The sequence below is a fragment of the Pinus tabuliformis genome, chromosome 1_1 (assembly GCF_031772625.1).
Source record: "Pinus tabuliformis cultivar Carrire ecotype Pingquan chromosome 1_1, CPIR1, whole genome shotgun sequence".
Lineage (NCBI taxonomy): Eukaryota > Viridiplantae > Streptophyta > Pinopsida > Pinales > Pinaceae > Pinus > Pinus tabuliformis.
In genome coordinates, this window is record NC_142297.1 from 840,237,606 (window position 1) to 840,309,694 (window position 72,089).

A 72,089-nucleotide genomic window follows, 5' to 3' on the forward strand; every position below is an offset into this window, starting at 1 on the left:
GTGAATGATGGTGAAGCATACCCAATGTAGTTAACAAATATTAAAAATAAACAAACCCAACTATTAAAGAAATGAGTTCAAGTAACTAAATATAGTAGATAGAAAATGGTGAATGATGGTAAAGCATGAGCAACATGGCTATCAAATATTAGAAACAAACAAACCCAAATATTAGATAAATGATTTCAAGTAACTAAATATAGCAGATAGTAATTTATATTTATGGAACTTGTTCAAATTGAATTATAACATTGGTTTTCTACATAAAATCAAATATATAACAGATAAAGATGCCAATTTATTAAACATTAGCATAATGAATCAAGAGCCATAGAGACAAAATAAAAACTGCCAATGCCAATTTTTATCAACTAATAATTAATGCATTAAACATTAGCATAATGAATCAAGAGCCATAGAGACAAAATAAAAATTGCCAATGCCAATTTTTATCAACTAATAATTAATACAACATTTGACTAGATGAATGTTCAGATACAAGATGATCATTTAAGAACATAGGATTTGTGCTGTAACATTTTGTCATTCTGTCAATACAATCTCATTTTGTCAGCAATGACAGCACTTCATTCCAAGTTTGCATGTTTCAAAAATTTCAGTTGAAGGGGATGCCAAGGAATTTGCAGAAATTTATGCTTCTTTATACTAGCTTAACTGCTGAATTTTAACAAGATCATTTCCAGACTTTCCTAGAATGGTTGCAACTGTGCATTCAGATGTTACAACTTCAACTGTAGTTTTTGTGATAAGCTGAGCAGCTGCTGTCACATTGCCAAAGGTGATATACAATGCCAAGGACATTAGTACATAAATAGTGATCAGCAAAACCACTATGATAGCATCAATTGACAAAATTTTGCAAATGTTGTGTACTTTTCAAATCTGGCAGAAGTTCGTTGACGAAGAATTGGCTCCTCAAACTCAGAGAAATTGCAAATACTGTTTATATTGCGATTTGACTGAATTTTGAAACAAAGCATATAATTAGTACTGCAGGGGTTCGTGTTTGCAGACAGATTTATGGTTAATTATCTTAAATAAAAATTTAATTGAATCAAGGAATCTGCTTTTGTTCTAAGAAATCAAAATCAAAAAGTAGTAACAGAGGGACAGTAGACGAATTGTTAGCAAATGTTGGAAAATGTTGGAGGGAGATCAAGAACGGCATACAAAATTGGTGCACTTGTTTGCTGTGGATTGCCTGAAATTTCAATCAGTGATTCAGATTTTCCTAGTCTAACTTCAAGAAGATTAACTTTGGCATGAGAAATCTGACCATACAAACAAAACATGATCAGTAAATAAAGTGTGTTCATAGCAAGGCATCAACAATTGAGCTTGTCATTTGAGCATGCAAGAGTCCATGGTTATTTGAGCATTATAAGTTAATGGCATTATGGTTGAATACTGAGGGTTTGCCTTAGCTGTGGTCGGCATGCGCTGTGGTGGTCTGATCGGTAGCCAGTTGTTTCTCCTCGAGATGCTGGAAAGTTCGGCTTGGGTTTTACTGTCTTCGTGGCCTTTGGGTTTTACTGTCTTCGCGGCCTTTGGGTTGGTATTGTTACTTGCTTGTTTAGCTCTGCAGTCTGTGTGATTTTTCGTCTGCGGTGGAGTTCCTGGTTGCTCGGGTATTGTTACTTGCTTGTTTAGCTGTGCAGTTTGTGCGATTTTTTGTCTGTGGTGGTCTTGTGGGCGGACAACTGTCCCTCGTCGAGATCCTGGAAAGTTACTCGACTTGGGTTTTACCGTGTTCGCGCCCTTTGGGTTATTATTGTTACTTGGTTGTTTAGCGCTGCAGACTTGCCTGCTTCGTAGGTGCAACAACATTGTCTGTTCGTTTCCCTCAACAGTCCATGGTTATTTGAGCATTATAAGTTAATGGAATTTTGGTTAAATACTGAGGATTTCTCTTACCTGCATGGCTTTTATAAGCGATATAACCTAAGTCGAACCAAGGTTTTGGGGGTGGAAAAGTTTTGGGGTGTTATTGGGGGCCTCGCATTGTTCGAGGCGAAGAGCACGTGGTCTGGTGACTCCCAAGCGGTTATGTAACGTTGGTATGAATCGGACCATGTTCGCGCCCTTTGGGTTGTTATTGTTACTTGGTTGTTTAGCTCTGCAATCTCTGCTATTTTTCGTTTCTATTTGTTGTATTGTCTGCGGTGAAAACACAATGTGAGTTCTGCCTGCTGTGATAGTGTGGGCTTGTCTTAGCTGCATGGGTTTTATGGAAATTTCTGTAAATGTTGGTTTCGAGCGGCATGTGGGCTTGTCTTAGCTACATGGGTTTTATGGAAATTTCTGTAAATGTCGGTTTCGACCGGCATTTGGAGCGAGACGACCTGGGTGAAGCTATGGCATGTATTCAAGGTTTTTTGGTTGTATAATTTATGTGTATGTTTACTTTGGTGCATAATGATTTTTTAAGTTTGTGATTCTGTTATGTATGTATGAATATTCGACTCTGATATTACTCCTAGAACGGAAGGTTTCTTTGTTGACTAAAGCTGTATAAGACTAAAACACATGCCTAAGATGGCTTGTTGCAGGTTTGCAATGTTGACGAGATCTGTTTTGATTTGCAAAAACAATTTATTAGAAAGTGAGTATTGTACGTACCTCAAACCAACTGATCAGTTTCGAAAGCACACCGAGGAAGCTGTTCTCTTTGTAATATTCTAATATTGGTTGTTGGCAGCTATTGTGTGCCTCATATCAGAAGTCAATGCAGCACCTCTGCCAATTAGACAACAGAATTTCAAAATAAGATCAAGTTGCTAAAACGTACTTTATCATATGCAATCCTATTACTGGTTACAGAACTGTATCTGCGATCAAACTTCAGATTCACGCTAACTAGCTAAACATGAGAATGCAGAAGGAGAGATCAAAAGTGTGAGGCTACAAAGCCATAAACTTTGGGAACAAGGCTTATAGCACGTGCTTTTCAATGAGGTCTAATAGAAACATTGGCTGAAAATATGGCACAATGTTGAGGATGTAGGCAATTAAATGCAAAGAACGGACTAGAAATTTTAGGCACGGGTTTCATAAAAAGGTTCAAGTCCCCTTGCCCAAGTACTCCAAAGGTGGCTTCTGCATATACAACATTGTGTATGAAGTGCACTTCAAATGATATAAAAAATGAAATGTGTTGAGGTAAACTTACTGCTTGGACATTCTTTATCATGCTTATTTTAAAAGCTTGCATCATTTTATTTTTTTATTTCTAAATAACTATGTGTCATGATCTTTCTTTTTTTATTCTCGAGTCAAATGAATGCAATTAAACTAAAACAGAATGCACACAGAATCCATACTAACACGTAGGAAAGTTTTAGAGACATATATGTAAAATCAACTGAAGCAGAAAGTAAACGTACTTTCACGTTGAACTCTGAGCCGTTCTGTTTTAGAAGATAAAGAATTGCAAAAAAGTCATTTCTATCTATATCCGAATCCAACAGAATTTGATGCGGTGCTGCATGCGATGGAAAAATTTGACAACTTAGGTAAGCTAACAGAAATATTTGGGAAAGAATAAACACATGTGACATCATCATGATGCTCTGTCACGAGTTGCACTTTATATCATCAACTGCACTTGCTGATGCATATAAACTAGTTGAGTCAAAACAGTAGTCAAATTATGCAAGACTGAAATAACATGGAAGTGTAACCTAAAACATCTCAACTCAATTTTGCATCTAATAATATCTTGATCCATAAATAAAACAAAGATGTCTGGATATGGTATTTGCAAAAAAACCTGAAATAGTTGCAAACAGAAAGAACCATCAAATAGTTGCAGATTGTACTTGCCTTATGTGAGGAGGGAACAACACAATTTCAAGGCCAGCATGTTCCTGCATTTTGTAATTTGTAGAAGAAACAGTTGGTTAGAATAAAATGGTAACATTGTAAATTGAACAGAGGACATATTTGAGAGAAAACATGTTAAGGAGTTATCTGAACTAAGGCTCCTTCTGCAATACTTATGGCTGTATAAGAGTAAAACAGATCTCTAACATGGCTTGTTCCAGTTTTCCAATCTTGACGAGATCTGTTTTAATTTCCAAAAAAAATTATTACAAAGTTAGTATTGTATATACCTGAACCAACTGATTAGTTTCGAAAGCACAATGAGCAAGGCGTTTTCTTGGTAATATTCTAATATTGGCAGCTGTTTTGTGCTTCATTTTAGAAGTCATTGCAACAGTGCTGCTAATTAGACAACAAAATTTCAAAATAATGTTAAGCTAAACAAGCAGAACAGGAACCCCACCAACAACAAACACAAATTTCATATTCATGCTAACTAGTTAAACATGGCATTGCATAAGGAGAGATCAAAACCATGAACCTACAAAGCCATAAACTTCTGAAATAAGGTTTGGACTTCAAATGATATAAAAAATGAAATGGGTTCAGATAAACTTACTCATTTGAAATTCAGCATTGAGTCCGAGCAAGAATACCAATGGAATGAGTGGAAGCTACCAGAAATGTATATTAGCCATTGTGTCCTTTGTGCGTTGTAGATTAGAAACCATGTGAGCATTGTTCAGATTGTAAATTGCAAATCATGTCAGCAGTCTCCAGATATATGGCATATTCAGATGGTCTGTGGGATAAATTCTTTCCTCGTAATGTTACCAGATTTTATGCAAAGCAGTTACCCTGTAGCATTTGTTTCGAAAATATAACTCTGTGTTTGACTTTGAATCAGATGTGTTTAGGAACATGGAAAAAATTTAAGCAAATTGTAGAGCTAACAGTAAACAGAAACATAGGTAATATAAAACAAAACCTTTCGAGCCCAAAACTTTCATTTGGCTTAAGGTTATAATGCTATTATAATGAAAAATCATGCAGATCAAGCAACGGTTAGCAATTGATCGATTGCATATAGTCCCAGGGAAGGACTAATAATACCAAATGCATTATGTCATAATTGCATTTTCAAACAACATATATTCATTTTAAAGTGCATATAGTTTGATGCTATTTATAAAGTCTAGCTTCAAGCATGTTGTAGAATGCGTTCGATCTCAAATACAAGACAGAAACAGAAACAATACAAATAGACATGTATAAAGACTTTCTAGGCATGTTTCCTGAGTCGTTAGCTACACTATGCAACAAACAAAAACTAACATAGCATTCAGCCATAACATAGGAGCAGACAGAAATGACTAGCCGATTCAATATACAATTTGTCATTTAATCAATCTATGGAATCTTTGGTGTTTGCAGTCAGCAGCTGTAGATACAAAATTATTGCTGATCTGATGTTGCATTTGCTGTATTCAATGATATATTTTAAACCAAACATGGTAGTTTTTAAGATGCGACAAAAATATACATACAAAAGCTGACAAGACAATCTCTCGTTGTCAAGCTTGAAGCATGATGCAGAATGCGTTCCATTTGAGATAGAGAACAGAAACAGAAACATTACAAACACATATGGATAAAGACTTTGTAGCCTTTTTTGAGATAGAGAACAGAAACAGAAACATTACAAACACATATGGATAAAGACTTTGTAGCCTTTTTTCATCAACTGTTGCGTTACATAATCTTTGTAAATGACTCAAAATTGCAAGTCAAATACTTGTATTATCGTGAGAGCATAATATGAAGAAACATGTCCATATTACTTTTGCATTTGTTATGGATCTGAAGGCTGCCATGCTCCTGGATTTTGTAATCTGTATATCAAACGGTTAGTTAGAACAAAATGATAACACTGTAAATTGAAGAGAGGACATATTTGAGAGAAAACATGTTAAGGCATATGTTGATATACCTTCCATTTGTTAGTTGACATGTAATAGTTCACTATCTTCATTGAGTGTGAACTTGCTCTGAATTTTGAAGTCACGTAAGATGTAAACAGTGGTAGCTTTCTGTTGCAAATATGTCTCATATGACATTGATTTTAAATCAGGAAGTAAGTCATGTAATAAGGGCTCCCTGATAATGCACTGGACAAAGTTATTTGTAATGGATTCTATTACAGCATTTATACAATGCTTGTAGAGGAAAGGGCAATTATCATTGCATTGTGAACAGAAAATTGTTGCATTGGCTATTGCTATGGATGAATTCACTGGGCAGTTACAAATTCCACAAACAGGTTCGAAAGGAGTTGAATATGGATTTGTTGTGGTCAGAATACCTTCGACCTGTTTATAAAACATTCAAACGTTAATTTACATTATTACATGCCAAATGCAATTGCAGCAAAAACATTATTATTGCTATACTTACAGCATAGGTAGATGTAGTTAGTTTTGTGAGATTGTTGAGTGCATCTGTGTTAAGTTCAGTCATGAACGTTGACTTCGATGCTCTGAATATTGTTTCTGTTGTGTTTACCTTTTTTGTTAAATTTTTGAAAAGAATGAGCGGAAAGTGTCCTTTTTGCAATTGTTTTTCCATTGAAACGAAAAATTGTTCATATGTGTCAAAGAGTTGCAACTGCAGAACAGAAATTGCTATGTATTGAAAAATACAAAAAGTAATATGCAACTACATTGTTCGTATGCATTGAAAGATTGCAATTGCAGAAGACAAATTACAACAACTATCTATTGAAGTGATGCATGTTATTTACTGACAATTAGGAATAAGTAACATCTGAATACATACAGTTGCATTGTCGTTTTCAGAATCTCTGTCTTTGATATGGAGTATGTAATGCAATCCAACTCGTTTGGCAAATATAACGGCAACAGTGATTGTGCCAATTGGGTATATTTCTTTTTTGTTTGCAAATTGCCTAATGGTTGTATTGGGAATGAAGTGATATTCTTTGTAAACTTCAGGTACAATTTCTATGATACTTGATTCATTAAGCAATATTATTTTGTCACAGTCACCGCGATCATAAACACTTTTAGGCAATATCCTGAAGTTTGTAATTGAGATGTTGTTGCCTTGCAAAATTTTCTGTTCATGTCGCTCCACCAAATGTGCAGGTACACTCAACGTTATAGTCATCATTCCTTGATCATCTGTCAAATCAGCTCGCAATACTTGACGTGATTTGTTTGCTTTATCAAGGAATGCACTATAGACAACCATTATGTATCCAACAAATAGCTGCCCAGTTTTACGACTATTGAGATCTTCAATTGATACTTTAATTGGCAGTATCTGTTTTTGCCTATTAAAATTGCCTAGTTAGAAATTGCTATAAACATTTGTAGAATACTATGTTTCTCCTAAAGACTGAATAACTAGAAATAGATTAGAGTGTTGTGTTTCATATGCATACCTTTTTGATGTATCATTTTGCACGTTTATTGAATGAAGTTTGGCTCTGATTGTTTGAGTTGGACTAACACAACCAAACGCATGGTTCAATATGGTGTGGATATTATCACATGTATTTTGTGATAAGCAATCAATAAAGAAATTGTGATATGTAACCTGTACATGTCTTCTTGCTGCATTGTTTGGGGGGACTTACTACTAGTGCTTTCTTCACTCGTCCAAGATTTTCTAATTTATATACATTTAAATATAGATATGTAAAAAGAGAAGATATATATAGTAAACACTAATGTGACATATATACATTTAAATATAGATATGTAAAAAGAGGAGATATATATAGTAAACATTGATATTTTAAATAGAAAATAGCATATTTGTATAGTTGTCATACATACCTTTTCAAAGCAAGTGGTTGGTTTGCCTTTCCTAATTGACTTATGTGCTCTATTTCTTCAGTTGTTTGTTTTCATTTTTCAGGATTTATGCTATGTTATAGAATAGGAACATATATTTAGTTCAATTTCAAAGAGCATATAGAAGTAACCAGTTAACGAGGAACATTAAAAGCATAGAACCATACATATGTAAAGATAGAATGGATATATACTAAACATTAACATTGTAAATACAAATTGGCATATTTGTATAGTTGTCATAAACATGCCTTGCTGAACATTATTATTCTAAATACAAATCAGCATATTTGTATAGTTGTCATAGACATACCTTTGCAAAACAAGTGGTTGGCTTGCCCTTTCTAATTGCGTTATGCATTCTATTTCTTCAATTGTTTCGTTTCGTCTCTGAAGATTTAGGCTATGTTATAGAATAGTAACATATATTTAGTGCAAACTAGAAGTAAAAACTGAACAAGAACATTAAAACCATAGAACCATACATATGTAAAAATAAAAATAGAATGCATATATAGTAGACATTAATATTCTAAATACAGATTACCATTTTTGTGTGGTTCTCATAGACATACCTTTGGAAAACAAGTAGTTGGTTTGCGCTTTCTAATTGGCTTATGCATTCTATTTCTTCAATTGTTTCATTTCCTTTTTCAAGATTTATGCTATGTTATAGAATAGCAAGACATATTTAGTACAAGTCAAAAGAACATATAAAATTAAACTTGAACAAAAAGACAAGATCCATAGAAGAGGAAAGGCAAAAAGAATATACTCTGTTTGTTTATGTTGCATGTTGTTGTTCTTTTTTCTTGGTCGTTCTGTTCAATTGAAAAGGGTTTTACTAGCAGAATCTGCATGCATAAATAGATGAGGTCATATCTGTAAATTTATGGTAGGATAGTTGTGTTGGTTAATTGAAAAGGTTGTCTTTGGAACAAGTTGCATTGATCAATACAGAACACCATATATGTAAATGTAGAATAGAATGCATAGTATGTATGTTGTTATCACTTCGTTTACCACAAAAAGATATTGTAGTTTGCTTTAGTAAAATAGATATGGTAAAACCAATGAGGTATTGCAAAAATGTCAAAATTTGGAATTTTGTAAACTATTTCATGTGTATATCATAGGTCAAGGACAAGAGATATTATATCATGGTCAGACCAATATGCATCCAATACGAAAATTCTATACTTTATATTGCCTAGATTTACCCAAACATGGTCAATCAATGATTTGTGCATGCTATTAGTTTTGTCAACTAGGAAATGAAGATTGTAGTTTTGCATGTAGGTTTCTAGTTGCTTTGTTTTTTGATTGCAATGCACCATATCAATATTGAAGTCCCCTAGTATAACTGTGATATTGTTCAGATCTAACTGGTATAAGGCTTTTGCAATGACGTTGAGGATATTGTTTAGGTTTGCATGTGGCGATGCATATATATTGAGTATTGCAATTTGTAATGTGTGAACTTTTATTTTTGCAAACAATGCTTCTAAAAAGCAGTCTTCAAAATGGGTATGTTCAAGGATAATGCTATTTTTCTTTATCAATATCATTACTCCATGCTTAATGCAACTTGAGATGCAATTGAAATTTTTGAAGTATTCATTTTGCATAGACAGCAACATATGTGTTTCTTGTAAGCACAAGATATCAGATTGCATTGTGTCATAGTCATTGCATATGTCAGTAAGATGCGCATGAAGATTGCGAGTGTTCAATGAAAGAATAAAGATGGATCGCAATGATTGTATTGATGAACAGTCATATTCTAGTTGCCATTTTGCAGTGGTTTGCAAACGTTGCATTTCAGAATTTACTTTTTGCTTGACCTTGAAGTTGCTATGTTTAAGAGGATTAAGCAAATACAATGATTCTATGTTTCTGACACGTGATAGTGCTGTGTATACTAGGCCATGCACTTGTACTCCAGTAGGGTCGAATGCAAGCCTATCCAAGGTTAAGCCTTGTGATCTATGTATTGTGCGTGCACATGCAAGTTGAATTGGAAATTGTTTTCGTATTTTCAATGGCGCCATCTTTGATGTCATGGGCATTGGTTTTGATATTCGCAATATTGGTGTCCAATCATGTGCTATTTCTAAAGTGTACAAATGACCTAGTTTTCTAGATTGTCGATGACCAATATTAGGGTCATGGAACTTAATCCACAGAACATCGACCTTATTTGTATGGGTATATGATTTAACTATTCCATCTGCACCATTCACTAGCCCATCTGCTGCATCATAATTGCAAGCATACATTTCAACTAACATGTTCAACTTTATCAAAAGCTGTAGAGGCAAAACAGTCGTATGTTGATGAGCTGTGAAATTGTCGTTATTCTCCTCATTTTCGTCAATTGCATCAATCAAAATTTCTTTGCCAGGCATTAGCATCAACATTTTCTTGTTATGCATTGCAACATCTTTGTTTTTGTAAAATAAGTAGGGAAATGTTGGATCATTTGGTACAGGGCGCATGCAACTTGTATTCATGTACGTTATATCGTCAGATGTTTGACAATTTGTTCGCGTTCTATTTAACACTGATATGAATCTCTTATTTGTTTGTCGCATCGTCATATGCAATTGGAAGCACTTGACATTATCCTTCCAGAAATCATGTGTTATTGTTTGATTGTTGATTGTTGCTTGTTCAAAAATAAGAGAGTCTTGAATAGGTTGCGCTTGATAGAAATCACCACAAAATATGATGTCAATGTTCCCAAAGTATTTTGTTTGGACATGTTTTATGTTTCTGAGTCTATTGTCAATAGAATATAAGAACCGACTTCCAATCATCGAGATCTCATCTATGAAAGCTACTTGCAATTCTTGATATAGCTTTGATAAGTTGTCCAATACTTCTTTGCTCAGCGAGAACAATTGAGACTTGTTAAAAGGCATTAGCAATGCAGAATGGATTGTTGTTCCACCTGCATTATATGCAGCTTTTCCTGTGTATGCTAATATTAGACCTTTTGGTTTCATAGGATCAGTTGTGTTTTGTGAATCATAAATTCGTATAAGCATTTGGAAAATTGCTTTTGCTGTGAGCGTTTTACCTACACTTGCTCCACCTATAATAAAAAGGTAAATTGGTTCCTTGGGGTTTTTTTTTTTTTAATTGCAATGTCTTTTACAATTGCTTGTTGTTCTTTGTTCAAGATTCTTCTAAGTTTGTAATATTCATTGTTCTCCATTAAAAATGGATGGGCAGTAATTTGAAATCCAAGATTGATTTTTTTCTTCATTTCAAATTGTTTTGGAAATTGCAAGTCCGATTGCAAATCATATTCCTCATAATGGGAATTGTTCTCTTGATTTTGCATATTCATTTCGTTAGTATTCAAAGAACTAATTTGCTCATTTGTTGCAGTCTCTAAATCACCCCATGTTGGATTGATGTTATATGTAAATTTGGCTTCATTAACTTGAATTGTTTTTTCATGTAATGTATATGCAGAGAGCCATGTAGGCAATTCTTGTTTCAATGTATCTTCACAATTTTCAAATGGCATATATAACAATAATTTCTCTCGACAAAAGTTTTCAATATCATTGTGTTTGTGATATTTGACAAATCGTATAACATTTGGTTTTTTCCTTTTAGATATGGGTTTGCCATTTTTCTTGTAATTTGATACAAATTCTGCAAGGCAGATTTTGCTAATGGAACTTGGTCGTCCAATGTAGTAGTCAACAATGGAATGGCACATAACATCTTCTGAATCATCAGGTTCTTGTTTCAAAAGAATAGGCGGTTTAAGCATAAACGTGCGTTCATCAACTGGAGACGTGTTCACAAATATACATTCCCTTGAACTAGAATTCAATGGCAATGAAAGTGCTATATGCACTCCTTGTTGAGCTGACATTTGTTGTAGATTGAGTAATGTATTTCCAAGTTTACGAATCATTTGCATAGCATCAATTTCATCTTTTTGATGCTCTTTCCGTATTCTTCTAAATGAATTTGTCATAGACTTGTCAATTTTGGTCATATATGAACTACAATATGATGTTGCAGCATATGCATTTAGCACAAATTGTGCATCTGTATTTGCATTCCATAAAGCAGGGATACTGTTTGCAAAACTGTTATTCCAAATGTGAAAAGGTTTTCGTTTCAAGAAAATTGTTGATTGCTTTATTGTATGTTGCAATAGTTCTATGTACTCATTTTGTAGCAGCCCTATTTCTAGGAGGAAATCGTCATGTGTTGTTGAATCATTGTAGTTTGTTTTCTCCAAGAATGCAAAAAATGATATTGATTTCTCTACAATTTTTGTATTTTCTGCATTGGTTGGTTCAATGATCATTGTTGATTTCATTGGTGGCATGGGGAAGTTGTATCTGCAATTTGAATTTTTTCGCTTCTTACAAATTTTTGTATGGTGATGTTTATGCAATTTAGCAACATCTGGCTCCAAATGATCTGTATTACAAGTGATGTAATTGTCAACAAACTTCTCAATTTCTGAGTTGCTTTCTTTTCCATATATTGCAGCATTCTCTATCCATAACAGTCCATGTTCATGTTCAGTTCCTCTATTTTGGAATTCTGTTACAAAATAGTAATCAGATATTTTTCCAAAGAATGTAGTATCTTGAGATATCAATCGCTTTATAGCATTAATTCTATGTCTATAGTATTGGCTACATGTGACTGGATATTTTCTTATAAGGTAGTCAATGTCATCATCTTCTAATATATCAATAGCATTTTTATTTGCTTTATTTCTAAACAATGTGACAAGTGTATCTACTAATGGTTTCCATCGATGTTCTGCACTTGTGAATGTCACAAAGAAAGTTGGAGGGCCTAGTTGTCGTATCATTGCAAATATGTTTTTCCCAATTTGTTCCAAATGGTCAGAAGATATGCGAATGTTTTTGAAATCTATGTATCCAATGTCAGACTTCAATAACTTTTCCAAATTTGCTCGATACTTGACATCTTTTGCTAATATTTTCCTGCCTTTTAGTTGTCCCTTTCTTATTCGCACCCATATGCAAGAAAGCACTTTATCAATTATTATTCGCATTGTCTTGAAAAACAAATTTGTTGTATGATATTGGAAGTCACCACTTGCTTGTAACAATTCCCATTGCACAATTTTTTGGTAACTAAACCTATTTGTGATGTCATGATCACGCGCATCGCCATAAAATAATGTTGGAAAGTTCATTTCTTCTGCATATTTGTCCTTGAAGATGCCTAATGGTCGTTTTCCTTCAGCAGGGGCCACTTCAATAATCTTGTCTTGCAGATCGTAGATGCGTTGTGATTCTATTAATCCATGCACCAATGTTTCAATAGCTGTTTCATTATTTGCATCACTATCTGTATCACTTTCATTGTCACTGTTTGAATTTTGTACAATGTATTCATTATCCTCTTGTAAAACATGGGCCCAATTCTCATTTATACAATGTTGCTAGCTTTATAAAGACTTCTAGAACATAGTTCGTTCAATGCCTTCATGACAATAATCGGACGTACTTTACCTGTTTGGTATGCATTTTTGTATTGCAATCTTCTTTTCAATGCAACTGCAATTGTCATTGTATCATTTAGATATTGTGGCAATGCTTTTTGCACAATGTCCATATGAACTGGTACATTGATAATTGATCCTGTTAAGCCAATTTGTGACCGTCTATGTCCCCATTGTCTGATTTGTGCAAATGCAATTCTCAATGACACAAGTCTTTCTTCTAGGTCTGAAAGTATATTTACAGTTGGCAATGAAATGTTACGTCTTATTTGTTCGGGTGCTGCAAATTGTGGTAGCTTTCCATTCTCGAGTGCTTTCTTGCAAGAAACACATATGTTTTCATTGCTAAAGGTGCTATTGTTCAACGTCAAATCCATATGCTTTTCTTGCAAATCTGTAGTGAAGAACCTAATATTTTTTGCAAAATGCAATTTGTTGCAAACTGCACATATATTCCTAGGCGTGTCTTCGACTTTTTCCATATAAATTTGTATTGCATTTTTCTTTCTTGACTTCTTATTAGAAAATGGTTTTTTGCATTTGTCATTGCATTTGCGTTTTTCACGTATGAATTGCTTTAGCTTGTGATAATTCAGCCTACAATACTTAGTTGGTTGCATTTGCTCTAAATGACATGCTATCTCGAATGCAATATTATTGCTAAAATGTACTTGAGATATACATTGCTCTTTTTCTAGTACATGCTCATGATGCAATTGATTACAAACATCATTTGCTTCCATGGACAACTGTTGAGAATTGTGAACATATTCTTGTATCATTGCATGATAGTGAATATGCGATGTATTTGTGATGAATGACAAGATGTTAACAATATCATTGCATCTTGAATAAGCGCAACTGTAGTTGAAAAAGCTATTAGTAACAGAGGACCATACTTGGATATTGACTTTGAATATGACAGATATCCATTGCAGGCAAAATGGTCCGCCTTCCACTTGTCCTTTTTCATATGGCATTGCCATATTTATCAGATATTGTTGCCAATTGCTATTCATTGTATAGTGTATCGCATCAACGACCAGGTATTGCTCTAAACAATGCAATGCCTCTTGATTCTTATGCATAACTGCATTGCAAAAAGATTGCACAATGTAAAGTCGCAAAGACTCTGCATTGAATTCTGTTGCTACTAAATAGCAAATTGCATTAAAGAGATTGTCACCACAATTAGATGTCACTTGCTTTGCAATTGTTAGTCCATTTAAAAGCATATTATTTGCAATGTGCATCCAATTGCTTTCAACATCTTTGCAAATAGGTGATAGGTAGATATTAGACTGATTGCAAATGCAAATTGGAAACTTTTGGTAAACCAATGGTTCATAATGACCACTAACAGGATTTGCATCATGAAAGAGAATGCAATATGGAATTGCATTTTCATGTTGATTGAAGAGCAAATATCTCGTTTTTCTTGTCAATGACCAAACTGCAATTGATATATCTGGCCATTTAGCTAACCAACGTATGCAAAAGGTATCACCCCATAAACCTCGTTCAGACTCCTTTATATTTGTAGATGCAGAATAACGCATTTTATGAAGATATGTACCAATATCATTAACACCATGTAACTCGTATAGGAACTCAGGTGCTAGTTCATATTGATATGACTATATTGCTTCAATGTCATTGTTCTTTAAGCAAAAAAGAAAGTGGTCTATTAACCCATTTCGCAATTCATTTGAAGTATAACGAAAATGTAGAAGCATTTCGAACGAGTCAAATAGACAATCTCCTACAGTATATGAAAATGCATTTAGTCTAAAAAGACCATTTCTTTTTAATACAATATCAATGTTCTCAGGCAAAATGCATTGCAATCTGAATTTGTAATTGTCAACATCTATTATTTCTTCCATCATTTGCAATTGCTTACCAGAGTTGGCTTTTGCAATTGTCTTGTACAGCTTTGCAAAAAAAATTAATGAAGTTAGCAAAAACTGAACGTGACTGTTTTGAACAAAATGTATGTATATTAAAAAAATATGCTATTGCATTATCTTGGTAAACAAATATCAAATTTCTAGCAGCAAGCCATATTTGTAAATAACAAAGAAATTGGAAATGCAAACAATGCAAAGACATAATGAAAAAAATGGAGCATAATTCTAAGAATATTTGTGCAAGTTAACAAAAGGGAACAATCAAAACACAAAATGAAGTTAACAAAAGGAAGCAATGGAAAGACAAAATGAACAAATGCAACATAAGTTTAAGAATATTTCTGAAAGTTAACATCATTGTCAATTGCATTTGTCAAATAAATTGATCATGAGGCTATTTATGAGTTTTACATAAGTGGTGCACCAATTCAACTGTCAAAATATAAAAAGTATTGTCTCTGATTTATGCTAGGTTGCAACTCTAACATATTCCAAGGTAAAAAGTTTCCTGTTATTCGTTATCAGCCTATCAGAATGACCATGACAGGGCTGTCATATTGACATTTTTGAAAACTGGTTATGAAGCAACATATCTTCTCAGCCATACTTTTATCACTTCCTATGCTTAAGCATATCTCTATATCTATATTTTTTTATGGGACTGTTTATGGACATATCTAGCAGCTAATTTCTTATTAGATAAAACTCGCTTCAAAGCTCCGATATATGCTAGAATGACTATGATAGGGCTGTCATATTGACATTTTTGGAAACTGAACCAGATACGAGTAGTGCATAAGCATACTTCCATAACGCTTCTCAAGAAGATCCATCATTATGGGACACTGCAGGTATGATCCATATAAATGATGAACATGTAATATGTTCAAAGGACAGCTTTGGCAAACACAGCAACAATCTGCCTAAGCAAATTGTCCCAAGACTGTTGGCAATTGTGGCATGTGAAAGAAGATGCCCAAAAATTACAGATCTTTGATGATTCACAAACTGTGGTGAATTGGATGAATGGAACAAATTGATTGGATAATTATAAACTTCAACCTATATTTCAAGAGATTCGACTTGCTTAAACAGAGTATTTAACACATCATGTTTGAACATGTTTACAAAGACAGGAACATGGAAACTGATGGAATGTCAAAAGCAAGATTACACTTGGTACCATGAGCTTGGCTCATTCAACAGAGAGTGGAAGGAGAGCTGATGGAATGTCTTTTAAATGTCAATATCTATATGTATAATTTTTTATGGCACTGTTTATGAACATATCTAGGACCTAATTCTTTATGAGACAAAACTGGTTTCAAACCTGTGATGTATGTCAGAATGACCATGACAGGGTTGTCATATTGACATTTTTGAAAACTGGTTATGAAGCAACATATCTTCTCAGCCATACTTTTATCACTTCCTATGCTTAAGCATATCTCTATATCTATATTTTTTTATGGGACTGTTTATGGACATATCTAGCAGCTAATTTCTTATGAGATAAAACTCGCTTCAAAGCTCCGATATATGTTAGAATGACTATGATAGGGCTGTCATATTGACATTTTTGGAAACTGTTTATGAAACAAGATATGTTCCTAGCAATACTTTTATCACTTCCTATGCTTAAGGATATCTGTGAAATGCAGAAACATATATAATAAATGTAATTTTGTTTTCATAATAAAATAATTTTTTCTCTCTGAGGAGAACAAGGTAGTTGAACATCATATCAGAACCAATATGGTTATAACTAGCTAACATGACATTTTAATCTAAGGTTTAACTTATTGACAAAAAGCAATTAGTAGAATAACACCGTACCTGCAACGAAGCCGAGCGTTCGAATTCCTTTTCGTCTAGACCATATGCATGCACAAACCAGCCTATGCCAGTACCATGAGAAAATGTGCAAATGACGAAATTGGTTAACGAAGTCTGCACACAAAATCCTCAGTATTCAACCAGAATGCCATTAACTTATAATGCTCAAATAACCATGGACTGTTGCATGCAGCTAACAGAAACCCTCAGTATTTAACCAGAATGCCATTAACTTATAATGCAGTAGCCGAACTTAACCTCTAAACAATACGACCAAGAATCACAGTTTCACGCAGACATTTACCCAAATTTCCATAAAACCCATGCAACTAAGACAAACCCTCAGTATTCAACCAGAATGCCATTAACTTATAATGCTCAAATAACCATGGAATCTTGCATGCAAGTAAGAGAAACCCTCAGTATTTAACCAGAATGCCATTAACTTATAATGCAGTGGCCGAACTTACCAAAGCGACAGCACAAAGTCGAGGGATACAAGCCGCACCTGGAACAACAGAACCGCAACCAAACGTTTGCGATAGAGTTAACCGAGCAGGCAGGAACTGCATTGTGTTTTCACCGCAGACAATACAACAAATACAAAGGAAAAATCGCAGAGACCGTAGAGCTAAACAACCAAGTAACAATAATAATCCAAATGCCATTAACTGATAATGCAGTAGCCGAACTTAACCTCTAAACAATACAACTAAGAATCACAGCTTCACGCAGACATTTACCGAAATTTCCATAAAACCCATGCACCTAAGACAAGCCCTCAGTATTCAACCAGAATGCCATTAACTTATAATGCTCAAATAACCATGGACTTTTGCATGCAGGTAACAACAACCCTCAGAACAGGCAGGAACCGCATTGTGTTTTCACCGCAGACAATACAACAAATAGAAAGGAAGAATCGCACAGACCGCAGAGCTAAAGAACCAAGTAACAATAACAACCCAAAGGCCGCGAACAGGGTAAAACCCAAATAACCATGAACTCTTGCATGCACGTAACAGAAATTCTCAGTATTTAACCAGAATGCCATACAGTGGCCGAACTTACCAAAGCCACACCCAGCAGGCAGGAACCCCACCGCAGACGAAAAATCACACAGACTGCACAGCTAAACAAGCAAGGAACAATACCCGAGCAGGCAGGAACCCCACCGCTGACGAAAAATCGCACAGACTGCAGAGCTAAACAAGCAACTAACAATACCAATCCAAAGGCCGCGAAGACACTAAAACCCAAGCCGAACTTTCCAGCATCTCGAGGAGCAACAGCTGGCTGCCGATGAGACCACCACAGTGCATGCCGACCACAGCTAAGACAAACCCTCAGTATTCAACCAGAATGCCATTAACTTATAATGCTCAAATAACCATGGACTCTGGCATGCACGTAAGAGAAAACCTCAGTATTCAACCAGAAGACAAACCCTCAGTATTCACAATAATAATCCAAATGCCATTAACTTATAATGCAGTAGCCGAACTTAACCTCTAAACAATACAACTAAGAATCATAGCTTCCCGCAAACATTTACCCAAATTTGCATAAAATCCATGCAGCTAAGACAAACCCCCAGTATTCAACCAGAATGCCATTAATTTATAATGCTCAAATAACCACGGACTCTTGCATGCAGGTAACACAGCAAGCAGCAACCGCATTGTGTTTTCACCGCAGACAATAGAACAAATAGAAAGGAAAAATCGCACAGACCGCACAGCTAAACAACCAAGTAATCATAACAACCCAAAGGCCGCGAACAGGGTAAAACCCAAATAGCAATGGACTCTTGCATGCAGGTAACAGAAACCCTCAGTATTTAACCAGAATGCCATACAGTAGCCGAACTTACCAAAGTCACACCGAGCAGACAGGAACCCCACCGCAGCCGAAAAATCGCACAGACTGCAGAGCTAAACAAGCAAGTAACAATACCCGAGCAGGCAGGAACTCCACCGCAGACGAAAAATTGCACAGACTGCAGAGCTAAACAAGCAAGTAACAATACCAACCCAAAGGCCGCGAAGACAGTAAAACCCAAGCCGAACTTTCCAGCATCTCGAGGAGGAACAGCTGGCCGCCGATGAGATCACCACAGCGCATGCCGACCACAGCTAAGACAAACCCTCAGTATTCAACCAGAATGCCATTAACTTATAATGCTCAAATAACCATGGACTCTTGCATGCAGGTAAGAGAAACCCTCAGTATTTAACCAGAACACAAACCCTCAGTATTCAACCAGAATGCCATTAACTTATAATGCTCAATTAACCATCGACTCTTGCATGCAGGCCACACAGTAGCCGAACTTACCAAAGGCACACCGAGCAGGCAGGAACTCCACCGCAGACGAAAAATCGCACAGACTGCAAGTAACAATACCCGGGCAGGCAGGAACTCTACCGCAGACCAAACATCGCACAGACTGCACAGCCAAACAAGCAAGTAACAATACCAACCCAAATGCCGCGAAGACAGTAAAACACAGGCCGAACATTCCCCAATCTCGAGGACGGACACCTGGCCGCCGATCAGACCACCAGAGCGCATGCAACCACGTGCCCCTCACGCGCGCGACGTGCCATTCGCCTCGATCCATGCGAAGCGCGTAATAAGACCCCCAATCACTTCCGCCCCGTAAACCTTAGTTCAACTTAGGAAAAATGCGAAATATTTGCAAAAATCGCCGCGGTCAACCCAAATTCAGCGATCTATCGATCGCTTATAGTCCCCGGCAGGGACTAATAAAATTCTCTAGCCCATAGTTTTTTTCTATGGTATTATTCTCTAATGTGGCCTATTTAAAGGCTAATAATTAAAGCAGCGAAAATCCATCTTAATTCTGGATCTTTTCACTGTAAAAAATGTTTGCACCTCGAGAGATAGATTTGAATCCTCTTGGTTATTTTTGAAATTATATTTTCAAATGACAAATTTTACAATCTTTATATATATATATATATATATATATATATATATATATATATATATATATATATATATATATATATATATATATATATATAACTCTAAAATTGTTTCTGCTTGCTAAGAGATCGTCTTTCTAGACATAAGGAAATAGGTTAATGGCACCAACCTCGAGGGATCTAGCAAGAGTTAAGCTTGCCCCCTTAAGGACCACCAACAGGTGGTGTGGTTTTCTCTGAATAATAGCAGTGAGTCAACCTACATGAGGGGATAACAGACAACGATGATTGTCCCCATTGTTGTTTTGACAACTTAGTTATCATAAATTTTTCCCACTATATAAAGAAAATCACTTACCTACCCAGGCCACAATTTCTGTTGGACTACAAATTTAGTTGGAATTCAAAAATCTGAAAATATGAGTGTTTGTATTTTTTTTTAATGGTGAAAATGAGTTCAACACCCTCAAGAACCCTTGGAGCACCTAAAATTCTAAAACTTGACAATTGTAACCTAGATTTCCAAATAATTCAGTTAGATTTCGTCAAAATCATACTAAAAAACACTTAAAATACAAATTTAATAATATAATATTACAATTTTATCAATAATTTAACAACCAAAATTTAAATGTCTTGAAAAACACTAAAAATACAAATTTAATAATATAATGTTACAATCTCATCAATAATTTAATAAACAAAATTTAATAATACTTAAAAATATAAAAATATTTTAACTTGTCTCTTTTTAGTCATATTAGGTAATACTAGTCATTTTTACTTTTATTATACTTGCCCCAGGGATGGTATTACACATTCAATTTTGCTACATTATTAGTTTGTCTTTGACAAAAAGACTTGTCTCTTTTTAGTCATATTAGGTAATACTAGTCATTTTTACTTTTATTATACTTGCCCCAGGGATGGTATTACACATGATGGTATTACACATTCAATTTCGTTGCATTATTAGTTTGTCTTTGACAAAAAAATTCTACGGTTTGTCCATAATTTAAGATTGAGAATTCAATTTTTATTATTTAAATTTATTTATTTGTAAGGTGGGGATGGTATTACAATTCAAAATTTTTATTATTTAAATTTATTTATTTGTAAGGTGGGGATGGTATTACAATTCAATTTTGCTGCATTATTAGTTTGTGTTTGACAAAAAAATTCTACCATTTATCCATAATTTAACATTGGGAATTCAATTTTATTATTTAAATTTATTTATTTGTAAGATGATTGGTTGAGGTCTTATTATGAGCTATTTGGTAATTTCCATTTCTATTAGCTACTAATTTTTTTTTTTGCTTTAATTCATTTTTCTAATATTCCCATTTCCACAACTTTTAATTTTTTCTCTATATTTTCAATTCAACATGACTTATTATTATATTAAAAACATAATTTTAATTACAAAAAATTATATATATTAATAAAAAATAAAACACACACATATATATTAAAGTGCATATATGTTAATATAAATAATATTAGTTAAATAATATTTCTTAATTTTTAGGCCGATAGGCCTTCCTTTGGAACAGACTTTCGTCGTCCCTTTGTCTCCCGTGCTGACACGTGGAGAGTTATGCCATCGTTGTCGTGTCTCTACCACCTGTCATCTGCACTACTGGCGATTGGCGTTAAGCTGCAGACGATAAGGAAACATCATCCTCAACGTACGGGTTTTTTTCCTCACAAACCCTTTCCCGTCGCATCCCCTTCCGTTCCGTCGAGAGACCCACCGCTGGCCCCATTCATGCCGAGCCCTCTTGTTGCGGTGAACTTCTTCACGTTTGCGACTTGTAATGAATCGCTGTCGTGCTCAGTTATGTTTTCTGCCAGAGTCACAGAAAGCCCGCCACTCCAGAGTAGGGTAGTAATGGCGCATTCTGTTGCGGTCCCTGTTTTGCGGTGCACAGTTGTTCTGATGCACGATCAACTGTTCTGCGGTTTCCGTGCTTCCATGAGCGGGAGCCTTCTTGGATCAAACTACCGGCCGTCTTGGATCAATCTCACAGAGTATAGCACTGTTCACAAGCGGGTAACGGAGCTGGAAATCGAACCGGAAGAGAACATCTGCAGGGCATCATTTCTTCCAGATTAGGTCATCGTCTGTCTCAGTCCTCTTTAATTTTGAAGCTCTTTCAGTCCTCTTTAATAGATGCCCAGGAAGGGAGCCCATGTAGGTTCTGAAGTTATTTTAATGAAGAACTGTTTGATGGGCAGAAAATCTGTGTAAACGTGTTATTGAGATTGGTTGTTTGTTTGCTTCCGTTGTTTAAGTTTTGTTAAGATCTCAGTCGTGCTTTTTATTCAGTACATCTGTAATCAGTCGTGCTTTTTGGACCGCTGTTAATTACTTTTCCTCTTGTTCATATAAAAATACAAAATAGAGGAAAAATATTTTACTTCGATGAACTAAATGCTGTTGATGGAAAGGCTGGCACAATATGCTTCTTATAAATAATGTGAATGATTAGTTAGCTTAATCTTGTGTATAAAATAATACTGAAAGTAACTATGATCGGACAATCTCACAGAGTATAGCACTGTTCATGAGCGGGTAACGGAGCTGGAAATCGAACCGAAAGAGAACATCTGCAGGGCATCATTTCTTCCAGATCAGGTCATCGTCTGTCTTAGTCCTCTTTAATTTTGAAGCTCTCCCAGTCCTCTTTAATAGATGCCCAGGAAGGGAGCCCATGTAGGTTCTGAAGTTATTTTAATGAAGAACTGTTTGATGGGCAGAAAATCTGTATAAACGTGTGATTGAGATTGGTTGTTTGTTTGCTTCCGTTGTTTAAGTTTTGTTAAGATCTCAGTCATGCTTTTTATTCAGTACATCCGTAATCAGTTGTGCTTTTGGGACCGTTGTTAATTACTTTTCCTCTTGTTCATATAAAAATACAAAATAGAGGAAAAATATTTTACTTCGATGCACTAAATGTTGTTGATGGAAAGGCTGGCACAATATGCTTCTTATAAATAATGCGAATGATTAGTTAGCTTAATCCTGTGTATAAAATAATATTGAAAGTAACTATGATCGGACAGATATATAAGTCAAAAGATCTCCAGTTTTGTTGTATGCTTGTACATTTGTTTGTGTGCAATACAGATAGAGATAGATATTATCTGTACTTTGCAGCAGTCACAGATGCAAAGTCACCCAGGGGTTGTAGAATTAATTAATCTGCTGGAGATGTATTTGGAGCTGATGTGTTGGAACCATGCTACACACTTACATGATGTAGCACCTTTATTCAGGAATTTTATCAGTTAACAAAAGAGAAGATTATAACAATACTAAACACATTATTTAAGAAATTTTTCATGGTTTCAAAGCTGATTGGCTCAAGATATATTTTTCTTCCAGGAAGGTATGCCCAAATATCCTATAGAGTAGAGTTTACTCCACAATTGGTCCTTTAAAGGTATATAAGCTTGCACACGCATTTAAATGTACTAGAAATGAAAAACAGTTGTTCCTATTAACTTGGGATGTCAAATATATGGCACACATGACTTACATAACACCAAAAGAGTAATTAGATTGTTTTCATTGTATTAAACAAAAAAAAGTTGTGACAGTAGCATAGTCAATATTCTTTCTGTCATTTGGTCATATAGATTTGAACTGATGTTATTTAGTTAGAATTGTCAATTGTGCTACCATGCAGACTGAGTGGTTCATTGTGTGTAATGGGTATTTTTGGGGATACATCTCTAGATACATCCTAGATGAATTTGACACATACATCTTAAGCAAGCCTTGATAGAGTATATGTGATATTCTATTACTATGCAACCTTTTCTTCAGTGTTAGGACTTTTAGTAAAAGTGGCCAAATGATCTTAATGGGGTCAAGGAAATTTAAGTTTTAACACAATAAACTACCCTCAAGTTCAGAGAAGACCTTAATCATCCAAGGAGCACAGCTTATCGTGTTTCCATTTCTAGGAGACCAACAATTTGCTTGTGGAGACAATCCCAGCTCAAAATAATGAGATTTGAAAGCAAATGCTTGAAGAGGAGTCAATTATGACACTGAAAATGGACTGGATGACGTATGGGGCAAATATGTACAATGCAGATAGAAAGAGAAGAATAATGAAGAGAAGAAAATAAAAAATTAATGTCATTTCTGATTCTTTGCATTACATATTAGGAGAACGCTGAAAAAGACCAGTTTGATGCATATTATACCAGGCGCTGGATGAAACAATTAGCGCAGGATAAGACAAAAAATCACAAGTTACTTTGATGTCTAAGAATTATGCAGCTAGGGAAGAATACTTACTTCCCAAGCAGACCTATTGTGAAGCCACAGAGGACTAAATAAGTTCCAAATGCCATAAAGGGAATATATAAGTCTGGAGCATTTATATCATAGATAGGTGGCTTGTGTGTGAGACTGCTTGGAATCTGCTCAGCTATCCTTGTCCAATGACCCTAAAAAAAAACAGTGAAAACATACAAAAAAAAGTAAACTTATGTATGATTACAAACATTCCAATGTTACCAGACTCGGAATCGGCAATAAATCGGCGAGGCAAAAGAGTGAAGAGTTCTAATCGGATCGGGAAAAAATCGGGGAAAAATCGGTGAATTCAATAAATAAAGATATACATATATATTGAATTAAAAAAACATTTTTCATTGATATTCAATAAAGCCATGTTCAAACAATGCATAATATCAATAGATGTCCAAAATTATGAGTCCAAACATGATCCAAAGTACTAAGTCCTGACTCCTAACCAGTGACTACATAGAACCAGAAGCATCTTCTTCTAAAAGTTTATAAAATACTGCATACTAATCAGTAAATAATCAGTAACTGAAATCTCTTGATTGCTACTGAAATGATACGATAATGGTTTGGTATTGAAATCTCTGACAGAGCACACGCTGAAGCTAGCATTGGAGCACACTGCACTCTACACCTCTATTACACTACGACTCTATTACGTGAAGTAAACTGAAACTGAAATCATGCCTCTATTACCTTCTTAGTGTATGAGTTGTGGGCCTGACCAGTGAGAAGTGAGTTACGGACCAACGTTTAATTTTTAACCTAACTAAACCATGCAATGAAAAATGCAAAAACCTCTAAAGTGAAAACCTTTGCTCACAGAGTTGAGGGTTGAAAATCCCCTCAATCGCCTAAATCACAATTAATCGGTGAGTCGCAAGTCAAACTCATGTTGACCACGAGTCAAACTTGGTCAACGTGAGTTTGACTCGCCCAGAGTTGAATCGGATCGTTTGAGGAAAGAGCAGAGTTTGACTCGTGATTAATCGCGAGTGATCGGAGATTCATGTTTCACTGAAACATTCTCAAGCAAAATGAAAATACTACCACTATGGGGAGATGAATTTTCAGTGGAGTCAGATACTTTGTGACTTACCCTGTGCAAAAAGGGAAACAGGATTACTTTCAGCTTGTTCTTCACATATCGGTTGTTCACTTGAAAATAATATTGTGGATCAGAAAACTATTTGCTGACCTGCTCATAAAAATCATCACCTCAGCTTATTAAGAGAAACTTTGTCAATCACAAGAAATTAAAAAAGGAAACTATTCTTACTGTAAACCCCTATCCATGGAATCAATTGACTCATCTCTCATTTTAAATGGAGACCTATTAGAAATTTCAAAGTGATTCAACCAGGATAAAAGTGCAACTCATACAATGCTTTGCACATTTTCTGTGCCACTTCCAAAAATTCTTTCCCCATATGCACCTAATCCATCTCGAATAAATCCTGAAGCAGCCCCATAAAATGCATTATTGAATGGATTTGGTGCTGTGTTCGATGGTGGTCTCTGCATGCCAGGCTGTCCTCCGAGGTCTTCATACATGACTTTGGGTACCTGTAACAATCAACCAGGTAGAATAAAGTTAAAAAAACCACGTTACAACCCATAGTTGAAAATTGTCCTCAAATAGAGATGAGATAGCCAGAACTCCACTTCTATGGAGAAAACACAAAGTAGAATTGGATCTGACTCCTTTTGATAACTGCCTAGCTGGAAAATATTCCATGGTTTACTTTATTGGTAAATTTCAGTTTATAAATGTTAAAATGAGGAAACATGTATGCATACATGTAGAGGCTAAGAGGAAGTTATGCACATTACATCAAATGCATTATTGAATGGATTTGGTGCTGTGTTCGATGGTGGTCTCTGCATGCCAGGTTGTCCTCCGAGGTCTTCATACATGACTTTGGGTACCTGTAACAATCAACCAGGTAGAATAAAGTTAAAAAAACCACGTTACAACCCATAGTTGAAAACTATCCTCAAATAGAGATGAGATAGCCAGAACTCCACTTCTATGGAGAAAATACAGAGTAGAATTGGATCTGACTCCTTTTGATAACTGGCTAGCTGGAAAATATTCCATGGTTTACTTTATTGGTAAATTTCAGTTTATAAATGTTAAAATGAGGAAACATGTATGCATACATGTAGAGGCTAAGAGGAAGTTATGCACATTACATAATGTACTCTTTCTTCTCCTTGTGAGGGATTTTTGTCGCGTCTGTTTATTGTTTTTTATTAGTAGTGATAAAAATTGTCACTGCCCATTGCTAAATCATATAACAGTCTTCTGCTCTTTCTTCTCTCTGCTGTTCCATTGTTCCAATGATGTGCATTTTTTTTTATCATTATAAGGAATTTATATCTTACTATTTCGCTTCATGTATATCTTATATCTCACCTACTCTTTCTTATCATTGTAAGGAAGTTATTTCTTACCATAATTTATACCAGTCTCTTGTTTCGCTTCTTGTATCATATTTTGTTATAATTGATTCTTATTAGGAGAGGCACAAGTCGTGATAGGGGGGAAGCTATGCACATGTAATTTGCCAAGGGACTTTCTGGTGCTTAAAAATTAAATTGCCACATATCTCCGCTGCTCTGTCATGAGCGTATTAGCTATTAATTTGTTAATGTTTAGTTTCATGGCACTTTTAATGAGAATTATCGAGTAGACAATTTTGCATCAAGTACTCTTCTCTTCTTTCAAGAAACAAATATGTAGCTTCACCCAACCAGCTTTATACATACATGCACACACAGCTAGAACAGGTATAATGATGATGGCTCCCTAGCTAGGATCAACTCCACTGCATTACTGGCATGTACATAATTAACGTTTAACTCATCATTGCTACCGAATTATACCTAAATTTATTGTTAGGTCAACTGATCCCATGCAAATGCCAATATTATCCCTTGTTGGGTAAGCCATGTGCAACACCATTGGCGTATCACTGCTACCTATGGAGTTCATGATTGCGTTCAAAATAGGTATATGATGCCAGCCTCCCTAAAGTGAATATGGTAAAGTGTCAACATACAGAGTTTACCTCTGAAATTTGGAAGGCAGGGACTGTAACACCTGCTGTGTCAGCCCTATTGTTAAGCACTCACCCCTAAATTCCTCCGTGGTGAACACGTCTCCCACATGAACATCTGCTGGTTTCCAAGGAGAACACAGTTCGTAGTAGGGGCAAGTTCTCATGATCTATCTATTTATTGGGCTGAGGCTCCTCCCTATTTCTCTTCAACATATGTCATTCTACTCTGAATTCTGCATGTGTGGTGCGTAAGAAACTGACATACTAACAATACCAGTAAACAAAACATGGTGTGAGCACACATTTTAGAGCAAATTTTGATTGTGCACACCTAAGGATAGGTAGGAGGTGAGGTCATTCAAATCCCTTCCTTTCAGGTCATGAAATTACATGGGTTAGTAAGGCTAAAATTATATTGAAACTGCCCACATTCTTTCCCCTTTCACATCATACTCCATTTCCCTCTTTTTAAATTTGTACAAAAAGAAAATGGGAATTGAATTACTCCTCTTTTCCGGATCGCTGCATTTAGGTGGGTTGGTCAGGCTGCAAATAAATAGAAACTGCCCATGATAGTCCGCAATCGGGCCACTGTTATGTGACTGATGGAATCTGATTGTTTTTATGGTCTGTCCGCTGGTTTCAGGGTCATGTTTCTGACAAGAGGGAGGAGCCAGATAGCTCTTATTACAAACATGAGCTTGGCCCCAGATAGTTCTTCTATATGCCTGGACTGAAGGAATGTGTGAACTTTCACATTCAATAGCTATACATGGTGTTTGAATAGCGTGTTCACTATATGCAATGCCTGCTATTCAACATCCCTAAAATGTGCAGAAATGCACAAGCACAATGAGTACACCCGAATATAGCATATTAAAGAAAAAAAATTGTGCATTGTTCACAGGATACTTATTATTACAAAGCCATATGGAGTCTAGTCAGCCTTTTAGAAGGGTCTGCAAAGGGTAAATTAAGTGAGTGAAATACATGGCAAATGCCTCGATTGAACCACATCTCTTAATGTGTAGGATCAGTATTAGGATTGGCTGAGAAATGTTCCTATTTCATTAATGTTTTGCCGGTACTGTAAGACTATAAGCATTTTTGAGCCGCTTGAGGGGCTTCTAAATTCCAACAATATGTAGCTTGTCCCTGAATCAAATAACAAGCATTTTGTTAACGTGGATTACCTTGGGTGGTTAATATGAGAGGTTATTCTCCTCCCCGTGTAGGTTGTGCCCTTATTATTGTTTCACCATCAAAAGTTAGCCTTCTTAGATTAGATTCTGCATTCATGTCACATCTTCTTTGACTAGAATTCTGTATTGTGGTGAAATTGATGAATAGCAGGTACTCCTATCACGGGAAAAAGAAACCTCTTATTCTATTATGGAGACAACCTTGACACCGAATGCCATTCCTCTATTGCTGAATGGTTGCACCGAGATTCAACCACTACTTCAGATAATCGATGTAGGTTTCGTTACCTCATTGAAAACAACATCCTCGCACTTCCACATTATTCTATCTGATGGAACAGATCAACATAAGACTTTGCTACCATCCACATATGGCCCACAAGTTGTCTCTGGAGACATCCAAATTGGCTCGATAATTCTGCTCAAAAAAGCAGCTTGCACAGTGCTGCAAAACTCCTCGTAAGGCCCACCATTTGAAATCACCCTCTTTTACTTTTTCCCGCCTAGCTGTTTTTTGCATCAAAAGAAGGAAAATGGAATCTTTATTAATTCATTTCTTACTTGTTTACATAAGGTCCATCCGAGTCGTTGAGCTTGAAGTTGTGCAGCGCTCAGCAGCGTTGATGAAGGACACATCGATGCTGCAACATGCAGAGGCGGGTTCAGCCGAATTTAGCTCTTCATCAGCTGAAGATACCTTGCCCTCTGTAGTTACTCCACCAACTACGACAACAACTCCAACAATTCCATTCACGGCACTCAACCCGTACCGAAAATATTGGTCTATCCAAGGTAGAGCATCTGCAAAGACATCATTGAAGGCATACAACAATGTGCGAGGCTCAGGAAAAGTTTTCGGATTTGACCTTATCAACCGTGATAAGGAAGAGATCCACCTTTCTGCATTTGCTGAACTGGCCGAATCTCTTTACAATCTAATTCAAGTTGGCCAACTATACATTGTATCAAATGGCACAGTAAGAGAAGCAAATCCAAACTACAACCACCTCAAGAACAAATGGGAGATTTTCTTGTCTGCTACTTCCACTATCAATCCATGTCCTACAGATGATCCAACGTTTCCCTACCAGAGCTTTCACTTCAAGAATATTGCTGAAGTAAAAAGTGCAACTCCAAATACAAATGTGAATGTCATCGGTGTTGTTACCTCCACGTCACCTACATCAACAATTCGACGAAAAGATGGAAGTGAAACATTAAGGAAAACACTCATACTAAAGGACAAGTCGGGTTTTAGCATTGATGTAACATTATGGGGAGACCACTGTGAAAATATAGGACAACATCTTTCTGAATTCTACTCTTTCGACAACCCACCAATTCTTGCAATCAAAGGAGGCCGCGTGTCTGAATTGAATGGCACCACAATAGGGATGATACCAACGAGCACTCTCACAATAAATCCACAGGTTGAAGAAACTCAACAATTACATGCATGGTTCCGTGAAACCGGCTATAACTCTTCTTCTCCATCTTTGAGTAGAAACTATGGTGTTGCTTCGAGACGTGCCCTGCCACGAAAAACGCTTCATGAAATTGCTGGCATGGAACCCTCTGATAAAGCAATCTGGGTTTCAGTTCGAGCAACAATTACTGCTCTTCATATGGATGACTTCTACTTTCTAGCATGTCCACTAGATTTCAATGAAAAACAATGCATGAAGAAGGTTGTGGAGCATTCTAACAATCTTTGGCATTGTACAAAATGTAACGGTGACTTCCTAGAATGTGACTATCGTTACAAACTTAAAATTGAGCTACATGACCACACCGGGAATCTACAGAACGTCACAGTTTTCAATGATGCAGGGAACGAGCTCATGGGCATCACGGCAAAAGACCGGTTCCTACTTTCTATCGAACCAACTGATCTACAGGAAATTTGTGGCCGGATTTCAGGGCATCGCTTCCAGCTAACACTTTCCATTAAAACGGATTACTTCAACGGTGTTCAACGCTTGCAACCAATACTGATCAATTCAGAAGAAATTCAATATGCCTTTGCATGCAAGGAAGCACTCACCGACATTCAAGCACTGTCCGCTTCAAAACGAACTATTGTTCGCCGCCATTGAACTTCTTCATAGGGCTTCATCTACCACGCCTGTTTGTACATAAACAAACATTTCCACACAACTAACTGTCTCATCTTTGTAAATTACACACCCATGTTATTATCATGAAACCTGTAGTTCTCAGTGCAAATACTCTCTTCCAGTCATTCCAACATATGTATGTTTTCCATTTACATTTTACATAATATAAATATCAACATTTGTAAAGAGTCACTACATATGTTTCTCGTTCATTGTCTACATGCTATACATTGATCCCTTACTTGCTAAGCTATGCATTTTATCGCTCAAACATGTCAAACAAAAAATTTTTGAAGAAGAAGGGAACGAAATATTTTTAGTCTTGTTTCTCTCCTCTCAATGATAGATGCTGAAATAACATATGATTTCATAGCATTCCTAATTGCATGTTTTCCCTTCTATGTAATCTACCTACCTTCACCGATGTTGAACTACAAAAAAAATTAAATCTATGTTCAACATATAATGTTTTAATTTCACAATGGATGTGCACCCAATAAAATGAGATACCAAACATGCACTACTTGTTTATGAAAACTAACAACTATTACTTGTACTTGTTTAGATATGCCACCAAACAATCAAATTGCGGCCAAAAACAAGCGGCGGCATATTCTTTATGCACAGCAAAAGGATCAAATAAATGCACGACGTCGACTACTTTATGAACACCACAACAACCCTACTACTTCCTCTACATCCCTTCCCACCTCAAATGCCCTCTCACCTATACAAACCAACCCACCACACGTTCATCATATCCAATATAACCCTCCTCTTAACGAAGAACATCGTCGCTTTCGAGAAAGGATTGATGGACTTTCTACCTTGCATGTTTGCACTACATGCAAGGAAGCATACCCAGGAATGAAAACAAAGCTCTTCCACGGTAGACTCTCTTGTTCTCGTTGTGCATCATCTAAATCTACCAATCGTTTTTCTAAACTAAACAACATGGACCCTGGAGAACAACCCTGTGTCCTTCACCAATTAACACAAGTTGAAGAAATGCTCATCGCACGTGTCAACCCCATTCTACAAGTCACTCATTCCCGTGGTGGTCAATATAAATATAGTGGCCATACAATTAGCTTCCCTCAAGATATCACCAGTATTGCCAAATACTTACCCCGACTGCTCTCTGACTTAGACATCCTCATTGTGAAAAGGCAAAATCCATCTGAAAAGGCCTACGAATTCTACGTTTGCAAATCACGTGTCCTTGCAGCTCTTGAATACAAAATAAAATATGACCCTTACTACCGTGATGTTCAATTGAATTCATCTGCAATTTCTACGCTGCCAGATCTCCCTACAGACATTTCTTCTCTTCTCCACAGTGTAACCACCTCCTCTTTTGAACCCCATCAAACCACTACTGATTCCACTTATAATCCTGATGTCATGCTACCTCCATTAGAAATCCAACCCTCTTCTTTCGTTCCAGTCCTCCCAAATTCATGTACTGAACGTGACCACATTTGTAACTATTTGCACTCAACCCATTCAAGTTCAACAAGCTCTATCGATTGGCCTCCAATATCTCCAACTGCTATAAATGAATACAACACCATCGGCCTCCTTGCCATGGCATTCCCCACACTCTTCCCTACAGGCATCGTAATGATCATGCAACCAAGACTTACAAAAGTTGAAATGCATGAATATGCTTTGCACTTGCTGCACTACCATGATAACCGCTTTGGCCAACACCCAAGATTCCGCTACTATCTTTATAACATTCTAATGCGCCATCGTAGCCAAGCAACAACCAGTGTTTTCGTGAAGAAGTACATTGAGAAAAACTTGCCAACAACGGTATCAAACCTACGCCAGTGTCTTCATGACTCTCCGAATTCAAGATTGCCAGAGCAAATAATGAGGTTTGGGTCAGCGCTACGAGGAACACGGTCTTTCTGGAACAAACGCCGATCTGAGCTGACTGACATGATCATGCAAATAGGAAGCCCAACATTCTTCTTCACTCTCAGTGCAACTGATACTAAATGGCATGACTTGCACACAATCATGCCCACCAGTGTTCCTTCCACTCCAGTCAACCCCTTCCAATGGAAAATCCAAAACATAATTAAAAACCCACATCTAACAGCCTAATATATGCATTGTAGATTTACAATTTTCCTTGAAGAAATCCTTCAAAAAGGCCTCCATGCAACCGACTACTGGTGCAGGTATTATTTAATATACATATCCCTCTACATTAATTTTATACATTGCATATACATGTATTAAGTAAATGTACCCTTCATGTTATATTCAGATACGAATGGCAACACAGAGGATCCACACACATTCATGGCTTCCTCTGGCTACAAAATGCACTAGACATGGACACACTTGATTGGGACAATGCATTAGAAGTTGCTAATGCACAAAAATATTTCGACCACTACATAACTGCTTGGAATCCATGTCAGGCAGAACACCAAACTATTCCGCTTCACCAGTCAACAATTCATAACCCGTGTCTCCTTGACACAGCATCAATATTCGCGTCCAATCAATTTGAAGACTACACAGATCTTGTCAACTGCATTCAACGTCATACAAAGTGTCATGAATCTTCTTGTCTTCGTAAGAAAGACAATGTGCTTAGCTGCTGATATGGAGTACCATGGGAATTGAAGTCCACTTCTTCACTTTTCATTGATGATAAGGGTCATAAAACCTATGTCCGTGCTCGCAATGATGAAAGATTGAATATTCACAACGCCGATCTACTCTCTATTTGGAGAGAAAATGTTGATTGCCAACCAGTCCTTTCTCGCCATGTTGTATTGAAATATATTTCAAAGTATGCAACAAAAGCGGAGACAAGATCTGAGAGCTACCGTCAAATGCTATCGCGACTATCACAAAGTGCCCTTCCAGAAGCACCTACTAGTGGTGTCATCCGAAAACTCCTTACAGAAACCATTGCAGATAGAGACATTGGTGCACAAGAGATATGCCATATGTTACAAAAGCTACATCTCTCTCTTTGCAGCCGTACATTCCGTTCTTTGAATGTCAACAGGGCTGTTTTCAAATGTGTTTCACAAGATACTGAAAATCCTGGTTCGACACCAAACTTTATCGTTGCATATATGAACAGGCATGCCTCACTAGAACCACTGCCCCTCCTTGAAGCTGCTCGCTCGTGGTCATATTCTGCCCAGCGGAGAAGAAACCACTGGAAACACATATTCCCCCTAATGATTGTACATGTCTTGCCCCATTACAATGTCATTCCTTCCTCTACTAATCCTTCTTATGCCACCTTCTGTTGGAGTGAATTACTCTTGTATTTCCCCTTCCGAACACTCCCTGATGATATCGGTTCAACTGATGCAGAAATTATTGCACACTGGGAACAAAAAAAAGGTGCATATACACCATGCCATGTCCATCGCGAACCAGAAAACCCACAAAGCCCACCTATTGAAGATCAACCTACCCCACACACCCCCCCTGATTCCATGCAGATGAATGAATGGCAAATCCTCTCTCAACTACACCTAGGTTACAATATTGCAATTGGTGACCTCGACATGATTGGCTACCGCGACTTTGATGTCAACCACAATTGGTCACAAAATACTGTCCCTCCCCCCTTGCAAGAAACTGCTATCAATTTCATTGAATTCAACCGCTCACCCATTCAAAACCAACATCATTCATTTTCCAACCTTCCCCATGATCATACATTATCCCCTAGCCAAAGCATAGCTTTCACCGCTATTTTTACACACTTCAAAACCCCTTCACCAAAATCCCCACGGAAGATCATCGTACAAGGAACAACTGGCACAGGAAAATCCCATTTGATTAAATGCCTACACCAAGCATTTGTGGAAAACTTGCCAGCCAACAAAAACCCTTTATTGTTACTTGCACCAACCGGCGTTGCAGCTTTCAACATAAATGCCCTCACAATTCACTCTGCCCTTCATATCCCTATCCAGACAATGCATCCTCTCGAAGGCCAACTGCTCCTACACCTGCAAGAGCAACTCCGTCATGTAGAATACATCCTCATTGACGAAATGAGCTTCATCGGTCCAAAAATGCTTTCTCGCATTGACGATCGTCTAAGAGAGGCATTCCCTCTTCATCGGAATACACCATTTGGTAATCGCTCAATTATCCTTGTCGGAGATTTAGGCCAACTACCACCTGTAAAAGACATTCCTTTATATGCTGGGACATCACGTGGCACTGCACTTTGGCGCAGTTTCGACATATTCATAACACTTTCAACCGTTTTCCGTCAACAAGGAGCTAGCTCGTCCCAGGTTGCTTTCCGGCAAATACTTGCAAATCTTAGGAATGGAATATCTACACTTGAAGATTGGCAACATCTAATGTCAAGAACAAGTTCATCTCTTACAGATGAAGAGAAATGCACATTCGACGAGTCCATGCACCTATTCGCAACAAACAACGCAGTTGTCTTGCATAATAAAAAAATGCTCAAACAATTGAACATCCCAGTTTCACTTTGCTCTGCCGAACAACAAAGGCAGAAAAATCCTACTACAACAGAAGATGAGCACCTATCTGCAAAGGTGCTCTTATGCAGTGAACAAAAAGTTATGCTCACCAGCAACTTATGGGTACATGCAGGCCTTGTCAATGGCGTGCTTGGGAAGGTCATCTCAATATTTTATTCAATTGACTCAAAACCCCCAGCATTACCATCCTTTGTGGTTGTTGACTTTCGACAATACAGAGGAACACCGTGGGACATTTCACACCCAACATATGTACCCATTCCTCCCATCACAAGGGGTGCACGCCGTCAGATACCACTTCAAATGGCATGGGCTTTAACGATACACAAGTCACAAGGAATGACATTAGACAAAGCAACAGTGGACATCGACACTAGAGAACGCCAAGGGCTAACATTCACTGCAATTTCAAGGGTGCGGTCACTAGCAGACATACACATCAATCCAGCATTTCGATTCTCCCGCATTGCACAAATGCACAAGAATCCATATCTTAAGCGTAGACAGCAAGAGGAATCATTCCTTGCATCAAAATCTATCCAGGATAATCCACTTTAGCCAATCATACAACCTGTCTTCCAGAATTACCCACATGGTAAACACCACTCACTACATAACGAAGTTTCACATAGATTTCTTGCTTTTACATTTAATTTCATATGGTTTTATACTCATTTGGAATCATTTAATTTATTTCGAATATTCAAACAAAATCGTCAAACATATTCATTGTCACTTACAGTGTTTCCTTTTTGGATGGCAACAGGTATGAATACATGCTACCTACGAAGGTTGTACGAGTGTTGCGAAGAAATTCAGCAACAAGAACTTACATTACAAGATATGCAGACAAGGATCCTGCCACAACAATCAATGCCACTTTACCGTTTGCACCCAGCCATTGAATTGTTAAAGAAAATAAGGAACATACTTAAGATAACAATTCACAACCATGAAAGGGATGCACACAGGCAGATGCGCCATCAATTGCAGGAACAGCTCGCACAATATGGCACCACAATAAACACTAACTGGTGTTGCCGATGCCATGGCCCATCATGCATATATGATTAGCGGCTCATTCTCAATTACATCTCTACATAATAGAATGCTTTCATTGTACATATGTTTAAAAGCTAACGAATACTTTCATTGTATATATGTTTAGTTATATCTGGCATGTTTAGTTATATCTTAATAGAACTGTTCTCTATTGTATGAACAAAAAGTATTCAATTACGTGGTCCACTGCTCTTTGTTTTGGGTTTTATGAATCAACCAACAACATTTTTTATAAAGAAAAACGTTTCTCACTTTAGATAGGTCGATGTTTACAACAACCTATTGAAAAAGTAATAAGGGCATTTATCCAAATGCAGTAAGAATGAATGGAATATAAAATCATTCATTACAGACACCAAAATAAAGAAATAATCTAAACCGTCGTGTCCAAAATCACAATCCTGAAATAATCTGATAGCCAGCACAGCCATACTTCATAAGATAGTATGGCCAAGGTCTACTAAATTTAAGGCACCCACAACATGGTGCATTTTCTGTTCTCTGAATGGTTAAGCAGGTAGTTGAGATGAGTTGTTTTCCAATTGAAAGCAGTATACCCCACAACAGGGGTTCACGTACTTGATAGAACAGTTCTCTGTGGTATGAACAAAGAATAATCGAGTACATGGTCCACTGCTCTGTGTTTTTCGTTGGTTAAATGCTCTGTGTTTTGCAATAAGAGAGAGCAGGTTGGGCTCTAGAGCCCAAATGGCAAGATTCCTTCTACATTAAACAACAAAAACATGTCAGCATTTTAGCCTTTCATCACATTCACATACTTCACTTTTATATCATTTGCATGTTCAGCTTTGGAAGATGCTCCAGACACTCACAATGGGTTGCACACTGCTATTAATCTGTATTCTATTACAAATGGGAGGCAGGAGGAATGTAACTGTGATGGCCTCTGTTGCTTTTCCTGGGATGAAAGAGCAGTATGAGACGCTGAGATTGAGCCCTGGGGCTTCTGAAAAAGATGTGAAGAGAGCCTACCGTCGCCTTGCGTTGCAGGTATGCAAGTATCCATTTGAAGCTATGTCTCTTACTTTCAAGATCAGATATTTTCAATAAATCTTCCATTTCTGAAGCAAATAGAAAAAGAGATACAGGTTTAAAATAGAAATTAAAAATGTCAGACTTCACACATTCTTGAGAATTTTTAAGAAAATTTGTCTGGCAATATCCCCGGTCATATATAATGTCAGAAAACATTAATATTGCACTCATATGTTGATATAATCTGCTTACAGTATCATCCGGATGTTTGCAAAGGAGATGTGCGTGGGGTTCAATTTCACAAGATCAATCAGGCTTATGAGGTAAATTGCTTGCCTAAGAGTAATCTTTATCTATATGCATTTTCATTCTGTAATATGGGACTCTTATGCAGACCCACAGTTTTCTGATTGTTGTTACTTTTGTGATAATGAGCAGACGTTAATGTCCAGTTTAGCAAAGGCAAAGCAGCAAAGCTATTCTGCTGATTACTCTGTCGAGGGCATGATGGGAATCAATAACGATTATTGGGACGAGTGGGAAGAATGGATGGGATGGGAAGGAGCTGGAACCCTTGATTATTCCTCTCATATTAACATTTATGCCTCATGAAATTTTATCATAGACTGTGTAGGTGTCTATTGTCCGGCCTTGCAAACAGTTATGGCCTCTCCATTACCGATCCCATGTTGACTGTTATGGGCTATCTATAAAGAACCTGCTATTGGCAAAAAAACAACTGTTTTAAAAAGCCCATAAAGCTTCTTCATTCATCTCCTGGAAATACAATATGTTCTTCTAACTATATAGTTGATTTTATTTATCTTCCGTTGGTTTCCATAACACAAAGGACTTACTGATCCAGATGAAGCAACAGCTTTCTGAGTTGTCTCTGTTTTAGTGAGTCATTTGATTTGGTCATGGGTCCTGATTATTAGACTACCTGTACATATGTTCTGTTCATTTATACTCTCAACTACTTGTACATACCTGCGGGATATCTCTCACCATGTGATTATTATGGGGATCTGCTCTTCATTAAAGAGCTCCTAACTATTCTTCCTGCAATTTGTAATGACATTCATTTAATGGAAACCATTATTTTGATTAAGAGATCTTTGATCATTGAGATGAAATGCTGTCGTTTCATTACATAATGCAAAATTTCTACATATTTGATCCTTCAGACACAATGAAACCGTTTCATTCCATAATGAATTTTTCTATTGTATATCATCCTGAACAAGGATCCCTGCCTGTATTTGCAGGATTCAAATGTTGTTAAGTTTTAACATTAATGTTAATTTTATATGTTTCATCTGGGACTGAGATATATTCAATCAATTAGTTTTGAGTATTTGCTTTCTAGATTGTTACTGTGACAAATCTAGGGTAATCCCTGACAAATTATGCTTGGGGCTATAATTGTGGAGCCATTGAGTGCAGAATTGATGCGTAGATCCTGTAGCAAGAGAGATCTGAACTGTGCTACACTGGCAAAGTTAATGAGGGCGATTGAAGTAGGCAAAGTGTCCAGGTTACAGATGTAGCGGCGAAGAGTGGCTAACAATGGGGTGGCACTAAAACTACTTATGTGATAGATACGGAAGAAGAAACTCATCACAATTTCGAAAGTATTCATATTTGCCATTTAAAATGTAAATTCTTCTGATTCCTTTTTCAAGAAAACAGTGGGAATTTATAGATTGTGATTCTTTGTTTACATTAATGATAAAAGATCCAGACGAAATTCCCTGAAGGTTTGTTCTTTTTCAGGGTTTGAGTGAAAAATGTCGCTGCGTATGTATCCTACTTATGGAAAAGGGTATAAACAGTTTTGGGGCAGCAAAGATTGCTCCAGAGAAAATTCCAAGAAACTGAAATCATTTTAATTGAATGTGAAATTGTGGAAACCTTGAACCCCTTTCTTGGTTTGAAATCAAAGTTGAAGATGATTGGTGTGAGTAGAAGGAAAACGAGTGTATGGGAGTATGGGAGCGTAGAAGGAAAAATATCTGGAGACAGATTATGTGAGGAAGCAAAACACAAAGATGGTCTAAAACTATTGTTAGAATTGGATATCAAAGAAACCTGTTAACCTATTGCGAATGAGTGATGCATAAGTAGTGTTATGTGGGGGCAATTGGTGTGTGACCAATGTTCTGTGTGAACTGGCGATCATTGGGAGTTGTTATCTGGAGACACAGATTAGCGTATAACTGAAAATTTTGGTTGAGACTATTTCCATTTTTGGAAAGCCAAATTGTAAAATGCCCTTTAAAGGAAGGATGTGTAGGGATTGCAGAAATTTCCAGAATCAAATTCTTGATGTAAATTTTTAAAAATTCACCTTATATTAAAGGTTTCTAATTTTTTTGAGAGCGCTCTTTCTTCTTTTTAAACTCCTTAAAGGTGGGGTGGGGATGTAAGATATATATTTTATTTGTAGAAATTCAGACAAGTAAATAGAACATTTAAAATATTTGCACTGTTTTGCCTCTTAAAATGCTTGAAAATGAAAGTTTGAATTGTATCTTGGACAGAGCATAGATTAATAAGTGCTAAAAGCTTGCTTTGAGGGCCAGAGAAATACATATTGTTTTGAATGGTTGGTTTGCCAAAATGGAATCTAAAACCACTATATTTGAGGACTTAAGTATGTAAGACAAAATACTTTGAAAAATACAATACATAAATTTAAAATCGGTTTCAAAATTTTAATAATGTTAATTCACAAATTTCTCCACTTTTCATTTACCATGTACAACGTTGTAATTTACTTTTTATTTAAAAAAAACCGTGCTGCCAATAATCTATTGAACCTATTCAGCTTTAAGTATGAACGCATTCTACACTTACTATATTAATATGAATGGTTTGGTTTTCGTTTTGTTCTTCTAATATATGTACTGGTACAGGATGGTCAACGTGGTTATTGCCTTCGTCACTACTTAACTTTATATATGCTTGACTATCTATAGAACTTTCTTCCTTTCACTAATCCTATCGGCCTCTCTTTGTACCTTTTGAGACAATTGCTAGTTGGTATGGCTTTCAACAATACAATATTTTATTAGTTGTTTTATTTTTGTGGTGAAATTTTATATCTTTATTTTAAAATAGAATATTTTAATAATAACTAGATAGTCTTTTATCAAATATTTTTTCCTTCTTCTCAATTATATATTTTGTAAATCTAATTAATATAAATCAAGCATATCATTAAGCCAAATATATCATTTAAAAAAATAAAATAAAAAAAGGGTTAAAAAACCACCACAATCACTAAGACTACCCTTATTTAAGGCTCATGATTTCATTTAAGACTACCCTTATTTGACACGCATGATTTTATTTTATTAAAGAGAAGTGGGATAAAGTTATGGAATACTGAAGTTTAGACGGCTTTATCGGTTTCTAGGTTTTTGTTAACGGCTTTATCGGTTCTACGGTTTTTTGTTAACGGCTTTATCGGTTTCTACGGTTTTTGTTAAGTAACCACCCGGTTTGATCCAACAGCTTGTTGGTAATCCTAGAGATGATTGCAGAATAGGTTGGCCGAGTTGCAGAGCAATTTGAGTACTGACTGCTCTGTCACTTACTCATTAAAATAAATCTGCGAATTCCTACTACACGTTTCAGCCTAGATAGTGCCCATAATCACACCGACTTTGCTTCTCCAATAGTTGCTACAGGAGGCGCTGTTCTGACCTTTCACCAATTCCGCCATCTATTTCATCTCTGAAACTCATCAAAAGGTAGGCGAATCGAAATCATATTTGTTGAATGTGAAATTATTTCTGAGAAAGAAAATGCCATATTTTTCAGAGATTGTATTAAATTACATCCACAATGTCCATGTGATACAGAATACATGAGGGCAAAAAGAAATTGAAGATTTGTATGAAAATTTAAAGACTATTCTTAACAGTCATTTAGACGAGCCGAGTTTAAAAAGAAATTTCCCTTGTTTTTGCTTTTTTAAATCAAATTTTGTAATATAGGTCTACATGTCATAGTTCCAAGGGTATAGCTTCTCCAAGTGCCAGACGTTTTGAGGGGTTTTTATTTCTCAAACGATCCAGTACCTTGAAAAATCCTCGAATGGCTTGCATGTATGATTTCTGTGGATTTTTTTACTTCTCCATGTTATGGGCACAATGAAAATTTCTAGTATCTTATTAGTAACTGTATAGATCTACATTTCAGAGTTCCAAGGGTTTAATTTCTGCAAGTGCCAGAGTTTTCCAGGGTTTTTGGTTTCTGAAACGATCCAGTATCTTGAAAAATGCTCGAATGGTCTATATGCAAGTGCCAGAGTTTTCCAGGGTTTTTGGTTTCTGAAACGATCCAGTATCTTGAAAAATGCTCGAATGGTCTATATGTATGGCTTTTGTGAAATTTTTTACTTGTCCAGGTTCCGGCCGCAATGAAATTCTCTAGGTTGTTTTGAATATAATATACCAGTTCTGTGTATGATAAAAATGATTTTAAACCGCTTATTTTCTGGTCAAGGTCAAGGCAAAACATGGGGTAGAAATTTGAGATGCCTGGTATGGGTTCACCTGTCTCCTACGGCATAGTTCCTCCATGCTCTACTGGTTTCCGAGGCTTTTGAAATGATTCAGAACCTTACAGTTTCCTGAAACGGCTTGAATCTACACCATCCGTGAATTTTCTTTACTTGATTGGATTCTGGGGACAATGAGCTTTTCTGGGGACATGCTCTACGTATTTTCAGGGCCTTTGAAGTGACAAAAAAAACCTTGAAAAAACGTTTGGATCCACGAATCTCTGCATTTTGTGAATTTTTTCCTTCATCTGATTCCAATGACAATGAATTTTCCCGAAGAGTTTTAGATAACCCCTATAATATGCCCTCCACCCCCGGTGTCTTAGTTACCCATATAATATGCCCTCACTCCTGGGTGTCATAGTTTTCGTACAAACATGCTGTACTGAATCATTTTTCTTTTTCCATGGTTTTTTTTTCAACTTCAATCCACCGTGGAAAAAACTGTAGATCAAAATTCTATCATGTGAAAAAGCATTGATATATTGTTATTTTGTTTGATCAGGCGAAATAGAATATATTCCGTCTTTTCTTAGAAAAATTCCTCACACCGAAATGCCGTTTACATTTCACTTTCTTCTGATAGCGTTGTGAATTTGTCTATATGATCTGCAGGGCTTCTTGTGATTCCAAACATTTTGGAAAGATTTGAAGCTGTTTCAATGAATGGTTTAGCGGAATATTTTCTCGAGCAACTTAAAGAAGCCACGTTGTTGACAGTGGAAGCTTCTATAATGTGTTGCACTCAGATTGACTCTTCCAAATTTATTTTCCAGGTGGGAGTGTGTTCTATTTTTATTCTTATTTGCAAAGAAAAGTGTATTTTAATGATAAGTATGATGTAGAGGTGCACCCACATGCCATATGGCAGCAGCTTGTATGAATTGCAGCAGCTTGTATGAATTGTTTAGAATTATGAGAAGAAGTGGTAGAATTATAAACATTGTTGAGACTTGTGATTATAAGGTAAAAGGGTCTTAAAGAAAATATAAAAGGGTTTATATACCTTGGTTTTATAATTATATTTGCTTGGGTTTATAATATCTAGGGCTTCTATAATTAAACACAAGGGTTGTATTATTAATAATAGTAACCCCAAGCCACTTTGTACTATTGTTGACCGTCGGATCCATTGTGAGACGATTGAACAATGATTTGGGTTTGTTTGCTATCAGATTTTAAAAAACAGTTTTGAAAATAAAACATTATTAAAAAAACATAAAGAATGATTAATTTTTAATTAATAAACAATTCTTGACCATTAGATCCATTGTTAGACACATAAAGAATGATTAATTATTAATTAGGCCGATAGGCCTTCCGGCCGGCCTTCCGGCCGGCCTTCCTTTGAAATAGACTTTCGTTGTCCTTTTCGTTCTCAGGTTGACACGCGTTCATATTCGGCGGGCATCTGTCGTGATTTCTGTTTATTCTCAGCGCCGAGAACTTTCTGCTTTTCCTGCTTTTCGTCCGTTTGGTAGCATCTGTCCTAATTTCTGTTTATTCACAACGCCGAGAACTTCCTGTTTGGTAGCATTATTGCTGGGTGGCATTATTGCTCAACACTCTCGAAAACCCAGTTATGCGGTCCTTGTTTTGCGGTGCACACATTCATGACTTGAAACCCCTGTTCTGCGATGCACGATCAACAGATTTGTGCTTTGGAAACCCTGTTCTGCGGTTTCTGTGCTTCCATGACCTTAGAACTTCCTGCTTTTCCTGCTTTCCGTCCGTTTGGTAGCATCTGTCCTGATTTCTGTTTATTCACAGCGCCGAGAACTTCCTGTTTGGTAGCATTATTGCTGGGTGGCATTATTGCTCAACACTCTCGAAAACCCAGTTATGCGGTCCCTGTTTTGCGGTGCACACATTCGTTGCTTGAAACCCCTGTTCTGCGATGCACGATCAACAAATTTGTGCTTTGGAAACCCTGTTCTGCGGTTTTCGTGCTTCCATGATCTTACCGGCAGCCTTCTTCGATCAAACTTCATCGACAAACGGACAACCCTGTTTGACAATCTCACAAAGTATAGCAGTGTTCAAACTGACAAAGGAGCTTGGTTTGACAATCTCACGAATGCAGCTGGAAATCGTGAGGCAGAGCTGTTGTTTAAAATACATCTGCACAACATCATTTCTTCCAGGTCAGGTCCTTTTTCAACTACTTTGTCATATCATCTCTCTCAGTCCTGTTTTGCTTCCTAGGGATTTGCTGGACAGACTGGCCTAATTTCCACTGTATAAAAGTTTGAACCATTCCAAAGATAAATCGAACCCTTGTTTTCACTGCTTGTATTCTCAGAAGCCCGGGTCCATTCTCTCCCTTTGCTTGGGCAATCACTTGGCTCTGTTCGAACATTGCCACTGTTTTTTGAAATTGAATTTGCGAAAATCAAAATAGACAGTTTGGCCATGCCGATTATGAAATACTAAATTGATAATGTAGATCACATTTGAAACTGGGCCATTGAAATTTCCCTCTAGAGTACTCAAGGGAAAGTTTATATTAGCAGGGCATCGTGAGAATCTGAGATTACCAGCGTATGCACGCACATAACACAACCTGAGAATTTGAGTTTACTACTAAATTGATAATGTAGATCACATTTGAAACTGGGCCATTGGAATTTCCCTCTAGAGTACTCAAGGGAAAGTTTATATTAGCAGGGCATCGTGAGAATCTGAGATTACCAGCGTATGCACGCACATAACACAGCCTGAGAATTTGAGTTTACTACTAAATTGATAATGTAGATCACATTTGAAACTGGGACATTGAAATTTCCCTCTAGAGTACTCAAGGGAAAGTTTATATTAGTAGGGCATCGTGAGAATCTGAGATTACCAGCGTATGCACGCATATAACACAGCCTGAGAATTTGAGTTTACTACTAAATTGATAATGTAGATCACATTTGAAACTGGGCCATTGAAATTTCCCTCTAGAGTACTCAAGGGAAAGTTTATATTAGCAGGGCATCGTGAGAATCTGAGATTACCAGTGTATGCACGCACATAACACAGCCTGAGAATTTGAGTTTATTGGGGTATGCACGCACATAGGCATTCTTGTATATTCGTAAATTTTATCCATTTATTTTGGCGAAATTGAAAGATGTTTGACTTCTCCCATCTATAATTTCCCACCCTGTAATACTTGAGATTGAAAGAGATTCAGACAAAGAAATATAGCATTACCTTGGTTCTGTCGTCGATCCAATTGGGATGACATAGAGCGAAATACAACTCTTTCTTGGAACAAATTTCTAAAGTCGAATCCATCCGTGCAAGAAGGTGGGGAAGAATCTTGTCCCACACAGAGTTTGAATTGCCGGCCGAACTGAATGTCTGATTGACAACAAACATCTCTAGGTGTGGTGATATGAAACTCTCTAGCAAATCCCCCATTGTTATCGTCATCCCTTTCTTGCTCTCCTCCATCAACTAGGTTAGATTACAATAACAAGATACCAGAGTAGTTTCTTTGTTCCGATTTGCTTCCTCACTCTTCTCTACCCAATGTGAGACCAACTCTTCTCTGCCAGAGTAGTTTCTTTGTTCGGACTTGTACCAGAAGAAGTTTTTATAGTATTCTCTCCTTCCGATTTATTGATAAATTCATAAATAAATTCATGTTCATTCATGTTCATCTCCTTAAGGCTGATCTGAAAAGGTTAGCTTCCAGGCCACGGTATAAATTCATGCTTATCTATTTCATAGACCTAAAATGCATGTCCAGGTAAATTGACGATTGTCTCTTTATAAGATCTAGGAATGTTTGCTCACAGCCTGTTGACCTTTTGACGTATGATAAAATGCTTTTTCATCTGAAAGAGCTTAATGCAGGCTGCAACTGTTAATTGTGCATGCAAATTTAACTTATATTAAGCTAACCTTATTCTTACCACAAACCAGCTTTGTATACCCATGTTTAATAGGCAAAATTGGAGCAAAACAGGCTGGACTGTATGTTGGAGGTTAAATTCAAGAGGAAATTACGTTTGCTGCAAGCACTTTTTGAAAGTGTGGAATTGTTTCACTCATTATGGCCCAGCGTGGTTGATTAAAATGCTGTCACTTTCATTTTCATTTTATTTGGAGTTATTGTACGTCAGAGCTAAGAACTTCCTTCAACAACATACCTTCTGCAACACGACTTTCCTTCAACAACATGCCTTGTGCAACATGACTTAACTTCAACAACATTCCTTGTGCAACATGACTTCTCTTCAACAACCTATGCTATGAGACAATCTTCTATACAGTTTCTTTGTGTTAAACTTGCTCTTTTTTTGCACAAAAACAGTTAAATTTATATTCTAAAAAATTGTGGCTAAACCATAAGCGTAGGTTTACAAGAAATATATACTTTTATGCAGACATACCCTAAAGTGCATAGACAAGTATAAATTATCCAAAAAATATTGTGGAGGCCTATCCATGTCATTCTACTCTGAATTCTGCATGTGTGCTGCTTAAGAAGCTGACATACTAACAATACTTATTCTCTGATTTATTGATAAATTCATAAATAAATTCATGTTCATTCATGTTCATCTCCTTAAGGCTGATCTGAAAAGGTTAGCTTCCAGGCCTCGGTATATACTATAAATTCATGCTTATCTATTTCATAGACCTAAAATGCATGTCCAGGTAAATTGACGATTGTCTCTTTATAAGATCTAGGAATGTTAGCTCACAGCCTGTTGACCTTCTGACGTTCAATAAAATGCTTTTTCATCTGAAAGAGCTTAATGCAGGCTGCAGCTGCTAATTGTGCATGCAAATTTAACTTATATTAAGTTAACCTTATTCTTACCACAAACCAGCTTTGTATACCCATATTTAATAGGCAAAATTGGAGCAAAACAGGCTGGACTGTAAGTTGGAGGTTAAATTCAAGAGGAAATTACGTTTTCTGCAAGCACTTTTTGAAAGTGTAGAAGTGTTTCACTCATTATGGCCCAGCCTGGTTGATTTTATTGCCTATATTAGCTTTTTTATTCTGAGGATCCATGTTTATAGATTATTTGAATGAGTAATTATACAGAAGGCAAATGGCTGGCATACAGATCAAAAGACAAATTGCTCTGGCATACCAAAAAAACGCTGTCACTTTCATTTTCATTTTATTTGGAGTTATTGTACTTCAGAGCTAAGAACTTCCTTCAACAACATACCTTCTGTAACACGACTTTCCTTCAACAACATGCCTTGTGCAACATGACTTTCCTTCAACAACATTCCTTGTGCAACATGACTTCTCTTCAACAACTTATGCTATGAGACAATCTTCTATACAGTTTCTTTGTGTTAAACTTGCTCTTTTTTTGCACAAAAACAATTAAAATTTATATTCTAAAAAACTGTGGCAAAACCATAAGCGTAGGTTTACAAGAGATATATAGTTTTAGGTAGACAAACCCTAGAGTGCACAGACAAGTATAAATTATCCAAAAAATATTGTTGAGGCCTATCTATGTCATTCTACTATGAATTCTGCATGTGTGCTGCTTAAGACACTGACATACTAACAATACTATTAGACAAAACATGGTATGAGCACACATTTTCAGAGAAAATTTTGATTGTGCACACCTAAGGATAGGTAGGAGGCAAGGTCATTCAAAGCCCTTCCTTGCAGTCCATGAAATTACATGGGTTGGTAAGGCTAAAATTATATCGAAACTGCCCACATTTTTACCCCTTGCGTGCTGCTTAAGACACTGACATACTAACAATACTATTAGACAAAACATGGTATGAGCACACATTTTCAGAGAAAAATTTGATTGTGCACACCTAAGGATAGGTTGGAGGCAAGGTCATTCAAAGCCCTTCCTTGCAGTCCATGAAATTACATGGGTTGGTAAGGCTAAAATTATATCGAAACTGCCCACATTTTTACCCCTTGCACATCATACTCCATTTGCCTCTTTGTAACTTTGTACGAAAAGAAAATTGGAATTGAATTACTCCTCTTTCTGCAGATCGTTGCATTTAGATGGGTTGGTCAGGCTGCAAATAAATAGAAACTGCCCATGATAGTCTGCAGTCTGGCCACAGTTGTGTGACTGATGGAATCTGATTGTTGTTATGGTCTGGATGCTGTTTTCAGGGTATTGTTTCTGACAAGAGGGAGGACCCATATAGCTGTTATTACAAACATGAGCTTGGCCCCAGATAGTTCTTCTAGATGCTTGGATTGAAGGAATGTGTGAACTTTCAGATTCAACAGCTATACATAGTGTTTGAATAGCGTGTTCGTTATATGCAATGGCTGCTATTCAACATATGTTTAATGAAATGATTCCCTATAATGTGCAAAAATGCACAAGCACAGTGATTACACCCGAATATAGCATATTAAAACAAAAAAAAAATTCTGCATTGTTCAGAAAATAGTTAATATATCATGAATTATGCACAAGATTCACAAAAGAAGCACACTGCTTCCAAGTGATGGGTCTCACACTGCCTGCCATAAGTGTGGGCACTATATGTCGATGCCTCCAAGGCCTACTAATATGAAACACTTATAAAAAAATTATTACAAAGCCATAAGGAGTCGAGTCAGCCTTTAAAAAGGGTCTGCAAAGGGTAAATTAAGTGAGCGAAATACATGGCAATTGCCTTGATTGAACCACATCTCTTAATGGGTAGGATCAGTATTAGGGATGGCTGGCAAATGTTCCTATTTCATTGATGTTTTGATGGTACTGTAAGACTATAAGGATCTTTGAGTCGCTTGAGGTACTTCCTAATTTGCACAATATGTACCTTGTCACTAATTTATATTCTAAAAAATTGTGGCTAAACCATAAGCGTAGGTTTACAAGAAATATATAGTTTTAGGCAGACATACCCTAGAGTGCACAGACAAGTATAAATTATCCAAAAAATGTTGTGGAGGTCTATCCATGTCATTCTACTCTGACTTCTGCATGTGTTCTGCGTAAGAAACTGACATACTAACAATACTATTAGATAAAACATGGTGTGAGCACACATTTTTAGAGAAAATTTTGATTGTCCACACCTAAGGATAGGTAGGAGGCGAGGTCATTCAAAGCCCTTCCTTGTAGTCCATGAAATTACATGGGTTGGTAAGTCTAAAATTATATCGAAACTGCCCACATTCTTTCCCCTTGCACATCATACTCCATTTGCCTCTTTGTAACTTTGTACGAAAAGAAAATGGGAATTGAATTACTCAGACATGTATAGTTTTAGGCAGACCAATGTTGTAGGAAGCGGGAGCGAAGCGGAAGCGTTTTTTGGAAGCGAGGACGCCGAAGCGTCATTTTCCAAAAATCTAGGAAGCGAAGCGTTCGCGGAAGCGTCTCCTATATATATATACATATTTTATATTTTTTTGCATTTATACTCAAAACAAACATCCCAAATACCAAATTAATTGTTGAAGACATGAAAACATGCATATTTTTGCATAAATCAAGATAGATATAACATCCATTGTACATTAATGATCTAGAATCTAGATTCTTCTCCTCTTGTCTAGCCTTTGCCTCTACCTCGATTGTCTAGGGATATTAGTCAACATTGCCCAATTTTGATCAAACTACCTAATTCAAGACTTAAAATATGGTAGAAAAAGCTTAACATGTTTGATCGATGATTTTGACTTGATTGAAAGGTAATTTTTTGCTAAGGGCGTGCCGCGTGACAAAGGAGTTCAACAATTAACACCACCAACACCAGGGTACATATAGGGCTTGGTGCTCTTGACTAAATGCTAATCGCATACCTTCGTACTTGATATAATCTAATGAAATGCCACAATCCCATTAATCCTGAATACCTGTAAACCGTTAAGTCTGTTGAATTTTGAATAGGATATGAAATTCTATTTTCTCCATATGAAGTCTAATGAGGCTGGAACCACTCTCAAACATCCTGAGTCATTTCATGGTAATGTTAAAAATTTAAGTAAAAGGATGAAAATGAAAAATAAAGGAGAATGTCACTTTTACTTTAAGAATTTAACATTACCATGAGGGAGCATCTGCTATATTTATATTTTTTTTGCCTTCATTCGTCACCCTAACCCAAGGTGGACCCACCCCCAACAAGCAAACTCACCTAAAATTTAAAAAAAAATTGAATTTTTTTTTTTTTCTAAACGCTTTTCCGGAAGCTTTTCTGGAAGCGTACGGAAGCGTCTGGGAAGCGTATGCTTCCTCCTCCGAAGCGCCACGCTTCTGACGCCCGAAGCGTCGTACGAAGCGCGCTTCGGCGCTTCGGAAGCGGTGCTTCCGTACAACGCTTCCAAATTTCCAGGAAGCGGTTAAAAAAGCCGAAGCGGCACTTTGGAATTCAGAAGCGTCGCTTTTGGCCAAGCTTCCTAGGCGCTTCCGTACGGGACGCGCTTCAGGGCTTGGAAACCGGGGGGGGGGCGCTTCGTGCAACACTGAGGCAGACATACCCTAGAGTGCACAGACAAGTATAAATTATCAAAAAAAATATTGTGGAGGCCTATCCATGTCATTCTACTCTGAATTTTGCATGTGTGATGCTTAAGAAACTGACATACTAACAATACTATTAGACAAAACATGGTATGAGCACACATTTTCGGAGAAAATTTGTGCACACCTAAGGATAGGTAGGAGGCGAGGTCATTCAAAGCCCTTCCTTGAAGTCCATGAAATTACATGGGTTGGTAAGGCTAAAATTATATTGAAACTGCCCACATTTTTTCCCCTTGCACATCATACTCCATTTGCCTCTTTGTAACTTTGTACGAAAAGAAAATGGGAATTGAATTACTCCTCTTTCTGCAGATTGTTGCATTTAGATGGGTTGGTCAGGATGCAAATAAATAGAAACTGCCCATGATAGTCTGCAGTCTAGCCACAGTTGTGTGACTGATGGAATCTGATTGTTGTTATGGTTTGGATGCTGTTTTTAGGGTCCTGTTTCTGACAAGAGGGAGGACCCATATAGCTGTTATTACAAACATGAGCTTGGCCCCAGATAGTTCTTCTAGATGCCTTGACTGAAGGAATGTGTAAACTTTCAGATTCAATAGCTATACATAATGTTTGAATAGCGTGTTCGTTATATGCAATGGCTGCTATTCAACATAGGTTTAATGAAAGTGATTCCCTATAATGTGCAAAAATGCACAAGCACAGTGAGTAAACCCGAAAATAGCATATTAAAACAAAAAAAAATTCTGCATTGTTCAAAAAATAGTTATAGATCATGAATTATGCACAAGATTCAGAAAAGAAGCACACTGCTTCCAAGTGATGGGTCTCACACTGCCTGCCCTAAGTGTGGGCACTTTATGTCGATGCCCTATAAAAAATTATTACAAAGCCATAAGGAGTCGAGTCAGCCTTTAAAAAGGGTCTGTAAAGGTTAAATTAAGTGAGCGAAATACATGGCAATTGCCTTGATTGAACCACATCTCTTAATGGGTAGGATCAATATTAGGGATGGCTGGCAAATGTTCCTATTTCATTGATGTTTTGACGGTCTCTAAGACTATAAGGATCTTTGAGTCGCTTGAGGTACTTCCTAATTTGCACAATATGTACCTTGTCACTAATTTATATTCTAAAAAACTGTGGCTAAACCATAAGCGTAGGTTTAAAAGAAATATATAGTTTTAGGCAGACATACCCTAGAGTGCACAAACAAGTATAAATTATCCAAAAAATATTGTGGAGGTCTATCCATGACATTCTACTCTGAATTCTGCATGTGTGCTGCGTAAGAAACTGACATACTAACAATACTATTAGACAAAACATGGTGTAAGCACACATTTTTAGAGAAAATTTTGATTGTGCACACCTAAGGATAAGCCCTTCCTTGCAGTCCATGAAATTACATGGGTTGGTAAGGCTAAAATTATATTGAAACTGCCCATGTTCTTTCCTCTTGCACATCATATTCCATTTGCCTCTTTGTAACTTTGTACGAAAAGAAAATGGGAATTGAATTACTCCTCTTTTTGCAGATCGTTGCATTTAGATGGGTTGGTCAGGCTCCAAATAAATAGAAATTGCCCATGATAGTCTGCAATCTGGCCACAGTTGTGTGACTGATGGAATCTGATTGTTGTTATTGTCTGGTTGCTGTTTTCAAGGTCCTGTTTCTGACAAGAGGGAGGACCCAGATAGCTCTTGTTACAAACATGAGCTTGGCCCCAGATAGTTTTTCTATATGCCTGGACTGAAGGAATGTGTGAACTTTCAGGTTCAATAGCTATACATAGTGTTTGAATAGCGTGTTCGTTATATGCAATGGCTGCTATTCAACATATGTTTAATGAAAGTGATTCCCTATAATGTGCAAAAATGCACAAGCACAGTGAGTACACTCGAATATAGCATATTAAAAAAAAAATTGCATTGTTCAGAAAATAGTTAATATATCATGAATTATGCACAAGATTCACAAAAGAAGCACACTGCTTCCAAGTGATGGGTCTCACACTGCCTGCCCTAAGTGTGGGCACTTTATGTCGATGCCTCCAAGGCCTACTAATATGAACCACTTATAAAAAATTATTACAAAGCCATAAGGAGTCCAGTCAGCCTCTAAAAAGGGTCTGCAAAGGGTAAATTAAGTGAGCGAAATACATGGCAATTGCCTTGATTGAACCACGTCTCTTAATGTGTAGGATCAGTATTAGGAATGGTTGGGAAATGTTCCTATTTCATTGATGTTTTGCCGGTACTGTAAGACTATAAGGATCTTTGAGTCGCTTGAGGTACTTCTGAATTTGCACAATATGTACCTTGTCACTAAATCAAATAACAAGCATTTGGTTAATGTGGTCTACCTTTGGTGGTTAATATGAGAGGTTATTCTCCTCCCCGTGTAGGTTGTGCCCTTATTATTGTTTCACCATTAAAAGTTAGCCTTGCTAGATTAGATTTCTCCTTCATATCACATCTTCTTTGACTAGAATTTTGTGTTGTGGTGAAACTGATGAATTGTAGGTACTCCTATCACGGGAAAAAGAAACCTCTTGTTAATATTATGGAGACAACCTTGACAACGAATGCCATTCCTCTATTGCTGGATGGTTGCACCAAGATTCAACCACTACTTCAGATAATCGATGTTGGTTCTGTTACCTCATTAAAAACAACATCCTCGCACTTCCACATTACTCTATCTGATGGAACACATCAACATAAGACTTTGCTACCATCCGCATATGGCCCACAAGTTTTATCTGGAGACATCCAAATTGGCTCAATAATTTTACTAAAAAAAGCAGCGTGCACTGCTTCAAAACTCCTTGTAAGGCCCACCATTTGAAATCACCCTCTTTTACTTTTTCCCTTCTAAACGCTTTTTGCATTAAAAGAAGGAAAATGGAATCTTCATTAATTCATTTCTCATTTGTTTACATAAGGTCCATCCGAGTGGTTGAGCTTGAAGTTGTGATGCGCTCAGCAGCATTGATGAAGGACGCATCGACGCTACAACATGCATAGGCGGGTTCATCCCAATTTAGCTCTTTGTCAGCTGAAGATACCTTGCCCTCTGTAGTTACTCCACCAACTACGGCAACAACTACAACAATTCCATTCACGACACTCAACCCTTACCGAAAATATTGGTCAATCCAAGGTAGGGCATCTGCAAAAACATCATTGAAGGTGTACAACAATGTGCGAGGCTCAGGAAAAGTTTTTGGATTTGACCTTATCAATCGTGATAAGGAAGAGATCCACCTTTCTGCATTTGCCGAACTGGCCGAATCTCTTTACAATCGAATTCAAGTTGGGCAACTATACATTGTTTCAAATGGCACAGTGAGACAAGCAAATCCAAACTACAACCACCTCAAGAACAAATGGGAAATTTACTTGTTTGCTGTTTCCACTATCAATCCATGTCCCACAGATGATCCAACGTTTCCTTCCCAGAGCTTTCACTTCAAGTCTATTGCTGAAATAAAAAGTGCAACTCCAAATATGAATGTGGATGTCATTGGTGTTGTTACCTCCACTTCACTTGCATCAACAATTCGACAAAAAGATGGAAGTGAAACATTAAGGAAAACACTCATATTAAAGGACAAGTCAGGTTTTAGCATTGATGTAACATTATGGGAAGACCATTGTGACTATATAGGACATAATCTTTTTGAATTTTACTCTTTCGACAACCCACCAATCCTTGCAATCAAAGGAGGTCGCTATTTGAATTTAATGGCACCACAATAGGGACGATACCAACAAGCACTCTCACAATAAATCCACAAGTTGAAGAAACTCACCAACTACATGTATGGTTCCGTGAAACAGGCTATAGCTCTTTTTCTCCATCTTTGAGTAGAAACTATGGTGTTGCTTCGAAACGTGCCCTAACATGAAAGACGTTTCATGAAATTGCTGGCATGCAGCCCTCCGATAAAGCAATCTGGGTTTTAGTTCGAGCAACAATTATTGCTCTTCATATGGACGACTTCTACTTTCTAGCATGTCCATTAGATTTCAATGGAAAACAATGCATGAAGAAGGTTGTGGAGCATTCTAACAATCTTTGGCATTGTACAAAATGTAACGGTGACTTCCCAGAATGTGACTACCGTTACAAACTTAAAATTGAGCTACATGACCACACCGGGAATCTACAGAACGTCACAGTTTTCAATGAATGCAGGGAATGAACTCATGGGCATCACGGCAAAAGACCTGTTCCTGCTTTCTATTGAACCAACTGACCTGCAGGAAATTTGTGGCCGAATTTCAGGGCATTGCTTCCAGCTAACACTTTCCATTAAAGCAGATTACTTCAACGGTGTTCAACGCTTGCATCCAATATTGATCAATTCAGAAGAAATTCAATATGCCTCTCCATGCAAGGAATCACTCACTGACATTCAAGCAATGTCCACTTCATAACGACCTATTGTTCGCCGCCTTTGAGCTGTTTCTTAGGGTTTCTTCTACCACGCCTGTTTGTACATAAACAAACATTTCCACACAACTAATTGTCTCATCTTGTTGTAAATTACACACCCATGTTATTATGATGCAACCTGTAGCTTTCACTGCAAATAATCTCTTCCAGTCATTCCAAAATATGTATGTTTGCCATTTACATTTTACATAATATAGATATCAACATTTGTAAAGAGATACTACATATGTTTGTCGTTCGTTGTCTACATGCTATACATTGATCTCTTGCTTGCTAAGCTATTCATTTTATCGCTCAAACATGTCAAACAAATTTATTTTTTGAAGAAGGTACGAAATTTTTTTAATCTTGTTTCTCTCCTCTCAATGATAGATGCCGAAATAACATATGATTTCATAGCATTCCTAATTGCATGTTTTTCCTTCTACCTAATCTACCTACCTTCACCGATGTTGAAATAAATAAATATTAATTCTATGTTCAAAATATAATGTTTTAATTTCATAATGGATTTACACCCAGTAAAATGAGATACCAAACATGCACTACTTGTTTACGAAAACTAACAACTATTACTTGTACTTGTTTAGATATGCTAAGAGACAATCAAATTGCGGCCAAAAACAAGTGGCGCCGTATTCTTTATGCACGACAAAAGGATCGAATAAATGCACGCCGTCGACTACTTTACGAAAACCACAACAACCCTACTACTTCCTCTACATCCCTTCCCACCTTAAATGCTCTCCCACCTATACAAACCAACCCACTGCACATTCATCAAATCCAGTATAACCCTCCCCTTAATGAAGAACACAGTTGCTTTTGAGAAAGGATTGATGTACTTTCTACCTTGCATGTTTGCACAATATGCAAGGAAGCATACCCAGGAATGAAAACAAAGCTTTTCCACGGTAGACTCTCTTGTTTTCGTTGTGCATCATCTAAATCTACCAATCGTTTTTTTGAACTAAACAACATGGACCCTGGAGAACAACCCTATGTCCTTCACCAATTAACACAAGTCGAAGAAATGCTCATTACACATGTCAACCCTATTCTACAAGTCACTCATTCCTGTGGTGGTCAATACAAATATAGTGGCCATACAATTAGCTTCCCTCAAGACATCACCACTATTGCCAAATACTTACCCCGAATGCTGTCTGACTTAGACATCCTCATTGTGAAAAGGCAAAATCCCACTGAAAAGGCTTACGAATTCTTCGTTTGCAAATCACGTGTCCTTGCAACCCTTGAATACAAAATAAAATATGACCCTTACTACCGTGATGATCAATTCAATTCATCTGCAATTTCTGTGCTGCCAGATCACCCTATAGACATTTCTTCTCTTCTCCACAGTGTAACCACCTCCTCTTTTGAACCCCATCAAACCACTATTGATTCTACTTATAATCCTGATGTCAAGCTACCTCCATTAGAAATCCAACCCTCTTCTTTCGTTCCAGTACTCCCAAATTCATGTACTGAGTGTGAACACATTTGTAACTATTTGCACTTGACCCATTCAAATTCAACAAGCTCTATCCATTGGCCCCCAATATCTTTAACTGCTATAAATGAATACAACACCATCGGCCTCTTTGCCATGGCATTCCCCACACTCTTCCCTACAGGCACCGCAATGATCATGCAACCAAGACTTACAAAAGTTGAAATGCATGAATATGTTGTACACTTGCTGCACTACCATGATAATCGCTTTGGCCAACACCCAAGATTTTGCTACTATCTTTATAACATTCTAATGCGCCACCGTAGCCAAGCAACAGCTAGTGTTTTCGTGAAGAAGTACATTGAGAACAACTTGCCAAAAACGGTTTCAGACCTATGCAAGTGTCTTCATGACTCTCTAGATTCAGATTACCAGAGCAAATAATGCGGTTCGGTTCAGCTCTACGAGGAACATGATCTTTCTGGAACAAAAGACGATCTGAGCTCACTGACATGATCACGCAAATAGGCAGCCCAACATTCTTCTTCACTCTCAGCGCAACTAATACTAAATGGCATGATTTGCACACGATCATGCCCACCAGTGTTCCTTCCAATTCAGTCAACCCCTTCCAGTGGAAAATCCAAAACATAATCAAAAACCCACATCTAACAATCCAATATATGCATTGTAGATTTACAATTTTTCTTGAAGAAATGCTGCAAAAAGGCCTCCATGCAACTGACAACTGGTGCAGGTATTATTTAATATCCATTTCCCTCTACATTATTTTTATACATTGCATATATATGTATTAACCAAATGTAACCTTCATATTATATTCAGATACGAATGGCAACAGGATCCGCACACATTCATGGCTTCCTCTGGCTACAAAGTGCACCAGACATGGAACAACTGGCACAGGAAAATCCCATTTGATTAAATGTCTGCACCAAGCATTTGTGGAAAACTCACTAGCAAACAAAAACCCTTTATTGTTACTTGCACCAACTGGCGTTGCAGCTTTCAACATAAATGCCCTCACAATTCACTCTGCCCTTCGTATCCCTATCTAGACAATGCATCCTCTCGAAGGCCAACTGCTCCTACACTTGCAAGAGCAACTCCGTCATGTAGAATACATCCTCATTGATGAAATGAGCTTTATTGGTCCAAAAATGCTTTCTCGCATTGACGATCGTCTAAGAGAGGCATTCCCTCTTCATTGGAATGCACCATTTGGTAATCGCTCAATTATCCTTGTCGGAGATTTAGGCCAAATACCACCTGTAAAAGACATTCCTTTATACATTGGGACATCACGTGGTACTGCATTTTGGCGCAGCTTCGACATATTCATAACACTTTCAACCATTTTTCGTCAACAAGGAGCTAACCCGTCCCAGGTTGCTTTTTGGCAAATACTTGCAAATCTTAGGAATGGAATATCTACACTTGAAGATTGGCAACACCTAATGTCAAGAACAAGTTCGTCTCTTACACATGAAGAGAAATGCACATTCGAAGAATCCATGCACCTATTCGCAACAAACAATGCAGTTGTCTTGCATAATAAGAAAATGCTTAAAAAATTGAACATCCCAGTAGCGCTTTGTTCTGCGGAGCAACAAAGGCAGAAAACTCCTGCTACAACAGAAGATGAGCATCTGCCTGCAAAGGTGCTCTTGTGTAATGAGCAAAAAGTTATGCTCACCAGTAACTTATGGGTACATGCAGGCCTCGTCAATGGCGCACTTGGGAAGGTCATCTCAATATTTTATTCAATTGGCTCAAAGCCCCCAGCATTACCATCCTTTGTGGTTGTTGACTTTAGACAATACAGAGGAACACTGTGGGACATTTCACACCCACATATGTACCCATTTCTCCCATCACAAGGGGTACACGCCGTCAGATACCACTTCAAATGGCATGGACTTTAATGATACACAAGTCACAAGGAATGACATTAGACAAAGCAACAGTGGACATCGGCACCAGAGAACGCCAAGGGCTAACATTCACTGCAATTTCAAGAGTGCGGTCACTAGCAGACATACACATCAATTCGGCATTCCCGTTCTCACGCATTGCACAAATGCACAAGAATCCATATCTTAAGTGTAGACAACAAGAAGAATCATTCCTTGCATCAAAATCTGTTCAGGATAATACACTTTAGCCAATCGTACAACCTGTCTTCCAGAATTACCCACATGGTAAACACCACTCACTACATAACCAAGTTTCACATAGATTTGCTTGCTATTACATTTAGTTTCATATGATTTTATACTCGTTTGGAATCATTTAATTTATTTTGAATATTCAAACAAAATCGTCAAACATATCAATTTTCACTTACAATGTTTCCTTTTTGGATGGCAACAGGTATGGATACATGCTACCTACGAAGGTTGTATGAGTGTTGCGAAGAAATTCAGCAACAGAAACTTACATTACAAGATATGCAGACAAGGATCTTGCCACAACAATCATTGCCACTTTACTGTTTGTGCCCAGCCATTAAGTTGTTAAAGAAAATAAGGAAAATACTTAAGATAACAATTCACATCCATGAAAGGGATGCACACAGGCAAATGCGCCATCAATTGCAGGAACAATGGCACAATATGGCACCACAATAAACACTAACTGGTGTTGCCGATGCCATGGCCCATCATGCATATATGATTAGCTGCTCATTCTCAATTACAAGGCAATAGGTATGGATACATGCTACCTACGAAGGTTGTATGAGTGTTGCGAAGAAATTCAGCAACAGGAACTTACGTTACAAGATATGCAGACAAGGATCTTGCCACAACAATCATTGCCACTTTACCGTTTGCGCCCAACCATTAAGTTGTTAAAGAAAATAAGGAAAATACTTAAGATAACAATTCACATCCATGAAAGGGATGCACACAGGCAAATGCGCCATCAATTGCAGGAACAACTGGCACAATATGGCACCACAATAAACACTAACTGGTGTTGCTGATGCCATGGCCCATCATGCATATATGATTAGCTGCTCATTCTCAATTACATCTCTATATGATAGAATGTTTTTATTGTACATATGTTTAGAGGCCAATGAATACTTTCATTGTATATATGTTTAGTTATAACTTACCAAACACATCTCTATGTGTAGAGTGACTTTTCTCTGTCGACTTTAGGGTTTTTAGATTATTATAGATGTTGAGCATTTTAGCTCTGGCCGGAACCAAACTCTGTTGTTTTGTTCTTGTTTTTGTTAAGATCCATTTATGCAATTCATGGAATTACAGTGTTTAAATTTCTCTTCATAATTTACAGTGGTTATATTCTCCACTGAGTTTTGTATGGCTGTGAATGTAATCAGTAAATAGGTTGGGCGTTATCCTTTTCCTGTACTGTTGGTTTAACAGGTTACTTGTAGTATACATATATGCATTTTGGTATTTTATGGCTAAACACTTGGTTTGAAATAGTTCTGCAATCAAATCTTGCATGTTGGGCATGTAAATAATTCCATTTTTGAAATCACAAAGGATGGTCCGGTTTTATGTTGCCTTCCCATGTCATGACTGGCTGCTTCATCATCCCCAAAAATTTTTAGCAGATGGCAATGCATCTCAATGTGCTCTGGAAATCTTGTCTGTGCAACGAATATGCATACAGTTTTTAGACTAGATCAAGAGCCTACTACAGACCAATACCCTACTTTTACGTTGTATCATTTTAGTTTACACACGCATTAATCATAATAACTATGGTGTAACTTGTGTCAAACTCTTAAACTTGTTTCCAGAAGTGGAGCCCAGAAAAACTCCACAGAAGCATCATAATCCTTTTAAGAGAAAGAAGATTGTAAGACTTCATAACTCACCATATAATCAAATGCACAACTATCCATGGAAACTACATTTATCAGCTTACCAGGGCCTTGACTATTGAAGTGTGTTGACTAACAGTTTTCTTATTGCTAGGAAACACTGCTTGAAACATGCAGACCACGGATTCCCATTGGATTTGACTTATTGAGTCTCCAACAAACATTAATCGCTTTCCTCTTAACCGCTCTAGCAGATTTTTGGCATTGAAAGTGAAACACCATATACAGAAAAGTCCAAATCCTTTTATTCTCATATACAATATCACCCTGTTTTTTATCCATTTATTTTCATATGTTCCACTAAGTTTCTGGGACGTCAGGACATGGGAATATGTCTGGGGGACATGTGGCGATTCCCTCAAAATTTAGGAAACTCACGGGTGGTATCGGAGTGCCTGAAATAGGGTTCTCATCCCAGATACTAAATATATGAAAATTAAATTATTCAATTCATAAAATATAAAAACAACAGAGCACCGTTGTATTAAGTTATCAATCACCATGGCAAAGCCATTGACAACATCCTTTATGAGAAGTCTTTTGAGTGTCTGGTAGAGTTATTTATCAGAAGCCTTTTCTTTTCGTGAGTGAAAATGTTTTAACTTCTATATACCGTCCTAGACAAAGTAGATGTTTAGTATGAATGCGTAGTCATTATTTGGACCTGTGAACTTTATTTTATTTGAAGTATTCAATTGGTTAGTATGAATGCGTAGTCATTCGTTGGATGTGTGAACTTTATTTTATTGGACCTATTCATATTCCTTTTATAGGTTATTAGACCATAGTATGTGTTGGGCTGCGTTTTTATTTTTAGATATTGTAGTTTGTGTCTGATGGATGCACTTAAACACTATGTTGTTGGAAGTTCGATTTTGGTATAAGCACATTCAGGACATATTAATTCATTCAAAATTCCATTACGAGATTAACTATTTTAGTATTTATATGCCAAAGAGAACTCAGGTAGAAGGGCAGTAGGAACTGTAGTCAGCATACGGACAAAGAAAACAATCATATGTCATTCAGGACATTTCATTCATCCAAAATTCCATTGCAGGATCAACTATTTCTGTGTCACAGAGAACTCAGTTTAGAGGGGAGTAGGAACTTTAGTCAGTGTAAGAATTAAAATGATTATATTGCATCTACTACAACTAGGATGATTGGGGTTGAGGTTGGGGCTTCATTTACCATTCTTACTCATTATGTCTAAGCAGCTATTATGAAGGTCTCTATCAGATTGCTTTCAAAAGTGCATCTTTGAAAGAGAATCTTGGATCTGTCAGGGGAGGAAGTACAAAGCTAGATGGACCAACGCTAAGGGGATTCAAGGGTCCATACACAAGGGCACCCATTGGGTCCATTCAAGGGTCCATACACAAGGGCACCCATTGGGTCCATCTTTATCTTAGAGGTATGTAGGGGATGGGTTCCCAATAGCAGTGATTAATGTAGAGGTTACAAAGCTTGATGACGCAAAAGAACCAAACAACATCTTTCAATGGGCACAGGGAGGGGATCAGAATCTCCACTGGGGATGGACAGAGCACTTTGTGGCAAGGCTAAGGAGGTGGCCATTGAGGCCATAACAGAGATGGAAACGCAACTAGAGTAAAAGTCTAGCCACCTCTCACGGAGCTCCAACTCCACATTTCAATTTTACTTTATTCACAAAAATTTGTATGTACTTAGTAACAAGATAAATATACTTATTTGAATAATTATCTACAATGCAGAAATATCTCCTTTCATTAACTAAAAGGATTGAACACCTATACTATATTCATCTAAAATGTTTTGAAGTCATTAACATCTTCCCTAAATTACACATATAAACTGATAAGATTTAGAATCATGCATCCTTAGCAAGACAGCTGAAGATAATGTGCACTGATGAATTCCAAAACCTAAGCATATGTGTCCAGTCATCTCATGAAGCAAACGTCATGTCATATACCATGGCAGGCATGACGAATAATTAGGATGGCTATAAAATTAAAAATATTGCTGAGTAATGTTCAAAGGCTTTTATTAATTTCTCGTTGTGACCAGACAGAAAATGTATGTTCCATGACACATCCTCCAACTCCACCTCTCCCTCGAAAAATATAAAGTTTCAATAACATCAACTTGGTGAGTATGAGGCAGTCAAGAAGACTCTGATATATAGAATACAAAGGTTTGGGTCACAAAGAAAGCATATGCCAATTGACAAGTGATAATCTGTTAAACAAATATAAAGCATTACATTATAAAGTATTACATATAAATTTTAGATACCAGTACACAACACTGCACTTGCCAGTTTAGAGCTCTAACTAGCTTTAATTTGTAACCTGCTACTGCCATGAGTCCCTTATTAGGTCACTATTAGGTCATTCAGCTAAATGGTTGGGGGGATTTGACAAAGCAAATATATGAATCTCAATCGCCGTTCTAAATGAGTAGTGAGACTTACTTTAATCTCTGAAAAACCTTTGCTGTGAACAGGAAGAAAATCCATGTTTAATGCCCCTGAATTACATTAAACTTAAAACACCATCCACTATGAAAGACACACTTGCTACTTTTTAGCTCTAACTATTGCAGAGCAATACTGAAGAGCGCAGATGCTCGGGTATCATCACATATTTACACGTTGCAGTCACTAGGGCAATACCAAATTTTAAACTATAATCAAAACTCCAACCAAAGAAAGTAATTGACAAATTACGAAACCCAATCCTGCTTTCTTGCATAATCAATACTGAAATTTATAAATAGAAAATCCTGAGGATAACGTGCACATCCAATTACCAAATTTTGCATGATCCTTTGCAGATTAATCTCCTTCCATTAATGAGCCAAAGGAGTAATCCAAATTGGCAATGCAATATCACCCTGTTTTTTTGCTATTTTTTGCATTTCATTTCCTTTTATCATAAATGCAATGCAAAAGAGAACATACTTCTAGGTAGGCTAATTTGTTTGCATTTTTATTTGCAGGGTTTAATTTGATTTCTGAAATATTTTGGAATAGAAATGATTGAGGTAAAAAACTGATATTTTTTATTTTGGAATGGGGATTGCCAAGAGTTTCGCTGCTACATCTCAGTTCTAACAGCTTTGAAGGACGCATTTCTAAAGATATTGGCAATGCTAGAAATTTATCTAACCTACAAATTGACTGTAACAGATTTTCAGGTAAGATTGCCAAGGTAGGGCTTTTATCTGTTTTCAATGCTAGCAATAATAAATTTTCAGGAAGATAGAAATAGATTAGATAACGCGCGGTTATTTTAAAATATTAAATTACAATGTGGAAAAGCATATTACAATTACTTAATGTTTTAGTTGTAGTGTCAACTAGCAATGTAAGTGGTTTGTTTTAATATTTGCAAATAAAAAATTTCTCCGTTTTTCATTTATCATGTCAAACGGTGTAATTTATTTTTTATTTAAAAAATAAAGTGTGTTGCCAATAATCTATTGAGTTTTTAGTATGAATGCATTTTAAACTTAATATATTGATATGAATGGTTTGGTTTTGGTTTTGTTGTTTTAGTATCAAATGTGCTGGTACGGGATAGTCATCGTGGTTATTGCCTTGGTCACTAGCGAGCTTTGTATATGCTTGACTATCTGTAGAGGTTTTTTCCTTTTAATAATCCTATCGGCCTCTCTTTGTATGAACCCACCTGTGCATGTTGTAGCGTCGATACGTCCTTCATCAACGCTGCTGAGCGCATCACAACTTCAAGCTCAACCACTCGGATGGACCTTATGTAAACAAATGAGAAATGAATTAATGAAGATTCCATTTTCCTTCTTTTAATGCAAAAAGCGTTTAGAAGGGAAAAAGTAAAAGAGGGTGATTTCAAATGGTGGGCCTTATGAGGAGTTTTGGAGAACTGTGCAAGCTGCTTGTTTAAGCAGAATTATTAAGCCAATTTGGATGTCTCCAGATACAACTTGTGGGCCATATGCGGATGGTAGCAAAGTCTTATGTTGATGTGGTCCATCATATAGAGTAATGTGGAAGTGCGAGGATGTTGTTTTTAATGAGGTAACAGAACCAACATCGATTTCGATTATCTGAAGTAGTGGTTGAATCTCGGTGCAACCATTCAACAATAGAGGAATGGCATTCGTTGTCAAGGTTGTCTCCATAATATTAACAGGAGGATTCTTTTTCCTGTGATAGTACTACCTGCAATTCATCAGTTTCACCACAACACAAAATTCTAGTCAAAGAAGATGTGATATGAATGTGGAATCTAATCTAACAAGGCTAACTTTTGATGGTGAAACAATAATAAGGGCACAACCTACACGGGGAGGAGAATAACCTCTCATATTAACCACCCAAGGTAGACCACATTAACAAAATGCTTGTTATTTGATTTAGTGAGAAGGTACATATTGTGCAAATTCGGAAGTACCTCAAGTGACTCAAAGATCCTTATAGTCTTACAGTACCGTCAAAACATCAATGAAATAGGAACATTTCCCAGCCATTCCTAATACTGATCCTACACATTAAGAGATGTGGTTCAATCAAGGCAATTGCCATGTATTTCGCTCACTTAATTTACCCTTTGCAGACCCTTTTTAGAGGCTGACTGGACTCCTTATGGCTTTGTAATAATTTTTTATAAGTGGTTCATATTAGTAGGCCTTGGAGGCATCGACATAAAGTGCCCACACTTAGGGCAGGTAGTGTGAGACCCATCACTTGGAAGCAGTGTGCTTCTTTTGTGAATCTTGTGCATAATTCATGATATATTAACTATTTTCTGAACAATGCAATTTTTTTTTTTTTTAATATGCTATATTCGGGTGTTCTCACTGTGCTTGTGCATTTTTTGCACATTATAGGGAATCACTTTCATTAAACATATGTTGAATAGCAGCCATTGCATATAACGAACACGCTATTCAAACGCTATGTATAGCTATTGAACCTGAAAGTTCACACATTCCTTCAGTCCAGGCATATAGAAGAACTATCTGGGGCCAAGCTCATGTTTGTAACAAGAGCTATCTGGGTCCTCCCTCTTGTCAGAAACAGGACCTTGAAAACAACATCCAGACAATAACAACCATCAGATTCCATCAGTCACACAACTGTGGCCAGATTGCAGACTATCATGGGCAGTTTCTATTTATTTGCAGCCTGACCAACCCATCTAAATGCAACGATCTGCAAAAAGAGGAGTAATTCAATTCCCATTTTCTTTTCGTACAAAGTTACAAAGAGGCAAATGGAGTATGATGTGCAAGGGGAAAGAATGTGGGCAGTTTCGATATGATTTTATCCTTACCAACCCATGTAATTTCATGGACTGCAAGGAAGGGCTTTGAATGACCTCGCCTCCTACCTATCCTTAGGTGTGCACAATCAAAATTTTCTCTGAAAATGTGTGCTTACACCATGTTTTGTCTAATAGTATTGTTAGTATGTCAGTTTCTTATGCAGCACACATGCAGAATTCAGAGTAGAATGACATGGATAGACCTCCACAATATTTTTTGGATAATTTATACTTGTTTATGCACTCTAGGGCATGTCTGCCTAAAACTATATATTTCTTTTAAACCTACGCTTATGGTTTAGCCATAGTTTTTTAGAATATAAATTAGTGACAAGGTACATATTGTGCAAATTAGGAAGTACCTCAAGCGACTCAAAGATCCTTATAGTCTTACAGTACCGTCAAAACATCAATGAAATAGGAACATTTGCCAGCCATCCCTAATACTGATCCTACCCATTAAGAGATGTGGTTCAATCAAGGCAATTGCCATGCATTTCGCTCACTTAATTTAACCTTTGTAGACCCTTTTTAAAGGCTGAATGGACTCCTTATGGCTTTGTAATAATTTTTTATAGGGCATCGACATAAAGTTCCCACACTTGGGCAGGCAGTGTGTGACCCATCACTTGGAAGCAGTGTGCTTCTTTTCTGAATCTTGTGCATAATTCATGATATATTAACTATTTTTTGAACAATGCAGATTTTTTTTGTTTGTTTTAATATGCTATTTTCGGGTTTACTCACTGTGCTTGTGCATTTTTGCACATTATAGGGAATCACTTTCATTAAACATATGTTGAATAGCAGCCATTGCATATAACGAACACGCTATTCAAACATTATGTATAGCTATTGAATCTGAAAGTTCACACATTCCTTCAGTCCAGGCCTCTAGAAGAACTATCTGGGGCCAAGCTCATGTTTGTAATAACAGCTATATGGGTCCTCCCTCTTGTCAGAAACAGGACCCTGAAAACAGCATCCAGACCATAACAACAATCAGATTCCATCAGTCACACAACTGTGGCTAGATTGCAGACTATCATGGGCAGTTTCTATTTATTTGCAGCCTGACCAACCCATCTAAATGCAACGATCTGCAGAAAGAGGAGTAATTCAATTCCCATTTTCTTTTCGTATAAAGTTACAAAGAGGCAAATGGAGTATGATGTGCAAGGGGAAAAAATGTGGGCAGTTTCGATATAATTTTAGCCTTACCAACCCATGTAATTTCATGTACTTCAAGGAAGGGCTTTGAATGACCTCGCCTCCTACCTATCCTTAGGTGTGCACAATCAAAATTTTCTCTAAAAATGTGTGCTTATACCATGTTTTGTCTAATAGTATTGTTAGTATGTCAGTTTCTTAAGCAGCACACATGCAAAATTCAGAGTAGAATGACATGGATAGGCCTCCACAATATTTTTTGGATAATTTATACTTGTCTGTGCACTCTAGGGTATGTCTGCCTAAAACTATATATCTCTTGTAAACCTACGCTTATGGTTTAGCCACAGTTTTTTAGAATATAAATTTTAACTGTTTTTGTGCAAAAAAAGAGCAAGTTTAACACAAAGAAACTGTATAGAAGATTGTCTCATAGCATAAGTTGTTGAAGAGAAGTCATGTTGCACAAGGAATGTTGTTGAAGGAAAGTCATGTTGCACAAGGCATGTTGTTGAAGGAAAGTCATGTTACAGAAGGTATGTTGTTGAAGGATGTTCGTAGCTCTGAAGTACAATAACTCCAAATAAAATGAAAATGAAAGTGACAGTGTTTTTTTGGTATGCTAGAGCACTTTGTCTTTTGATCTGTATGCCAGCCATTTGCCTTCTGTATAATTACTCATTCAAATAATCTGTAAACATGGATCCTCAGAATAAAAAGCTAATATAGGCAATAAAATCAACCAGGCTGGGCCATAATGAGTGAAACACTTCCACACTTTCAAAAGTGCTTGCAGCAAACGTAATTTCCTCTTGAATTTAACCTCCAACTTACAGTCCAGCCTGTTTTGCTCCAATTTTGCCTATTAAATATGGGTATACAAAGCTGATTTGTGGTAAGAATAAGGTTAGCTTAATATAAGTTAAATTTGCATGCACAATTAACAGCTGCAGCCTGCATTAAGTTCTTTCAGATGAAAAAACATTTTATTGAACGTCAGAAGGTCAACACGCTGTGAGCTAACATTCCTAGATCTTATAAAGAGACAATCGTCAATTTACCTGGACATGCATTTTAGGTCTATGAAATAGATAAGCATGAATTTATACCGAGGCCTGGAAGCTAACCTTTTTAGATGAACAATGGTTTGTTTGCTATCAGATTTAAAAAAACAGTTTTGAAGATAAAACATGTTTAAAAAACATAAAGAATGATTAATTATTAATTAATAAACAATTGTTGACTGTTTTTTTTTTCTCTGAATTTGTCTGCTCCTATATTGATACAAAAATATGGTTACAGAGAGGCAGAGGCCTTGAGAGTTCTAGCCCATGAGACGACATGCTTACAAAAATCGCTTGAGAAATTCGCCAGAAGTTAATGACTTGCTTTGAGACTTGAGATAACTGGAAACTGTAACTAAAGACCGGGACAGAATGATAGGAACCAATCAAAACTTAGTACAACGCAACTGCTACATGATCGGAATCTGACCCATAAACAGATTGAACCAAGACAGTGACCAAAAAAACAGGAGAATGCCGCCCACGCAGGGGAAACCAGCCAGTCAAAAATTGAAAAAGACCTGATTCTGAGAACTAAAAACATGAAATGACTATATATCCAGAAGGGATTGAGCGTCTTTTTTCAGCAGTTGAACAAAACCAGAAGGTGCAGACCTCTTCAGTCTTCATGCGAGGTTGGAGGCGATTCTTCAACAATGCGGCAACCGAATTGGTCTGGGTCCTCTTTACTTGAAGGACCACCATTTGCTGGAGCGCTCGGACCGGCATGGATGGTCGAATCCAGAGTTGCAGAGCCACCTGGGTCCTTTCTTTGAGTGGTCACATTCTGCGAGGATTCAATCTAGTTTTCCATCCTTGGAGCCCCTGGACTGACAGCCCCCGAACCCACAGTATCCTCACACAACTCTACGGTGACTGACGCAATGAAAGGGGAATTGCCTAGAGTGCAGGGGAAGCGAAAGCGAGCTGTGTGAGAATTGGAAAGGTGAGAGCTCACTTCGGTGATGAACTGCCCTCGTCCCCTGTTGTGACCGCTTCTGGTCATAGGGTATCTATCAAAGCAGAAATCTGAAGCCTCAGACGAAGGGTCCGAGGTTGTGGAGGAAGTCTGGCGGGAGACATGGCCTCGGGAGCTGCCTCTTCTGCAACTCATCCTTGAGCGCACTTTGGGCATTTTGAAGTATGCTGGAGGAGCAGAACAAATAGCCGTGGAGGGGACTGAGAGGAGGCGATCGTGGAAGATGCAAAAAGGATTGTTTGAAGCATGAAAGCCCTGATAAGTATCAACTCCTTGATACAGAGGCAGACAATACCCTGGACTATCTACAACCTTGCTGAACCAGCATAAGCGCAAGGGAGGAGCAAGAGTGAATAACAAGCAGAGCGTCATTGCCGATATAATAATACACTGGCAAGAGGGTGAGAGCTGCGTTAATGCAGCATTTAAGTTGATGGACTGAAACATTAATTCTTTCCTCATGCGATGCCGACTGGCGATTGTGATGAGCCACGCGCCCTTCCTCCACGCCGCCTTCGTACTGTGCGCATGACTATACACCCGCATTTGGGAACAATTGTTGACTGTGAGATCCATTGTTAGACACATAAAGAATGATTAATTATTAATTAATAAATCATTGAACAATGGTTTGTTTGCTATCAGATTTTAAAAAACAACATTATTAAAAGACATAAAGAATGATTAATTATTAATTATTAATTATGTCGTAAGGTGTTCCCCTATGAAATGAACTCCCCTAAATGCCTTTTTGTCTTAGTCTTAACCATTAGATTCATTGTTAGACGATTCAACAATTTAATTAAAAAACATAAAAAATGGTTAAAGTAATTAGTTAATTAATTAAAAAATTAATTAATTTTTTAACACGTCCCCCATCCGCCTACCCAGCCCATCCGGCGTGCGCGTTCGATACATAGTAGAGCGGGGGGCGAATGCCTTCGCTGTAGGAGGGTGAGGAGGGCCGTAGAGGTTGCGGGCGTGCAGAGGAGGGCGAATGCCTTTGCTGCACGAGGGTGAAGAGGGCCGCAGAGGGTGCGGGCGTGTAGAGGAGGGTGAATGCCTTTGCTGCACGAGGGTGAGGAGGGCCGCAGAGGGCGCCGGCGTGCAGAGGAGGGCGAATGCCTTTGCTGCAGGGGGATGAGGAGGGTTGTGGAGGGCGGGGCGAATGTTTTTTGTTTTACTACACGACGATGAGGAGGCCGTGTAGGGCCACTTTTTTTTTTTTGGAGGAGGGCCAGAAGGAGATTGAGATTAATCAGTTGGTAGTTTTGCCCATTTTTGCACCACAATCAGTGATGGTGGTAGTTATTAGGTTATCATATACATCTGGGGTTAAGGTTCTCATTTCTCATCTTTTGTAGTGTTTGGAGCCTTCTTGCAGCAACAGCCTTCACATAGCAGCGTTCGGAGATTTGCAGCATTTGTAGCTTTCACATAGCACCTTTAGGTGAATTTTTAGCGTTTCGCCTGTCAGGTTAGTTCATTATCTTTCTTTTCAAATAGTCTCATTACTGTTATGTTAGTTCATTATCTTCCTTTTCAAAGAGTCTCATTACTGTTATGGATACTATTAATATTATAGCAATAGTTGGAAAGTTTCATTACTGTTCTGTATACTCTTAATATTATAGTCTCATCTTGAAATATTAGTACCATTTTTGTTGATGCATGCATTTCACTTCAACAATGTTCCCTGCTATGTTTAGGTTGTTTAGAAGTTAGAATTTTGTATAGGTTCGATCATCAATTTTCTTGACTTCTCTGTTTAAAATCACATTCAACTTATTTAGTGTTGTCTCCAAACCTGCTTTTTCTGTTTGAACAACCTTTCTTGCTTGCTGGAAATGAGTTCGCCTTTCCAATTTCTCCTGCAATCCTCACTTTTCTTTCAAGTACTTCAATGAAATATATACTCTTAATAATATAGTTGATCAAGAGTCTGTTGTTGTACCAACCTCATCAAGGAGAGTAAAGAATTTAAATAATTTTCTTTTAACCTCTTTTTATTTTTTATTTTCACTTTGTTGTATGAAGCTCCCGTTTGGATTGTGGTAAGTGAACTTAAACTCGTCGAGGAGAGTAAAGAATTTAAATATTTTTCTTTTAACCTCTTTTTATTTTTTATTTTCACTTTGTTGTACGAAGCTCCCATTTGGATTGTGGTAAGTAAACTTAACCTCCTAGAGTTGCTTTGTGGCGTACTCCTTGGTTTTTGACCTTGAATGCCCATCTCTTTCTAAGTTGGATCTGTTATATCTACCCCATTACTGTACTTCCTTTTTCTTCCTCTATCGACATATGCTTGTGATTCAAAGGAATTCTTCCAAGGAGTCATCATCTCTGTTCATACTTGTTGTAGGGGATAACAAGGATCCCATTAGCTCATTTATGCAAAGCTCATCTTTGAAAAGCCCTTCTAGGTTCTTTGACTTTTCAATGACAATTGCTAAAACATGAAATTTGATTTGCAGCCTCCTCAAAACCTTCTCAACAGTCTTATGGTCACTTATATTTGTTTTCAATGAACTGAGTTCTTTGAGTATTTGTCATAGCATATATAGCTTAAGTCACAGGTTCGCCGAAAGTCTACCTTGAGTTTCAAAGTCTGGTGAACATCCAAGCAAAGTTTAAATTAGGCTCACGTTCTGTTGGTTTTGTTTAAACTTTAGGGTCAATTTTTCTACATTTGAATCTGTATTATCCTAATTGATTTTTGTTCCTATTACTATCAATGTGGGTGTTGTCTTGAAATTCATCATTCTAGATATTTCAATGCATCCAATGCATATTTTGTTTGACCTATAAAGATTTCATAATCTTACTCATTAACCTCTATGCCAATGAAGTACTTCGTCAAGCCCAAAATTTTCATATCAAATTCCTATTTCGTTGTTGATTTAAATTTGATCTAATGACTCATAAATGCCCGCGATTTGAAGGTATTTTCCTAACTGATTTTTGTTCCTATTACTATCAGTGTGGTGGGTCACAGGCCTAATCAGAGCCTATGACATCTTATTTTCCAGTGATGCTGCAACTATATAACCTTTGGGACATTACCCATATCAGCGATGTTGTAGTCTTGAAGGAATCATCATCTATGTTCATCTTTATCTCATGGGATTGCAGGGATCCCAAAAGCTCATCTTTGGAAAGCCCTTCTAGGTTCTTTGACTTTTTAATGACAACTGCTAAAACATCAAATTTGATTTGCAGCCTCCTAAAACCTTCTCAACAATCTTATGTTCACTTATATATTCACCATATGTTCTTGATTTGTTCTCTGCATTCATTGCCAGAGTCATAAACTGATTAACATACTCAAAATCCTTCATCTTCATATTCTTAAAAACTCTTAAGAGTCTGCAACTTGGTTTATTTTACTCTTCCTATGCCTTGATAGACAATCTCCAAAGTGTCTCATGCTTGCTTAGCATAATTTGCTGCTGCATCTTTTGGAAAAAAATCGTTGTTTCAATCCTGATTCCTTACTAAATAAGCCAAAGTGCCTTTGAATATTT

The 72,089-nt window shown here is 37.1% G+C and overlaps 1 protein-coding gene, 1 long non-coding RNA gene and 2 pseudogenes across 3 annotated transcripts; 3 read left to right on the forward strand and 1 right to left on the reverse strand.

The window, feature by feature from the left end:
• Nucleotides 1-24,247: 24,247 nt before the first annotated feature.
• LOC149216782 (uncharacterized) lies at nucleotides 24,248-25,827 on the reverse strand (annotated as a pseudogene).
• Nucleotides 25,828-29,168: 3,341 nt separating this feature from the next.
• LOC149216783 (replication protein A 70 kDa DNA-binding subunit A-like) lies at nucleotides 29,169-30,626 on the forward strand. The gene is made up of 3 exons (XM_089390067.1): nucleotides 29,169-29,739; nucleotides 29,830-30,218; nucleotides 30,336-30,626. The coding sequence occupies exons 1-3, from the start codon at nucleotides 29,169-29,171 to the stop codon at nucleotides 30,624-30,626; spliced, it is 1,251 nt and encodes a 416-aa protein (XP_089246193.1).
• A 6,098-nt stretch (nucleotides 30,627-36,724) lies between these two features.
• LOC149216784 (chaperone protein dnaJ 8, chloroplastic pseudogene) lies at nucleotides 36,725-37,831 on the forward strand (annotated as a pseudogene). The gene is made up of 3 exons (XR_016250106.1): nucleotides 36,725-37,234; nucleotides 37,474-37,542; nucleotides 37,658-37,831. The product of XR_016250106.1 is annotated as a chaperone protein dnaJ 8, chloroplastic pseudogene (transcript).
• A 2,805-nt stretch (nucleotides 37,832-40,636) lies between these two features.
• Nucleotides 40,637-59,622, forward strand: LOC149216785 (uncharacterized). The gene is made up of 3 exons (XR_016251151.1): nucleotides 40,637-40,977; nucleotides 42,408-42,568; nucleotides 58,564-59,622. It is a non-coding gene; the product is annotated as an uncharacterized LOC149216785 (long non-coding RNA).
• Nucleotides 59,623-72,089: the final 12,467 nt, after the last annotated feature.

Bases quoted from the DNA above. Each gene is read 5' to 3' on its own strand.
- LOC149216783 (XM_089390067.1), top strand. From the start codon at position 29,169: ATGCTGCAACATGCAGAGGCGGGTTCAGCCGAATTTAGCTCTTCATCA. The intron at 29,740-29,829 runs GTGAAACATTAA...GTGAAAATATAG, and splicing joins AATTCGACGAAAAGATGGAA to GACAACATCTTTCTGAATTC. The intron at 30,219-30,335 runs GTTGTGGAGCAT...GGGAATCTACAG, and splicing joins AAAAACAATGCATGAAGAAG to AACGTCACAGTTTTCAATGA.